The 72,089-nt window shown below is 49.6% G+C and overlaps 2 protein-coding genes across 5 annotated transcripts in view; one reads left to right on the top strand and one right to left on the bottom strand.

Moving 5' to 3' along the window:
• Positions 1-28,491, bottom strand: part of LOC122569398 (protein bric-a-brac 1-like) — a gene marked incomplete at its 5' end in the record, with an annotated part of 164,834 nt that extends 136,343 nt beyond the window's left edge. Inside the window, 1 exon segment of the mRNA XM_043730384.1 lies at positions 27,379-28,491. Within this exon segment, the coding sequence (XP_043586319.1) occupies positions 27,379-28,356 (978 nt within the window).
• Positions 28,492-42,978: 14,487 nt separating this feature from the next.
• Positions 42,979-65,603, top strand: LOC122569404. 4 transcript variants are annotated; one of them, XM_043730397.1, is made up of 3 exons: positions 42,985-43,024; positions 53,122-53,478; positions 64,104-65,603. In XM_043730397.1, the coding sequence occupies exons 1-3, from the start codon at positions 43,004-43,006 to the stop codon at positions 64,287-64,289; spliced, it is 564 nt and encodes a 187-aa protein (XP_043586332.1). In that variant the 5' UTR covers positions 42,985-43,003; the 3' UTR covers positions 64,290-65,603. The 4 variants fall into 4 exon arrangements, 2 of the variants coding, with proteins under 2 accessions (XP_043586332.1, XP_043586333.1); XM_043730398.1 differs by lacking the exon at positions 64,104-65,603 and adding an exon at positions 57,627-58,018; XR_006317441.1 differs by lacking the exons at positions 53,122-53,478; positions 64,104-65,603 and adding an exon at positions 57,627-58,018 and having other exon boundaries at positions 42,979-43,024.
• Positions 65,604-72,089: the final 6,486 nt, after the last annotated feature.

The raw sequence follows: 72,089 nt of genomic DNA, 5'->3' as shown, positions 1-72,089 counted from the left end.
CGTTCGGTTCGAATTCGGTTCGTCGCGATCTCGCTTCTGGTGAGTACGTTTCCTCCTTCGGCTCGGCCAAAGTACATCGTCATCGTCCAAGGTCATTGGGATCTCAGCAGCGAATCTGATCCTTTTTTCTAGAAATACACTTGGTGTACGCGCGCTAATCTTTACGAACGATCTCGCTTTGATCTCGCTTTGATCTCGCGAGCTGCGCACGAGCTGCTCGTCCCGTAATGAGCATCGAGTGCGTGGCAGGCGAAACGGCGCGGGCTACCGACGCGCTTCGACTACTCCACCATCCGTGTGCGCTTTATCAAAAAAATCGTGACACAATGACCGTATTGTCGAGAGGGAAAGGGCTAATTATACTGGTGAAGCGAGCTCGAGGTGAAGACCCGTGGCGGCCCATACGACGCATACAACACGCCTCAGCTTGGAATGGGAAAAATCTACGTTAAAGAGGTCGGCGATGACGTCTCGGGGAAAGACGGATACCGAGCGAAGCTGAATTTCTCTCCATTAAATGACCGTTATGCCAGCAAGCTAATTACAATGAATTACACGTGGCATAGCGCGCGCGTACGTGCGCTTTCCGCCGTGCACGCCCAAACAACGTATCGCGAGTTACCCGACTTCGAACAACCGTATCTCGCTAGCGTTCTCGATTCCAGCGATAAAGAATCGACCGCGCTTTTATCGTATCGTCGCCAGGGAACCCGGAACATTTTTCGTTCGTTGAACCGGATTAGTCGAACTGATCGCTCCGGTCTTTTGCCGGCTCGTCGACAACGCTTGATTTTCTCGCTGATTTTAATCGACGACGCCTATCTCCGACGAAAATTTTATTCGCGCGGTTTCTCTGTACGTGAAACGTTACGGGTAATCGTCGAGTTATTGGGTTGGCAACTAAGTGATCGCGGGCTTTGTCATTAGATGGTAATGGAAAAATCCGCAATCACTTAGTTGCCAACTCAATAGAAAAATATCAACGCGATGCTCGAGAAAGTTGTCTGTCGCGATCGTAACACCTTTGTACCGTAGCTGCGATATCGAGCAATGATTCACGCTCGGCCATATCTTAAATGGAAGCATCGAGTAGCATCGAGTCGCTGTACACCTCCCATTACATTGCACGCATTAGCGGGCCTTTGGATTCTCAGGTTTCCGAATGACTGGAACGCGTAATTACCGAGGCTCGGCCGATTTTATTCCGAGCAATCTCGCTATATCGAAATGTGGTGTTGCGCGGTAACGCACGGCAGCGACAATTCGCAACGCGTTGCGTCGTAGGAAAACGAAAGGACAGTCGGATCGACGCGAATGTATCGCTGACTTGCTCTCGTATACGATCTATTGGTTGGCAACTAACTGATTGACGATTTTGTCATTAGGTGGCAATGACTCGGGCTGAGATGGTACACGCCATATCTGCAGTTAGAATACTCGGAATATTTGTTTATCGTTGTTATCGATGAGGTTAATAGAACGATCGCAAATTGGCCGCAGAATAATTATCATAATCTTAATAAATATCGTTCGTGAAATCTGTCGGACATTCAACTGATAGCGTATAATATTAGGTTGTCCGAAAAGTTTCTTTCGTTTTATGAGCAAATAATAGACGCACTATTATTTTCCCGAATTACGTTCGATCCATTTTGTTGTTCTGTTGAGATAAACAACGCGACATTTCAGAGACTTGCTTTAACGTTTGTACGAAGCTGCACTGTTGTAAAAAACACGAAAGGCACTTTCCGGACAACCTAATATATTGGGTTGGGTTGGTTTGTCATTATGTGGTAATGGAAAAATCCGCAATCACTTAGTTGCCAATCTACTTACATTAGGTTGTCCAAAAAATTTCATTTGCTTCATAAGGTGATAATAGAACTACAATTTTTGTTTTATATTATTTTATCGAATTAAGTATGATCCATTTCGTCCTATTTCTATTATTATGTTCCTGTATAATTCAATAAACTAACATAAAACAAAAAACATTATGCGTCTGTTATTTCCTTATAACACGAAAGAAACGTCTCGGCAACCTGATAGATCAACAGATGCGAGACCGACATCTGTCTATTTCGACTATTTGCCGGAAAATAGTATTCTCACTATCTTAGTCTCGTTTCCGCTCGAACGACTATGAATCGCGGCGTTTGGATCATCCACGTGGTTCCACATTTTCGTCGCGAATTTGCAAATAGACAGGCGAGAGCAAAGGAAACAGCTAACATCCGTCCGATAAGAATAGGACAGACGGATAGATCTCGCTGGTCGCATGCAGAGACGTCGTATTATTTTTGACAAAAACGCGATGCATCTTGTCCGGCATTGTTAATTTATTCGGCGTATGTATCCGCGGCACGGCTCGCTGCGCGATTTAATAATGATGGAACGAGCGCAGGCGAGTGTACTGGTCGCTGATGGTCGATGGGTGGCAGCGGCGACCACCATCATCCTCGCCCGATCATTCGGCTCTCGAGCGATTTTCATTGGGAAAAAGTGCGAGCAGCGAGGAAGGCGGCAGAGGCGAGAGGCTGGTGGGAGTGTGACACGCGGAGAATGGCAGAGCGACATGCGCGTTTTAGCGCGCGAAACAATATTTACAAAATGATGCGACCGCAGTCATCGCGGCGCTCGCATCGCGGGTAAATACACGAAGGGAAAACGGTAAACAGAGGGAAAATTAAAATAACAAAGTCGGCCGGGGAAATCGCGCGAGGCAAGTTCGGTCGGCAGACGACATCTAAATACATATCACACGCTGGCGCGGCTTTCGCTAGTCGGACAGGCTGCTGTCGATGCCTGCAGCCGATTGCGAGTCGTCGTCTTGCGGTACGCGCGACCGGCACACGACCGGTAAACGGCTCTAGTGGAATCAGTGATTTCCGCTGGGCGAGTGGAAGGCGGCGCGACGATGAGCGGCGCGACACGCATCGGCCTGCTTCGTCCCGGTATTTCAAATAAATTAACAAGCAAAAGAAGGAGAGAGCGGCGCGTGACCACTGACTCCGACAAACAGACAATACAATTCCTCGGCAACGTAAATCGCTCTGACTCGCACCAATTGCGCAATCGCTCCGATTATTTAAACAACAATAATAATCGTAATAACGAGTAAGCTGACTGGTTCCATTGCCGTTATTTTTCCTGGCCACGCGAGGTAAAATAAAAAAAGGGGGAGCAAAAAGAAAGAACAAAAAACGCTACAACAGCGACGAATATTATCGGCTTCTATTCGTACAAAATATACAAAATGCTGGCACGGGACAAGCAACGTCGTCAGCGAACTGTGCCATTGTGTAAACACATTTCCATCGTTATCGCGCACTTACACTCTACGTTATCGTACGGTTAGCATTTTTTTTTTCCTCTTCGTTTTAATCGTCTATCGTACAGCCTCTTCTATTGTTTTTACGCGCAGGCCAGATACGACTGAGAAATCGGCGATACACTCTTGAAATTGGTTCGCTCCAAGATACAGATACAGAGAAAAAGAGAGAAAGAGAGAGAGAGAGAGAGAGAGAGATAGAGAAAGAGAGTAGCCAGCAGCGAGTTCGCGAGGTGCGATGGAAACGAGGACGGTTGGGAAAAAATATCGTTGCGCTAGGTCGCGATAAAGCCGAATTTATCTGTTCAGGATGAATAACGTTGACGGATGTTCCGGGGCTTGTCGGGGCTCGCATGCACCCCTAAGTGAGCGCGCCACGCCGCGCCACGCCGCGCCGGCATATTATTCGTTTTACCGTGGCGTGCATATTCCGCGTAACGCGGTCTATAACCGCAGTCATGGAAAAACACGCACACGCGAAGGATAATTACGCGTTAATAGCTCTTAATTTATGAAATAATTTATTATATAACGCGGGACGCGGCCGCGGCCGCGGCCGTCGCGGCCACCGGCCAAGTGCAGAGGAGAGGGAAGCAGAGAAGCGAAGCGCAGAGTGCGCGCAAAGCGGAGACCAGAGAACGGAACGAAATGGGACGGGACACGCCGTTGCTTCGCGGAATTTACGGAGCGTTCGTGAGAGCAAAGGTGGTGACGGGGGCGGAGGGGGCGGCGATGAGAAATCGTCGGAAACGAAAGGCGCGAAACGATCGACGGAAAGAAAAAAGCGCACTGTATCTTCTGGTATTTCTATTTTTCGAATTGCAAATGTTTTCTAAACTATCGGCGAGCAATAGCCCTGTCGTATCGAGAATAATCTTTCGTCGCATCGGCGCGTCGCTTCTTTCTTAAGAATATTTTTATTTCGACGAATTCGAACGCGTTCTCTTATCTCGTCCGCGTTCCAGACAATAAATAATTCCTTGTTTTACCTGCATTTCTCTACGGCCACCACAGCGAATCCTACATCTGGCGCAATAAAATTGATACTGTTACGAATAACACGCGCATTATGTCGAAAGTTTTACGGGCGGACCGCGCGTACACTACAGTTACGAAGGTTACCGTATTATTGCAGCCTTCGCAATCCGCATTGTTGCCTCTCCGCTTTTAATACTCTTTATTGTCTCTTTTATAACCAGAATGACGCGCTTCTTTCAGCACCGGATAAATTACACGCGGCATTGTACCTCTAATTTTAGAGGGAACGAGAAGGGATACCTCTCGGACGCGCTCGTGTCGTTTCACGAGTTTCGCTCGCGATACGCTTCCACCTCTGTTCCTTCTCCATTCAATTCTACCTTGATGCCCGGCTATAGGCAGTGTGCGGCTACTGAATAAATAAACGTCGATGGTCGATAACATTTTTTTTATACATCGCGCGCACTTGGTCGGATCCACTCAACGCTCGCTAATTCTCCTTTTCTTTCCTTCTTCTATCGTCGATTCAACAACCCGCTTGATCGAATGAGCCGCGCCGCGTCGATGACCAACGCGGCGATGCCTATGACTAGGGCTACTACGACCACGGCCAACACTGCTCAGTCGTGTGGAGTATCGAGAAAACGAGAAAACTGGGAAATTACGCAACGGTTACGAAGACGAGCCGCACAGTGACTCGAGAATGCGATATTGTGCAAAACATAACGTATTCAGCGTAAGCGCTAAGTAACGTTAAGTGGGTCGAATTTACTCTTCGCCTTATTATTTCTACTTTATATGCCAGCTTGCCTCTGTGTGTGCGTAGCTGACGAGCCGCGCGTGTTCCAGCCGTGCGTGCGCGGTAGGATGTGACTTATTGCCGCGAATCTAGGTTATATTATTCGCGATGGTAGGAAGTATCTCGACGTATAAGCGTCACACCATCGTCCAACCTTCATCACCTTCCTTCCTTCCTTCCTTCCTTCGCCAAACCGACTTGTATCCTTGTACTTGCGTACTCCTATCGAACCTACTTCTCGCTGTAAGCTCAGCTCCGATGGTTCTTCTACGCATCGTCCAACAACTCCACCTTCGAAAAATCCTTTGAAACTCCTTCGAGGCTACGAACTCGCCACGTTCCTCGAGGTCCCAAAGGACGAACCGGCGCAGCAAATTTGTCGAATCGCCGATATACCGTCCGATCGATTGGACTATATATCGATGACTACAACGATTGGCAAGAAGAAAAGAGCAACCGCAGATGGTGACGAAGGATCGATCTAGCAGACGCTGGACGAACTAGGGAACGAGAGAAACAGCTAGCTGTACGTACTTATCTACGTATAAAGCAGCACGGTGAAATCTGCATATAATATTGATGCAATTTGCCATTAGAATAGCGACGGCATAGTCTAGGATGTGAGCTCTATTCTGCATGCGGCGGCTGAATGGAGCGGTTCAATTAGAGAATCATAAGTTGCCGTGATGGGGCCATCCTGCAGATATTAACTTCGTACGGCCCTGAACCGATACGCGGCGTTTTTATTATCCTCGAGTATCGCACTCGATCAAGTACAATCGACGATTACGTAAAGCAGAAAAATCGATAGGTGTACTCGTGCGCGTAAAACTCAATTTTTATTAATTACGCGAAATTGAACGCATTTAAATTACATAATGCGAGCTTTCGCGTTTTCCATCCACCTTAATCGCTGTTTCGCCACCCTACTGCTCCGCTACTCTCTTTCTAGCCTCGCGTTCGCGTTTCGCCCCGTCTCGTTCTGCTTCTTCTCTCGGTCCAGACGATTCACGTGGTGCGTACTCGTCAGACTTTCGCATTAGATTGTCCGAAAAGTTTCTTTTGCTCTGTCGAGACAAACAACGCGACATTTCACAAGAAACACGCTTGCGAAAGAAAGACACTTCTCGGACAACCTGATACAATACGTTGGGTTTGGCGACTAAGTGATTCCGGATTCTGCCAATACAACCTAATGACAAAACCCGCAATCACTTAGTTGCCAAGCCAATTATATTAGGTTGTTCGAAAGGTGTCTTTCGTTTCGTAAGGTGACAACAGATGAACAAGAATTCCTCTTTTATATTGTCTTATCGAATGAGTTGTGATCCATTTCGTTCTGTTTCTACTGTTATGTTCCTGAATAATTCAATAAACTGATATAAAAGGAAAAACATTGTGCGTTTATTGCGTCCGTATACAATGAAACTTTTCGGACAACCTAATATTTTGTATTTCTTGAGGCTGATCGTCGGCGCCGTTTTATTTCGCAATCGACGGTTCTCCATTTCGTTTCTTCCGTTCGAACGACGGACGAAGAAGCCGGCTGCGAAACACGTGGCGCGCTAGACGCATGTAGGCTATGATCTGTACAGACCGTAGGATCCTAATAGGATTTATAATCGTGCGCGGAGCTGCGAGTTCGTGCAACAGCAATGTTAGACGACCCACGTTGTGTCACGACGACTCGCATTATGCGGCATTATATGCGTATTACGATAATAATAACGACAGCGACGACATCGCCTGCGACGACGGCACAGACGACGCCGACCCTCGCCTCGCTACGGTAATGAATTTCATTATCGCTTCTCCTCCTCCCGCCACCCGCCCCCCCCTATCTCTCCTCTAGCTCGCGCGCGCGTACACACACACGTTGAGAAAAGAACGCGCGCTCTTTGCTCTCGCTCTTGCGGCATTCGTGCAACTGCCTGGCGCTCTTTTCCTTTCTAATAACGGTGATAGCCGAGGATGGCAACGGGGTCAGCGAGAATCAGGGTGGACAGCGAGGACCACAGATGCTACGTCGACTACTGCGTACGATTCTAATTACTATCGTTATCGCATTTGCAACTTTAACCCATTTAATAAGTCGTAATCACGCTGCCGTTACGTTGGTCGGATACGCGGCATGCCACAGTCGCGCAACACTGACACCAGCAGCGATTCGCCTGTATCGCGCGTCTTGCGACCGCGACCGCGTCCAGGAGACGAGGAAAAGGCGGATGAATGGCCGTGGAAACGGCGGAGGAAAATGCTTGGCCCGGTCGGCCACGTGCCGGCACACGGCTGAAACGCGACAGAAAGAAAGGGACTCGGGTTAGATTCGTGTGCGGATCGATTCGTTTCTCGCGTCCTTCTGCACTCGGCGAGTCGAGGAGCAACGAGTGGACGATTTCTCGCATTACTCGTAACTCGTTCCATTTAGTCCATTAAACGCGCAGCGCAGCGTCATAATTTATTCCCCACCTTGTAATTCGAGTGCGGATTCGTTCGAGAGCGTACTACAATACGCTGGCTCTCGGACGAAGACATAAAATCCGCGCTCTTGTACAAATGGAACGGAGAGGCGGTTAACAGCAGAAAACTGTGCGTACGGCTGTTTCGCCCGACGACCATCACGAAGACGATGATGAAAAGGAAGCAGACGACGCCAGGCAACTTGCATCCTGTCAGCTTTTCCGACCATAGTCTAACGAGGTCCGATATAAATAACGAGACTGTCGTTAGCATCGTTTGAAAAGTTGCGCGTACCAAGAGGCGAGAGGCGGATGGAGAGCGTCGGCGGAGCTGTCCCGAGGTCGGTAGACTCGCGATCCGTTCGTTCCACCGACCAGTCACCGGAATCCTTCGATCAAGTAATTCACGCGCAGTTGTTATACGTTCGAGTGGTCTTGGTCGCCTAACTAAACGCGCTTTTTACCTTTTACAAAGCACGTGCTTGGAAATGGAAGACGCGCGCGCCAACGCGTCCGATGAATATTTGTCGATACGAGGCAGATCGATGAAACGCGCGGAACGATCGCAACGTACGTCGAGAACGTGGCGGCGAAGACGCAAGGCCGCGACCAGGGTTAACGACAAAATGGAATATTTAAAAGCTGCGTGAAATCGATACAGCGTAAAGCAAAAGTCCAACGTCCCGCCCTGTTCCGCCCCGTGGCATCTCGGTCCGCCCAGCCCCCGTCATCTGTCACCAGTTTTTCATCGTTATTAGATCGCGGTAATTTACGTCATAGACGTATAAAGGGACAGGCCGGTTGATCGGACGAACAAAATCCCAGAAGAAATACGCGATTAACGACGTATGCGGCGGTATTTCATTACCGTTAACGAGTATGTTTTGAAAACGAAAAGGACGGATAATTGATATTTTGATACGCCAGGTTTCATCGAACCCGGCCAATACGAAATTCCTGTCCGACGTTCAAATTCAATTTCTTCTAATCATATATATTTTTCAGAAGCAAATAAATGTCTGGACGCTCGATCAAAAGTTCACGTACCGAGTGTCCGATGCCGATGCAACGAGTAACTTCGAGCGAGAATATCGCGCACGTTGTTAGCGGAGGCGGCGAGTCGCCAAACTTAAATTCTCATCGCACCGATCACGTTCCATTCGATCGAACGGATCGCTCGTAAACGAGACTGCAAAGAAGACACCGGCGGATCGTAAAATCGTCGAGAGTTACGCATCACCGAGTATGTTAAAATAGAACGGTACGTGAGCGTAATGAATAATGAAAGTCGTGGCGCATACGCGTATTTACGCTGTCGTTCGTCTCGCGTTTATACATATTTATCCGCGGACAGCCGACCCGACACGTATCCCGTGTTAAAGGTTACTTTCCCTGTCCATCCTTCTTGCTTTTCCCTCCTCCGTCCTCGCCCCATTCGAAAATAACCATACTAGACTTTTATCGTATGCAGATGATCCGAAAATCTCTGATGGTATCCGCAACGGTGTATCCAATTAATTTGGCATCGTTTTGTACAGATTTAAAGAAACATTATTCAGATACGTAGAATTTTATGTGCTGGATTAGGTTAGATGCGTTGTAGTGATACTTGTACGTGAATATCAGTGTGTGGATGTGAATGTGTGTGCGCGGCGTCTCGAAAACAAATGAACGTAAACTGTTCAGTCGGTTAATAGTCGGCTATGGAAGAAAGTGCTGAGACGCGTTCAAGTGTGTATCGATGAATATCTTTGAAATCGTTTGTCAAATGAACATGGAATTATTCTAATATAAATTCTAAGCGAAAATTTTGTCGTTCCTATAGCATTATTATTTCGGCTATTAAGATCCAAAATGCTCGACAAAGATAATTCACTTTTCGATCGTGCTACGTATAAATGGAACATCGTTGTCCACGTTAAACAGCGAAAAGAATGTCCAAGTGTCAACATGCAGTTCAAACTTGTCATTTACGACACAGCGTAATCTCTTGACGCTTCAGTTCTTTTTGTTCCTAAATTCTCCGCTGATACCACGCTCTTACGATTGCAGCGTTCCATCATCCAGCGATTAGGCTGTTTCATAATACGAATGTACTGATCTGCTCTGCGTATCGTAATTCGTACGTCAACCAAATTCACGGACGAACACAGTGCTGGTTCTATGACGTGTAGCGCTGAATAATCTCAATCTTCTGGCATTGAGTGACGGAAGAATCGTGGACATCATGTTCGTAGGAAAAACAGCCGATCGTTCGATTGTTCGTTCCCCCTTTACGTTTTTCCTACATCGCTGAGAAGCTGCTCTTTTCCACACGCCCACCACCTGTCGCTGTCGTTTAACACTTCGACTGCCACGTTGGTCATTGGTGAGCGTTTGAAAAAATTGAATGGAAATTGACAATTACTGCATTTTCAATATAACCGATAAACAGAAGACGCTTTGAAGGATTAAAGATTTTCATGGAAGAACAGATCTTGCGTTAAAACACCGTGAGCGAAACATGCGATTTCGGCGTGGCAGTCACAGTGTTTTAACCGCGTTAAATCGAATTGCCCATTCACCGTGACGTCTATTCATCTGGCCAATTCTTCTGAGAGACGCTCCATGGAACGTATACTTTAACTTTTATGTATATCGCTGTGTATCTTTTTATTTCTTTCCTCTCGTTTCCCTATCAAAAGATTTACGCAAATAATAATAATAATAACGACAATAGTGGAAGGAGAGCGAGTGGTCGCGTCGTTGGAAACGTCTTGATTGTGGACAGCACCGTGTTCGGTGCTTACATACGCGCACACGTATAACGGCAACCCTCGTTCGATCGATGTCGGCGAACTCCCTGGATTCGCGTTCTCGAGAGTCCGTAACGCGAAGCGAAAAGTCGAACGATATCGACCTCCGGTCGAGTTTCGCCTGCCCCTCTACGCGAAACCCTTTGTTTCCGCGGCGCGGCGAAACTGCAATTAAGTGGCATCGTTACGATGAAAATAACGCGAGAAGATGGCACGAAAGTGTTGTCAGGCGAGGCATTTAACACGTTGATCGCGCAGCGTAATTCGGCTAAGTTTCCTGCGGGGGCCAAATCCGATCCGTATTCCGAGGGATCTCAGATCTTTCGTTTAGACGAGAAGCATACTTCTTGTGAGACGCGCGTCAGTGATTTTTTCATCCTCAAAATGTTCAGTAGACATCGTGAAAATATATTTGAAGGTGAGGGGAGAGTAGTATAGGATAATGGAAAAAACGGTATCGACAGAAGTGACCAGATGGTCTCATATGCCACTACGATACGGAGAAACATAAAGTGGTATGGGAAATTAGCACTACATTTCCTCTTAGGAACAACACTATAGTAAATGCTCATATTGTGTACCAAACAGCCACAAGCAAAAAAATACAGGTAAGAAAATTTCGGGAAATTCTCGTTTCCGAATGGTCCGATGTGTCGTCAGAAAATACTGCGCCCGACAACCATCGGAAGGAAACGAACAAGGTGTCGCACCATTTGGAGGTTCGTAAGAATCAGCAGGACAAGCCTATAAGAAGTATGCGCACCCTATGTTACCGAGAAGAAGAGACGAACTGTCGCACGCAAAGAAGCGAGAAAAAACGTAAAGAAGACCGAAACATATTGTTGGAAGTGTCCAAAATCATCCGAAATGTGTTTGGAACGTTTCAACGAATACCATGCGGCATAGCATGATGTAATATTTCATCCAGAATATAAATTAATAAAACGTATGGTAAAATGTGTTTTTAATGTTTTTACGTTGTATATCCTATATTTAATGAACACGAACGAGAATAGCGTCACCCATATTTGGGTTACGTGCCCTCACGGAAGCATACCCGTCACACAGATATGGGTGACGCGTCGATCAACGTGTTAAGGCAAGATGAAACGAGACTAAGGAGACGGTAGATGGCCCGCGTTTTTGCCGGAACCGAGCGTTTTTCGGCCGGCTGCGCCGATTCGTTGACGCGGTGGTAGCGGCCTCGCACTGCTTGCTGTTCTTCCTGAAAGCGCAGTCCCGGCCGTTTCTAGCGAGCTAAGCAAACGAGGAGCTGCCTGCATTCTTTACGGCAGACAGGCGCTTCTCGAGAGCGCCACTTTGCCTTTCTTCTTTCTTTCTCCGCCTCGTTCGCTCGCTCGCTCGCTCGCCTCTTTCCCTCCCTCGAGATGACACGTCGTTGCGTTTGTACAAGTTGGCGCGCGTAATGGTGAGAGTGGCCGCGCGTCGCCGATAACACCCGACCCTTTGTAACGTAGCCGTGGCTGCAACCCCGTCTCGACGCGGCCCACCACGTTGCCTTCGCGCCTTTCCCATATATCATATCTGCCACGACTAAACGGAACAAGCCCTTGTTTGCCGATCGTGCGTAAGCCACGTGGCGCGAGGGAATCAGTCTCCCAGTCTCGAACCATCGAAAGGAAACCTCCCGAGGGAGAAGTCGAATGTATTCGGTTGGGTTCGCGCCGCTGCAGGATATCCGAACCGTGCGTTATTATGAAAAACGGAAGATATAGAAGAATGAGGAAGAGACGGAAAAAGAAGAGCAAGAAGGAACGTAGGAAAAGAGAGAAAAACTGTTGGTGGTGGAGTATCGAGAGACGATGAGAGCTCGCGGCAAGGCGAGAATCGTTTGAAATCGCAGGTGGTAAGCGTAAAAAGTGGAAAAAGGAAAACAAAGAGGGAGGGAGAAAAAGAAAGAAAGAGGTAGGAATCGCGGGGGCGTGAGTTACTTGCTCTTCTCCGATTTAAACGGTCGGCCGGACGGTAAGCGATCCGAGAACAAGACGGGAGAGCCCTCGTCGAATCGCTGGTAGGAACAATTTCCGGCATTGTCGCGAGCGAAACAAAGTTTCAATTACGCTCTAGCATCGCCCAGTTGCCTCTTTTTAGTTCAACTCTCCGCTCTTTGCCGAGTTTCCACCGTCGCATCTGCAAGCGCGCGCGCTCTCTTTCGTCTTCCTTTCTCCTGCGCTCCTTTCCCTTCCGCTTTGCCCTCTACCTTTTCTTCAGCCGCCGCTTCAGTCCGTTTGCCCCGCGCCGGCAAACTCGGAAGGGAATAAGAAACGACGCCGAGAAAGAGAGCGAGGGATGGTCGCGCGACAGAAAAGGAAGGAGGAAGAAAACCGAGGCGACAAGGACGGAGGACGCGTGTAAACGCTGAACGAAATGTTTTGCAAGCAGTTTGTTACGAGAGCGTGCGCAGCCAGAGTCCCACGCGGACTTCGGCGTCAATTATATCCGCGGAATAACTTAACGGTCCCTTAGAAACACGTTGAATGGTCTATTCAGCGGTTCGTTGAACGCTCTCCAGTGTTATATAATAAACAGCGTGTTTCGTACGGACATGACGTAAGTTGAAGCTGCGAGGTTCGGCAGTTCCTTTCTTTCGATCGGTTTACGCACCAACGTTACGCACTTTCCACGCTCTAATCAAATACGATAAAACGAAAGTGCCAACCAGCTATCCTATCTGCTATCGGTTTCACGATCGACCAAACTATCCTTTAGACGAAACGATCAGCGAGAAGCTGTTTTAAAAAAAGTTTTTTCACTCGTAGTCTATACTTAGCCAAACATGTGCTGAAATGCGCCATGAAATCATCCGATTATTATTGTTCCGCGGAACAGCGCGGCAGAGAAACGCTTTCATTTTTCAATTTAACTACAGCGAGTGTTCGTTAGGTTAACTTGCTGCTGGTTCGTAAGATCGGAAATAATAAAAGATCCAAGTTTCCTTAAGTCGCGCGCCGTAATCCCCTCGGCAATGTCACTGTCTCTTTCGGCGGTAGAAGCAAACGTTCGACTGTTCGATATGGCGGAGACGAGGGGAAGAGGAGAAGACGGAAGCGATGATCGACGAAACGATGGAAGAACGGCGATTACGAGCTCGTTAACGGAGCGCGATAACCCTGTCGCGTGAATCTAGCGCCGCGCGTCCTAACGGACGTAACGTTCGAAATCGACCGCAGTTTCAAGGGCAGGACCTTGCGTCAAGTTGCGCCGATGTCAACGACCGCACCACCACTCGACTTTCGTTTCGCGTACATTTCCATAGGAATTTCAATGCGCTTTATGGTGGAAAATTCGGAGCGGCAAGCGAGAAAACACGATGACGAAGATTCGGACGCTTCGCGAATAAAAACTGTCGGAACGAAGGCAGCGATTTTCATAGCGGTCAACGATTCTCGGAACGATCGTTCGGCCGAAGGAAAAAAATAACGGAGCATAAAAGCGCGCGTAAAACGCTTTCGCCGGTGCGCGATAATTCGGTCTGCGAAACAATATCGTTTTTATCGTTCGTGCCTGGTAATAATATTTATTTCCAAGGCGCGTTCAGTTTTTCCGGAATGCGTCGGCAAGTCCGAGAAACGGCAACCGGTGGTCCGGCGACGAGCAAACAGTCGAGTGGCATTTGTTCGCGATTCTTCCGACAAGCATCGCTTTCCGAGCTTTCGAACGCCAAACAGAAACCAAAAAGTCGTACACAGAGGAAACCCATATTTCGCTATGGGATCGCGAGAAACACGGACTCTTTTCAGGACTCTGACGGAAGGGCAAAAGCGACGACGAGCTGGACGATCGGAAGGCGCGCGATCGAGTGAAAAAAGAGAGAGAAATAAAGAGAAAGAGAGAGAGAGAGAGAGAGAAAAGGAAGGAGGTGGTGAAAAGGAGAAGGAAGAGATGCGAGACAAACTAGAGAAGGCGATGGAAGGAACGCGCGTATTCCAAGCGTATATGCTTTGCTGGGTTTCCACGAGCGAAGAATATGACGGCGGTGACGTCAGTCTGAATATTTGAAGGGGGCGAGACTTCAAAAGAACACGTGTTACCGTGCTAGGACGCCGTTTAAATAATGCAAAGTCAACTTACTCTCCTCTCGTCCCACTCTACGCGTCTTTCTTTCTCTCTGTGTCTTTCATTGCCTTCTCTTTTTGCTCGTTGCCGTTCTTTCCCTTTGCCCATCCCTCGCACACCTTCTTCCAACTTTCTCGCTCTTTGCTTCGCCATCTTTCGTCTTCGTTTCGTCTTCACCGTCTCCGTCAGCGTCGCCGTCGGTCCTCCCCTGTTCTACACTCCAGCCGGTCCGTGCCACTCACCGCTCCCATTCTCTCTCGTTCTTTCACTGTACGTCTCGACGCGACGATTCGCCGGACCGTCTCTGTCTAACACGGTGTCGGTGTGCTTCTATCACGGACGCGTCATATCTCTTTTCCACGTTCTCCGTTTCCTTCTTCTTCTTCTTCTTCTTCTTCTTCTTCTTCTTCTTCCTCTTCTTCTTCTACGCTTTCTCTTTCTGGCGTAAGAGCGCGTCTCTTCGACGCTCGAGTCCGAACTTTGTAACGATCGATGTGCCACCCTGGCGTATGTACCGAGCGCGATGAAACGTTAATGCAGCGAGGATCGGCCGTTCGTGCTAGGAATTTCGGATTTCCCTGCAACTCGTGCGTCGTCGAGCAATCGACGATCCATGGCCACTACTGTTACAAATTAACGGAATCAAACTTTCCTAACTCGATTCTTCTTTTTCTTGGTTAAAGCTGCACCTGTATCGCCGCTGCTTCCCACGCTGCTTCCAAAACGACCAGCAAAGATTTCCAATTCGATTACACTCGGCCTTTTCCCTTTCTTCCGCTGGTTTCGTGAAGTAAGCAAATGCCGACACCGTTTAAAAGGAAACGTTGGACCAGGCTGAAAAATCGGCCGATCGATCGAACCCGAGGAAACAGATCGACGAACGTTAAACATTTGGCGAATCCCATGTAACGGGATCAAATAGCAAAACGTGATACTCTGGGAGCTACAGCGGTCACCGGTCGTCTACGTATAATCGGATCGGCGGAACGACGTTGCGAGAGAATATCGTAGAGAGGAGCGCGAGAATAAGAAAGAGGACAAGAAGGTAAAGAAGAAGAAAAAGAAGAAGAAGAAGAAGAAGAAGAAAGATTAGAAGAAGGCGAAACGGCGTAAGGCGAGCCGTGGAAAGCATTCGGAGGGGGGAGGAGGGACGGGTAGCGCAGGGCAGGGCAGGGCAGAAGAGGGCAGGGACGGGGGGCGGAAGGAGCGAGAGGGGGAGGGATTGGCGGAGGAATGGGATGGAATAAAATGGGGTGGAGTGGCGGAGGAGAAGGAGGAGCAGGAGGAACAGGAGGAGGAGGAGACGATGAATGAGTCGTGTGTGCAGTCGATGCGATGCACGTGCAGGTGCATCGAGAGTGGGGCGGCAGGAATTCGCGCTGTCGCACCCGCGCATTTACCCCACCTCCGCGTCGCAGGGCGCAGGATTATGGAACCACCCCTGTGTACGAGGCCCTCTGTTTTTAGTCCCGGTTTTTTTCACCGATTGGCCACCCGTCGTGCAGCCGGCGGTGCGCCGTTCGTGGACCGAATTCGCGTGGGCGTTCGTTCGCCGCTCGAAACCATTCCGTTCGGTTCCCTAGCGCGCGGACGATTTGCCAACCAACGAGGGACTGGACCGCGTACCTCCAGGCTGCTGTCACCGTCCGCGCGAAACAAAAGATGCGCAGCCGATGATTATCGATCAGCCGGTGAGAAATCATGCCACCGATATTAAACTTCTAAATTACCATTGCCACTGCTCATGCCGCGCGTTCCAACGCCAAATCTCGTTAATCGTCCGGTCGTGAGTCGCGCATCCGCGATATTAAAAATTTCCTGTGCCGCCAGCACAGTTTCGTCCGGCAGTGGGAACGCGGCGAAGAGATTGATCCGCAAGATGAAACTTCTCTCGGCAGAGACTCGCGAGTACTTTACCTGCCGTTGGTAAGAAGCTCGCGTGCCACGCGACCGTGTCAACCGTGTACGTACGTGGGTTTTACACGTGTACTTGCACGTTTTACGCGCTACGTGGTAAACGCCGCACAGCACCGCTTTATGCTCCACGACCGAATACATTAACCTCCTGCTGCATCGTCATCGCCGCAGCCTCATCCGCCACCCCCGTGTCTCTTTCGCTTCTTCTCGCTCTCTCTCTTCGTCTACTTTTCTCAGCTCCTGTCTACGATCAGCGTCGACGACGTTATCTGCTCTCACCTTCGCCAGCTATCAACTATCAACCACCTACGTGTTCCTTTCCTTTTCGTTCGAGGTCTCGCGTGAACGTAACGGACGGATGATCGCTGCGGCTCGTCGCTTCGAGTATTCCGTCGAGGAGAAACGACCTTTGCCGCCAAATCGAAACGCGTTTTGAAAATCGTGATGGATAAAGCGACGACGACTTTACTCGCGGCGATCGAACACGCGTTTCCAGAAACGTTTGTTCGCACGGAACAAGTTTTCACGCAATTATCAGCATCTTCTGACGCCTTTCTGCTACTCCGACCCTTTCATCGTCTCTCGCTCTCGCACTCGCGGCTTCCTTGCAGTCGCCTCGTCTAGCCCCGCTGCTATCCTCGCGCTCTCGTTTCTCACCCAACGTCTCATCCTCCAACATCGTCTCTTTCTCGCGCCCCAGCTACTGCACTTCTACCACTACGCTGCTACATAGCTAACAGCGTGGCAGTCGGGTCGTCCCTCCCTCACCGCCGACTCTTCGCGCGCCTACTTCCTTCACCCCTTCTTACCCTGCTTTCTTCCATCTCTTTCTTACCCCGATGATCCTGGCTCTCTAGCCGGCACACTCTCACGAACCTACTTTGCCTCGTACTTTATCTTTATCCGTTTTTCACCCCCTCGTTCAGCCTCGGCTCGGCCCGCTCTCATCCTCCCTCGCCAGCGCGCACGTCATTCCGCATTATTTTCATTTTATCGTCAGCAATCTTGGTTAATGCAATACCCTCCATAGTCCGGGAACCGTTTTTTTTTTATTTTCTAGCTGAATATTCTAACGCGTTACCGGCTCTCGTGGAAAGTCAGTTGGCGGGGGAAGGATAGGACGAGGTCGACGCGCGTCGGTCCGATCGCGTCTCCAGAGAATTTCGAGTTCGACCTTGACGTATCGCGTTTCCATCGACGTCGAAGGTACACGGAACGAGGAGGAGCGCGCAAGAAACGACGACGAAAGTGGTTGACGGGACACGTTCGCTGAAGCGGCCCTATCGACTTTCGTCTTCGATCGAGCGTAGGTTTGCTCGCGGCCAACCGATTCCGCAGCACGTTGTATCGCGCAACATAGCGCCTCGTATCACGTCACGCCGCATACCATAGCACAGCACTGCACGGCCATTCTATCGACTTTGTTTCCGCGAGTCAGCACACCGCGTGTACCCGGCCAAGACGTTGCTACGTATCGATCGCCGGATTAATTTGTAGTCCAGACAATGGGCCGCCATCTCTACAATTCTAGCCGATATACGCGACAGACACGGAGCATTACGTGGTTTCGTTTACGCTGCACCGGTTCCGCGCTTTCGTCCTGCAAGACGGCGCGAAATTTCGATCGTCGAAAAGCAGAGCGACAGGTGCGAAGACTCGAAAGGGTCGGCCGACTGCTCGTCGGATGTCGACGATCGACGCGCGGTTTTCTCCTTCGAGACGCAATCTCAACGGTACAATGCAACATGGAATTTTCAACGGCCGGATAGGAATACGAAACGAGGTGCGAGACAATGGGTTTCTCGGGACCGATTCGCTTTTATCTCGACCCGCTATTTTCTTGCAACTCGACTAATCTAGCTTCCGCGAAGAAACTTCCTTCGCTGTTAAACGCTTCCTTCTAACCATCCCGATGTCCTTCGTTATATTCGCTCGACTTTCGAAAATCGATCGCCCGTACCGACGAGTATCCGCTTAACAATAGAACTACCACACCAGTCAAATTGCCCGGTTTTACTATTTTATTTTAAAATTCCTACTTTATGTTATATCTTTTTCCGCAACGATGTAATGACCTTGGCAACGGTAACCAAAAGAGTAATATAATGAATTTTATTCATAAATTTAGTTAATGAATACCAAATGACTGGTATTTGTCGAAGTGAAAGAGGGTCCTGCAATCTGTTTATCGAACCCCAATTAACCAGTTTTGTACAACTTGCCACACGTTTTTACAATTTTTGTTGCGCATCATTCGATATGACGATATCAGTCATCAGGATGCCAACACTAGAACCACCACACCGGTCAAATTGACCGGTTTTATTTTAAAATTCATTCTAATTCAATTTCATTTTAAAATTCCCACTTTATGTTGTGTTTCTTTTCCGCAAACATGTAATGACTTTCGCAACGATAACTAAGAGAATAATATGATAAATTTTATTTTGTTTTTTATGTGTTGAAACTGAAAATAATTTTGTATCAAGGCTACTTACACCAATACCAGTCGAAGTGTAAAAGGGTCCTGCAATCTGTTTATCGAACCCCAATTAACCAGTTTCCTCGTTTCGTACAACTTGCCACACGTTTTTACAATTTTTTCTGCGTATCATTCGATACGACGATATCAGTTGTCAGGAAAATTCCCGATCGATCGCTAGATCGCTAGATGCTAACGCTGGAAATACCACAGCAATCAAAACGACTGGTTCTACAATTTTATAAACGTGTCAACCCTCGTTTAGGTATGATGGTCCCAGCTGGATCAAAAATACCAAAAATGTGCTACGTAACAATGGAATTGCTTCCGTAAGAAAGAAATAAATCAATAAATATAAAAATATTCTATTATTACGTATCTTTCAAAGACCAGTCATTTTGACTGCTTTTGGAAGAAATAACTTCGTGTTGACTATCGGTAATTCTAGCGTTAATCTCTTTCGGATCGTCCTTTGAAGGAAATTCACGGTTATTTGAGAAAATCGGTGAACGACCGGTACAGCCAATCTGCCTAAATATCTTTCGCATGGAACCGGAGTTGCGTTGGAGCAACGAGGGAGCGGCGATCGTACAAATCGGATCGAATGAATCATATTCGCTGCAAGTATCGCGACGTGAGTCATCGACGTAAATGAGATTATATTCTACCTCCTATTAGTGTAACGCTCGGCATTAACCGACTCGCCACGCCGTTCCGACAAACAAATTTGAGCGCGTGACTCAGCCAGCTCCTATGTAATATGTACAAATATACGCGCGTAAGAGATTCACGCGCGTTTCTCCAAACTCCTTTGATCGATTCGCAAGAGCAAAAGCACGATCGAACGTCGCTGCTGTTGCTTCGTATAAACGTACATTGGCAAGCGGGATAAGTCGATGTTTAGCCGAATTTTCCAGCTTGTCGTTGGTTCTGTTAGATTCGAAAGGACGAACGAAGAAAATAAAGACAACAGCAGGTGAAAATAGAAGAAACAAAAAGACGGAACGACAAAGGGAAAGGAAAGAAAAGAAGAGAAAGGGCGTACGTAGGCTGCGGCAATCCGAGTACACCGGTGGTGGAATCGACGCGTAAGCGTAGCGAGTTTCGAGGGAGCGGATTTAAACGCTGCTCGGCGATTCAACGTTCGAGGCATTGAAGCGTAAAACAAGCGGTAGGATGCGCGACGCCGGCAGAAGAGGGAGGAAAACTCGACGAAACGTCGCTCGGCTTTCGTGTCAGAATTAAACGGGCGTCATCGCCGCGTGTCTTATTTCTATAGGTCGCGCGTGCCTATTATACGCGATCGAGGGTTTTTTTCGGTTGCACGTCGACGCCGCTGAAAACTCGGATGTGCAGCAACGAACAGCGATCGTTTTATTGGCTAGAGAGGAGGATAGGACGAACGGGACGCGAAGAGAGCAGGACGAACAGAAACAGGCGAGGAGAGAGAGAGAGAGAGAGAGACAGAGGGAGGGGGGGAGAGGGAATGTAATCGAATATCCTAGAATTTAATTCTATCGGTTCGTCCCGCGCGTTCGACTTTCATATCGCGCTTTTTTGCGACAGTCATTAAATCTAATTTATCGCGACGCCCGCGTCGCGTTTCAGGGATGTGTACCGGCCGAAACGAGGGAGGCTGGATTTCCACGATTCGATTCAAATCGAAAGACCCACTCTCTCTCTCTCTCTCTCTCTCTTCTTTCTCTCGCCCTCGTCCACCACCGTTTCCGTTCTTTCGCGAGACGCCACCAGTTTCCCCTCTGCGTATCCGCGCGCCCGTCTTGCCCGCCGTTTCCCTCCTTTTGACTCGCCGCCGAGTAAAACTTAAAAGCGAGGTGCAGTAGTGTTAGTTGTAGTAATTGTGGCGACGGTGCTACTACTGTTGATGTAGATAGCGCTGGGAGGTACTGCTGATTTTTTTCTTAATTAGATGCCGTGGAAAGAAAAATCGCGGACTACGATCGCCGGGGATTTGAACCCGGGTCCCGAACGTTTCGTAATCTAAGGCGTTAACCACTGCGCTACCGTCGTTCGACCCTAGTCGGTATCAAGTGCCGCTACAAAAGCATCGAAAAACGTTTGCCACGGGCCGGCGAGTAAAAAATGCAAGGAAAAAAGAGTCTCGCAAAGACGAGACACGATCGATCGATGATCGAGCGGAAGCGGAGGAGCCAGAATGTCCGGGCCCGAGTGGCGTTGCGCGGCAGATAACGACGAGAGGTTATAAATCTGCTTCCGGTCGGAATCGGGAGCGAAGCAATCTGCGGAATGGTCCGGTCATCCGTCCATCAAGTCACGCGTACCGCGACGTACAGTCTACGTATTAATATATCTGCGGGCCGGAGCGGAGATTCGCGCGCGCATGCCGCTCAACACACACGCACACGCGTCGGCTAGGGACGCGCGCCTCCGTCGCAGTCGACGCTGCTTCGGTCGGACCGCGTTGCGGCTGTATCGTGTGTCGTGTATCGTGTATCGTGCACCGTGCATCGTGCGTCGTGTGTCGTGTATCGTGTATCGCGTACGATGTATAGTGGACGATACGAATATCGTACGGGACATAGGGCGGTGCACGGTGCACGGTGCGCGGTATACATCGCAGCGTACGTCGCTGATGCCCGACGCGCGATGCACGGTGAACCACGATGCACGATGCACGATGCGCGGGACGCCGCCATCCCTTTCCCTCTCTCTCTCTTTCTCGCACTGGTTCTCCTCTGTTTCCAGTGTTTCCTCGTCGCTCGCCGCTCCGTATATTTATGCGCGTTTCGATGGGAAAAGGCAGCGCGCAACTCGGACGCGACGCAAGATAATTTCTGATTTACCGCGGCTTCGTCGGAGCTGTCGCCTGCCGTACATAGCGCCACCAGATCCATCCTGCGTCGCATTTTCAAAATGGAAACGTTCGTTTCTACCCTCCCTTTCGGCCCCACCGCCCATTCGGGCCCGGTCTACTTGCTCACCCTTTCCTGCGACGCTTATCGCCGCTGGCTAACAACCGCAAAGCTGCTCCCCTTTCCGTTTTCCGACGAATTGCTCTCGCCTCGGAATCGGCAATCGTTCGAATCGTCAGACGTCGCGATTTGGTGGTCGCGCGTCGCTGCAAAGTCGCGCCACGTTTAGAGTAGGACGACGGGAAAACGTCTGTACGCGGCGCGGTAAAAAATTAATCGCGCGGTTCTTCCGACCATTTTTGTGTCCCGATAAACCGTTCGTTCTTGCGCCGTGTTCAACGTTCCACCTTGTTACGCGAAACTCCTTACGAGAATTTCCAGTTTGCGGTTGGCAGCCACGGACAGGCGTCGCGGCTGAATCTTTCACCTCGGTTTTCCGCACATCGCTGGCGATTACGCGTTTCGACGTTGCTTTACGTCCGTACTTTGCCTCTCGCTTAATCTCGCTTTAATTGTCCTATCAAAGGGCCCATTTTTCAGCAAGTAAATCAAGTTAATTCGGTGAATCGAACAGGTCCCCTGCGATTGCAGTCTCGCGCCTAATGACAAAATCCGCAATCACTTAGTTGCCAAGACAATATTTGTCAAAAACGTCGCCAATTATTTTCCTCCTGTCGAAGACGCGCTGCCGACGAACGTTTCGAAAATTCGGCAGAAACTCGACGGTTTCGGACGACGTCGTCGATTTGGCGAAACGTAGGGGAACGAAACGAGAGGGAAAACCGATTGACCGAGCAACGAAGCTAAGCGAGAAGGCAGCAACGACGGGAAGAAATAGCAACGGGAAAGGACGAAGAGGCAAAGTTAAGTGTATGCGGTTCGGCTAGCCTGAGATTACGTTCCAAGTATTGCCATTATACCGAGAGTTTCCTAGGAAGGCAATTTTTGAAATATTTCAAACACATAGCATTATGCCGTCCCTTATTATAAAACAGTGTGTGCGGATGGATGCTACGTAACACAGAACCGACAACGAGTCGAGTCGGCTACCACGCTTCGACTCTGTCTGTTTCGACTCGTCCGAGTTTCCAGTCTGTTCCAGTCCCTTTCTTCCTTTCGTCGAGATCGCACGACGAAATTATAACCGTTGGTCACGCACAGGTACCTACCAATTTCTTCAGGTTCATCGTTGCCGCTTTGCCCTGCCAACCGCCATCGCCAGAACCTAGCGAGGACAGGACCATCGTGGAATTTCCGTATCGCGGAGAAGTTGGCGTGAGACGAGCGCGGGTATCGGGAAAAGGCGAACCAAAGTACGCGAACGGCCGTTTCGTACGACGCGTGTTCGATTTTACGGACGGTTATGCGACAGGACGCGCGTCGAGTTTGGAATTGGACGGACAGCGAAAGGGGCGACTTAAGATGAAAGCGGCGATAGACGAAAACTCTCGATCACTTTTTGACGGGCGGCGTAATCGAGTAGGCGAGAGCGCAGACGGTGAACGCGCGTCGGGGATGGTGCGGCTTTTTTTCTCCACGTTTCGAAGAAGGGGTCGCATTTTAATACATCAAACTTTTCAATTTTGCCGCGGCTCGTATCGCGCGCCACTCTCTGCCCGTCGAAATGACGCTCCTGATATATCGCTTAGCTAGGCCGTTACGCGTTCATCAACGCGGAATCGATACGCGTGCGTATACGTGTACGCGCGTAGACGGTGTCCGCTGCGAAGGTAGACGCGGACGTTGTCGCAGCGCGCGCCGCACGCCCGCGAAAACACAATCAAGACCGTACGGCAAAAACACTAATTTAAACGGAACGAAGGAAATATGTAGTCGCATCCGTTGCGTATCAGGATGAATGGCGCTTGCCCGGTTACTACACGATTCACGATTCACGATTTACCGTTCTGCCACTTTTTTTCCCCACCCATCTTCTCCCTCGTCCTCTCTTTCCGCCGTTCTCTTCGCCTATCCGTCCGTGCGTCTCTCCGTCTCTCGACGCGACAGCGATCGGTCCAACTCGCTCTTACGAACTGCGTACAACGGACGACGCGAAGAGAAAGAGGAGGGGCGAAGCGGTTATTGCCAAAAAGGATAACGCGAGCAAAGATTAAATTTTTTCCAGCCCGACTTTTCAGCCTTCACCGACCGCGTGATCGTAGTTTGCTGCTTTTCACGTTCGACGTCGTGTACGCGTTTCTGCCGTCCGTTGCCACGCGTTCCGTGCTTCTTGCCGCGGTAAGCGATAACTCGGGTCGGACGATCGCCTAGCGAAATTCCAACCAAAGATCGGATTGCCTCGTATCGCGGTGCGGTACGCGCACACTGCCGCCGGCGAATTTCCAACCGATCGGCCAGAGTTAAAAGACAATTTATATTTAAATTTCGTTTCATTAAAGCTCTTAATCCGAAGGAAATCCAGCTGCAACGCCGAGAACGATCCTTTGCGGCGACTAAATCTTTAATAATCCATCCTTGAGTGGCGCGCTTCTCGCCAGGGAGTATTTTTCACCATGTTATATACATCGTTGGTTGGCAAGGCAAGCGCGGACACGCGCGCGCTCGCCCATACACAACCAGAGAGATCGTTCGTACGTACGAGACACCGGAGGAAAAGGTAAGCAGGTGTTGGTTTTATCGCGTGTAATTTTCCATGGTCGGTCGTGAACGACCCTTGGACGGATTTTCACGCAGGCCGCGCGCTCTTGTTGCAAACGCACGCATCTCCTATTAGGTGAACCCGCATCAATTAGGCATTTTAATCGGAGAGGCTTCGCGCCGGTATCGCGGAACAGTCGCGATACACTAGCGTATTACGATACGAGCAGGCATGCCCGGAGAATTGGAACGTGGTTGCGTTAACATAATGGAATTCCGCGGAATGTTATAGCCATTATACATAGCCGATTGCGTCACCACACCGATATACGTATAGCCACGATAGAAAAATAATACTCGGCCTCAATTTTCCGCTGTGCTCGACAAACCACGAATCTCCGTCGAAATTTACCGACCATTTTTTTTCCTTCTCTCTATCATCGATCCGTTCGTATTTTCTCGCCAATCGATCGACAAATCGTTGCTCCTTACGGCTTTCGTACACTATCGATTGTAACTACTTGCTTTTACGATATTCCGATTTATTTGTTCGTCGTCGAAGGAGGTAAAAATCTGTTTAACGCGTTGACTGCCACGCGTGTTTTCAATGAAATCTCCTTCGGGCCACGCGTGCCGCTGTACCAAGCGTTCTCTGATTGGTACTCCCATCGATATTTTAGTAACGCGAGTCGTCCAAAATTTTCGACAAACTGGAAAGGAAGCATGAAAAAGTATTCACGCCTCGAGAACGCGTTGTTATTGATGAAACGTTGATTCCATGGCGCGGAAGACTCATCTTCGAACGATATATAGCAAATACAGCACACAAATACGCGATCAAACTATTCAAATTACGCTCAAGCACGGGATATACATGGGGAATGAAAATTTATTCTGGTAGATCAGCTGACGGTGTTAGAGAAACAGCATTGGCACACGATGTATGTCTACAGCATACGTTGATCATTTTTACACGAGTTATGAATTAGCGATATTATGACTAAACCGCGAGACACATGTAGCGGGAACACTTAGGAATAACGAAAATTCCTCCCAAAAGATATTCTTCGTCGCAAACTAAGTAAACGGGAGATGATATCCAAAGAAGATNGATAACGGGATTGTCGTACTCAAATGGAGAGATACACGGGATGTGAGAATTTTATCGACAAAACACGCTCCCATCGTGGTACCGAGCAGAAAAAAAATCGTAGCGTTCGTGCTGTCTCTCCAAGCCAACAGACATCTGCAATATTAAAACCACTAGCTGTTGTTGAATATAACGAAGGAAAGTGTGGTACAGATTATTCGGACCAAATGGTTTCTTATGCCACCACGATTAGAAAAGGAATCAAACGGTACAGAAAACTTGGCATTCAACTCCTTCTGGCAATTTCTGTCGTAAACTCTCTGACGGTTTACAAAATTGCAACAAGGAAGGATATAAAGATTGGAATATTTAGAGTATCATTAGCTGCAAAATTATTAGGATTGTCTGAAGATACAAACAATCCTCGTCTTCCACGGAATTAGCACAATATCGCCGTTAGGAAAAATGATTGCGGAAGAAGCATTAGACGCGCGTGCAAACTACGTTATGCAAATAAAAGACGTCGAATGGACCGAACAAAGACGCGAGAGAATTTAAAGAAAACAACAACTTCTTGTTCAAATTGTCCCGACCAACCTCAGCTATGTACAGAATTCTTTAAAGTTTTACATTCTAAACAATTTTTTCAATAGATCATTTTCGTGTTACCTTCATAACAATTCAATAGTTTCACTATTTCCTCTGGAATATCTTTTCTAATATCTACGACGATCTTTCGCGAGTAGTCAAATAAGCGCCACCCGAATACGGGTGACGCGATCCTACCGGAAACTTCGCTGTCACCCGAATACGAGTGTCGTGGCAGTCGATGTGTTAACACGTTACATCGGTAGGAGGTTGGGGTCGGATGGATGGCAAAGATCGATGAAGACGAGCGATTTCATGATCGTGGAAGTTTGCGAAAGGTGGTGGAACGTTGGAACCTGAACGTTGGAAGCGCGCGGCAGGGTAGACGACACGGACGAATGGCGAAACGAAGCGCGGCCACTAGCTGTTCGTTTAATAACTTGCGCCGGTGGCGAACGATAAATAATGCAGGAGACACCGTCGTCCCGATGTAATTAACGAGAACAGTCGATACCCGGTGTGTGTCACGTATGCGCGAACGAGCGCGTAGTCAATATTTGTCATTCGTTTTAACAAAAAGAACGTTACAAAACGGTCGAATGCTCCGCGTCCAAATATTGACTATGCTCATTGACGTTCATTGATACTCTCAATTAGTGCACACTGTCGAAGCCGATCGCTGGGTAATTGGACCTCTCCGGCAAAGGCTCGGTCTTCCCGTTAGACGACGTTTCCGGTAAAAACATTCGGCCGTTCGTAATTGGCAGCTTCGTCGACCCTAACCTGCGCGATTCTTCGCTGTGTAGCTGTTGGTCTGTCGAAACTCTGCGGACCAACATCCTCCAATTATAAACACGACGCCTTTTCCTCGGGACTTTGTTCAGTCGGCAAACTCGCCGATTGTCGTTTTTCCAAAGTCGTTTCTCGCGAATTCGCTGGAACGCAGGCTGCCACGCGTGCCGACAGTCAGGAAACTTCGCCGCTAAAGCGGCGACCGCCGCGAATCTCGTTAACGTGGCAAAACCTAATTAACAACTTTCAAAAACGCTTTCACGTCCCATCGATTTTTTCCCTGGTCCCTCTGTCACCCCTCGTTTCGAAGATTCGCGCGGAACGTCGCGCGTTCCCCGCAACGTTCCGATCGAGCGTCGATAAAACGGTTCGATCGCGTTCGACGAAATGCCCGCTGTGGACGTTCGTGTGCGTCGAGTTTTCGCGCGCCCGCGTTCCATGCGTTTCGGCTGTACGCGAACAACACGGTGTTTGCGATAGGCGAACGTCGTCGTGTCGACGACCGTGGACGCGTTGCGTCGCGAAAGACGAGGAAATAGTTGGAAAGGAAAAATAGCGGAAAAATCGTGTTCACTCACCCTTTCCTCCTCGCGAATCATCTCGGCGATGCCAGGCTTTATCTCGAGATCGTCCCCGGGAGTCGGTTGACCGGCTGCGCCTTGCTGATGGTGTTGCTGTTGCTGCTGCTGCTGCTGCTGTTGTTGCTGTTGCTGTTGCTGCTGCTGAACGGAGAGCTGTTGGCCGTGTACGGTCAGGTGGTTGACGGAGGCGTGGGGACCGGAAGTCACGTGGCCAGGCACGTGGTGAGCGGATATCGAGTGCGAGCTCTGCTGGCCGGGCTGAGGGGGCGGCGGTGGCGGTGGCGGCAGGGGCAGCGATACCGGAAGTTCCTGGAGGTTGATCTGCGGCGTGACAGAGACGTTGGGAGTTCCGGGAGATCCGAGGGATCGCGGAGTCGAGCTGCTGGGCAGCATGCCGTGAATGTCAGGTGGTACGATCACGCCTCCGCCGCCTTGGCTCGGATCTTGATCATCGGGGATGCTTCCGGAGGCGACCCGGTCTGGGCTGCAGGCCGGCGGCGGCGATCTCTCGTCCGACGTTCGACGTCGTTTCTTTCTGTGCATCGCTGCCGCGTTCGCCGCTTCCTCCAAGCTCGATCTCGACGTTAGCTCTTGCTCGTTGTTTACGTCGGCCAGGCCGCGGATCTTGAGACTCTCCGCGACCTTCAACAGCGGCCCGATTTGCTCTTGCGACACGTTTATCTCTCCTTTGTACATGAACTCTACGGCGGCCTTCAGTTCCGGCCATTTGATGTCCTTCATGATGACGATAGGATGTTGGCAAGGATTGTCGAAGAAAAGCGCCTGGAAGTACGGGCTGCAGGCGGATAGCACCATCTTGTGAGCTTTCACGCTGTGTCCGTCGCAGGCCAACGTCACGTCGACGAAGCTCTCGCTCTGTAGCAGCTGATCGAACACGTTGGTCAGATTCGTCTGGTAGTTGTTCCACCTGAGGCAAAATTGCTGGGGCGACCCAGCGCCGCTTTGCTGTGTCATGTTTTCCACGAAGGATCTGATCGTAGCGTCTCGATCGTTTCCTCTTCCGTTTCCGTTCCTCTCCTCCTCCCCTTTCTCCACCTTTTTCTCCTCCGCCTGCACCGCGTCCTCCACCACCGCCACCTCCTCCACCTCCTCCACCTCCTCCTCTTCGTTCTCGCTCTCGTGCTCGTTCTTCTCCACCTCTTCTTTCTTCGCCACTGTCGCTTCCTTCTCCGTCTCCTCCTCTTCTTCTTCTTCTTCTTCCTCTTCCTCCTCCTCCTCCGCCTCCTCTTCCCAACTTTTGGCGCGCTCCTCTACGCCCTTCGCGCCTCTTTCCTCCGTTTTCCGATCAACGAAACTCTGTTCGTCGATGCTTTTACCGATCGGTGGTCGCGAACGAATCAACAGCTAGACCGCATCTGGAACACACACGTACACAAGCACGCGCGCGAAATTACGCGCGAACCACGCGTCTGTTTTTCTCGTGGGAACGCACGCGTCTGTACGTCAAACGTGCGCGGCCGCCGCGATCTTTCTGACGAGGATCTCGCGATCGAACATCGCCGTTTTCCTTTCGAATCGTTTCACAGTCTTCTCCGTTTCTCTCACTCTCTCACTCTTTCTCTCTCTTTCTTCTCTTCTTTCCACCGCCTCCTTCGATCGCGATCACGGACAATCGGAGAGGATCGCGCGTCGCTACGTTCGAACGCGATCCATCGAACGCATCGTTGCGGAACTCTACAGACCAAAGATTTACGCGTCGCGTCGCGTCGACTCGAATCGAAGAAACGGCTGGCGTGCGCCAGCGCGCGCGTGCACGCGCGCGACTTTCGAAAACAGGGTGACCGTAACGAGTTCCCGCGCGCGCGCGCCACCCAACAAGCTCCGCTTAACGTTTCTCGCGTTTACTTCGTTCCGAGTGTCCACTTCCCTCCCCTTTATCGACGGTGTACGGTAGCACGCGGCTGTCCTTCGTATTTCGGCTGACAGGTCGTCGGCGTCTCGGCCGGAGGATCGCGATGACAAGAAGAGTACGCAGCAACGTTGCAATTCCAAGCACCGGTCTCGCGTACTTTATATTTTCTACCAAGTCTCACCGAGTACACACCAGAAAGCACTGAAAACAACAATCGACGAAGTAGCACTCGGCAGTCTCGAGCTCGATCACGATGACTCTCTTTCTCTCTTTCTCTCTCTGTTGAAACGGGGAGGGAAAAACGTGTACGCGCGATAATGCGTGGCCGCGCGCGTTGCGAGGACCGATGGAGCGACACGACGAAGCGCCCACGATCTGCACCCCGTGACGAGCGCGTCGCAACTGAGAGACTCGCGGCGGCGACGGTTCGCTCGAACGGCAGTAGAGAGGTCCGTGAGGCGGCCGAGCGCCGATACCGTGTGTTTGCAGCGGTGCCAGCGCCGACTCGAGGCTCGAGGGGCGAGAGACGATGGACGAGAGATGCGAGACGCGCGGCAGCCACGGGGAGAGTGGCGCGTGGGTGCGACAGAGAGAGAGGGAGAGAGAGAGAGACGAGGGCGAAAAGAGAACGGCCAAGGCGGCTGGTCGGTGCGACAGGGACGACCACCGGCGAAACAAAGAACCATCGAGTGGAGCGGCTGACGAGCGACGAAGAAGGAAGGCGGCGTCGGCGCGAGCGAAACGAGTGACGCGGTGCGACGGAGACCGCGTCGAGACCGCGAAGAGAACGGGTGCGGGTGGAGGAAGCAACGTAGCTCGCGCGTCCTCGCGTTCCCCTCGCTCCGCCGTCGCATCGGCCAATCGGGAGGCTCACCTTCCGATCGGACGCGCCGACAGGCGCCGCCCCCGGAGACCGCCTCATACCGCCTCTCCTTCTTTCTTCCTCGCGCGAGCGGCCTCTCGCTTCTCTCGCCGAGAAGAAGAGAAATTCTGCCGCGGCAGATCGGAGAGGAGGCCCACCGCCGCCGCCGCCGATCGGCCTCCCGAAACTCCGATCCACCGATGACGACGAGAGGAGGTCACGCCGCACCGATGCCGCTGGTGGTGGTGGTCGCTATCGCTATCGCTGCCTCTGCCGCTACCGCCGCCGCCGCCGCCGCCGCCGCCGCCACCGCCGCCGTCGACGCCGTGGCTCGCGTTCCCGTTCCGGTTCGCGTTCGCGCCCGTTCTCGCGGTCCTACCGTGTCCTTCTCTCTTCCCGCATTCTCCTTCTTTCCCCCCGATAGCCAATCCTCTTCTCTCTTCTTCCTTTCGCCGTGTCGCGCGCTCCATGTCGATCGCGACGTGGACGTTCGCGTCGATGGCGTGTGCCGCTACCGATCCTCGCTTTTCCCACACGTCACACTCTCTGTGCTCTACGTCTTTGGTCGCGGCAACGCGCACGACAAAGGGTCGCGGCGATCCAGAGCTGCGGCGATCGCGCGTTTCGCGCCGACATCCTCTGAGACTTAAACGAGTGGATCGCGCGGTCAAGACGTTGCAAAATTATACCGCGTCGCTTTCCCGCCGAACATTTCGCGGTCTCGGTAAACGCTTCGTTGTGAGTTTCCGTGTCGAGCGAACGAAACAGATTGGAATGTTTCGCGTGCATTTCGGTGACGAAAAACCGACAACGACGCGTGTAAGAATACGGAGGAAAGAGAATACACCGGCGTCTCGATCGGTGTACGCTTGCTAACGGGCTAATTGGATCGCGACAGAGCAGATGATTATTTAACGACAAGGACGCGACGAAACCTGGCATTTCCTCGAGACAAGCAAAAATATTAACGGTCGTATTTAGCGAGTCCTGCTTCCCGATAACGGAGTTACGGTTCGTCGGTAGAAAGGAGAGATGGCCGCTCTAATGAAATTAGAAGGGTACAAAGAGACGGTTCGCGTCTGTCCCTCCGACTCCACCAGACACTCCTAAATGGCTATTAACGCGAATTTTGGGACTATCTCGTCTCTGCCCTTACTTTCCTCCTGAAAATCGCTCGATCGCTACGCAATTTCTTCTTCCGTATTCGTTCAACCCGCCTTTAACGACCAATTTTCCTTCTCCTATTCGTACGAACCTTCGACTCGGCGCTAATAACTTCGATACCGGGTCCTAGCTTCTAGAAACACAATTTTCCGCCGCTACTTTCGGCCAGCATCGTCGAGTCGGTCGCTCGAGTACGACCGCGATATTAAAAGCGTAAACGCGCCTGGCGAACAACGATACTCGCGGCATTCCCAGAGAAGAATATCGTTCGGTTTTTACGGTTATGCCGCGGGATTGCGTCGCGATAAAAGCGCGTAAATACGCGTTAGTTCGTCGTAGCTTCCTTTTGCGCCAACGACGAACACGCGACTAATCGTCGACGACCGGTCGATCAATTCTCGACGAAAACTCGGCGAGAAAGACGAGATGGACGACGGTGAAATTCGCCGGATGAAAACGAGATATTCGGTAGGAAACGGCGAAGCCATTCGAACGAACGGAGATTTTTGAAAAAACAAAAGGGAACGAGCTGGTTTAGGGTAGTATCCGTTAAGCCGTGGATCATCGTAGGCTGGTAACGCAGGGGTAGCAGCGGCTATAACGCTCGTATTTCTCATATCGTTGATACTTTCAGCCGTGCACACCGAGAGAGAAAGAGAGAGAGAAAGAGAGAGAGGATTGTAAGGGTGTGCGAAGCTGGCTACGGCAAGGGGGCACAGCCATAAATTTTACTACGTAATATTGTTTAACTGCAAACGGTATACTAACGGCCTACGTTCCGGCGGAATGGAAAAATTTCGACTGGAAGAGCGCGAGACACCGGCGAAGAAAACTCGAATCGTTCGACACGGTTTCCCGGCGATGGGAAACATCGGCCGGAGATTGACCACCGTACGTCGTTCGCCAACTTGCGAATCTTCGGGAAAACCGGACGGCGGCCTTGGGCGCGACGGGATCGCGCGATTCGCAACAGCCGACAGTACTTTCGCGACGGCAACACGCACTCTCGCAGGCCAGTTATGAAAAAATATGAGATGAAAAAAAGGGGCGGAAACGGGCGAGCCAGGCCGCGGCGTACTACGAAATAAACCCGTAAAGTATCGGTGTTGGGATTTCCGCGGTTTCATTCCCCGTTACCTTGCCAGGACCTCACGCCGCGCCGCGTAAAATCATTCGCGCGATCCTATTCCACCGCCTTTCCACCTTTTTCACCTTTTCGCTCGGCTGCCGCGATCTTCTCCACCGTCGGCGAACAAGAACGCGATCGCGTTCGATCTGCAGCGGCGTTTGACGAAAAAACACGCTGGTGGTAAAAAATGTGGCGAGTTTTTTCGCGGAAAAGATCGGGACGAGTGGCGCTGCATACAGGGTGACTCGAAGTTAGCCATTTGCAGGGTAGGTAATAGTTGCTTGGTAGGTCTCTGGTCGTTTCTCGCGGAATTACAGGGACGGCAGCAGCAGCCTTGTACGTATTGTACAAGAACTGTGAGCAAAGAGAAATATTGATGATGCTACTACCGTGTGGCTAAGCGTGCGAGCGAACGAGTGGTCGTGCGTGTGCGCGCGTGTACGCACGTGCAACGTGAAAGCACCGTGCGTACACATTCAGCCGTGGACAAACGAGGAAGAAAGAGGCAGACGGAACGCGAGAAGGTACGCAACGACGCGACGGATAGACAGAGAAGCGAGTACGAGGGTAATAACGAAGAGAAAGATGGAGGAGGGGTGGTTGACGAAGGGGACGGGTGCACAGGAAGAACCGGCAAGGGGGAAATGACAGAAGAAGAAGACCAGTTAACGGAAGAAGAGAAACAGAGAGAGAAAGAGTTATGTGCTTAATATTTTAGCATTGCGAAATTCTGCCCCTGAATCATTAATCGCCTACCGTTGCGGTGCCTAGCCGAGTCTCGCCTCCTTTTCCTCCTACCCTTTTCATTTTCCTCTCGTTCTCGCTCTTGCCTTTTACTTTCACCACCCTCTTTATTCCCCCGTACCACTTACACCCCATCTCTTCTCTCTTCACGCCTCTTTCTCTCCCCCTCTTCCTCTCCGCGAGACTAGAAAACCATCCTAACGTCTGGATATTTCGGCTCTTCGCAAGCCTAGTTGTACACTCGACGACTAAGCTGTAATTAATCAGCCGATTAGCTACCCTTTCCCGTTTCTACGATTAAGATCGCGATGTCGTTGATTTAGCTACGTTCGACCGTCGCTGGCTTCTTCTTCGGCAAAAACCTTTCCTCTTCCATACGAAAATCTCAGCGAGTTAAGGTTGCGTGATCGGCGTTTCAAAATTTCCTAAAAGTTCCGTTTTCTCTGGAAAAATGCCTGCGTCGCGTATCTTCTCAACCGTTTCGAGCTTCCTTTCGCGCCTGGTCTCTCGCCATGCGACGTAATAAAACGATATCGATACTTTGCGTAGTTTCAACGTCGTTCCCAAAGATCGGAGACACGGTGAACCAATTTTTCGATTCGACGCGACACGGTTCTCCTCGCAAGTTGCTACGTTTCTGCTTCTACTCGCTTCGAAACGCACGCTCTGCGTACGTTTCTTGCGATCATCGTATTAACGCTTTGACTGCCACGTTGGTCATTGATGACCGGAGCGCTTCAACTTCTTACAATCGTAAAAATTGAATGGAAATTCACAGTTGGGGCATTTTCAATATAACCGATAAATAGAAGATACTTCGAAATAAAAAGCGCCCTGTTGAACGATTAAACATTTTTATTAGAACATCGATAAAGAAAATGAGAACAAATGTTGCATCTAACGGTGCACCGTGTTAAAACACTTTAAACATCAACGTGGCTCATCGATACAATCTGGACGATAGGCGGTCACCTTTTTGGTCCGATTCTTAGCAACTTTTCTTCCTAACTGTTTAACATTTTTCTTATAGCACTCTCTGCAAAATTTTCGTGCCAGGTACGCTCGCCCTTCTTTCTTCTGCGTTTCGTGCCGCGATCTTTGTCGAATAAATATATTTGACGTCTCTGGTGAACAGCACCGTGTAAGGTGCGTTGCGAGTGCCATTCTAAAATCTGATACCTCGATTTTTGTTTTTGTTGCTTGTTTATAGAGTATCATCGCGTTTGAAATTGATGTATTTAACAATAACTCTGAAGCTGATTTTATATACCACTCGATGATTCTTCTATNGTGGAACATGCTATCATTCGATCTGATAAATCTACAGCACATTTTCCTCTGTTGTAATCTACCACTACCATTGCTTCATCGGAAACATAATTTTCTTTCCGGACCTCTACCATTTCAGCCGAATATTTCGTCGAAATGATAAAAATAATCATAATACTGTTTACTAATATCTTCTACGCGTTTCAACAATATATTCTGCGCGTTTTGTTTACAACGAAACAACGAATGCGAATGCTTTGTTGAAATAAACGAAGCCTCGTTACAATATGTCGCTATCAACAGTTACCAAGGCGCCACGATGGTCACCCGTGACCACCAACAAGATAAACAGTCCATGAGGGAGGAGTATTGTTTTACATCATCGATTCATTATTATTCTGCCATTATATGCTTTGAATAATAAAAATACTCCCGTGGCGTCCTCCGCGAAACACGTGATTTCGGCGTGGCAGTCGAAATGTTAAAAGCGAAGCACGTTTCGTTGATAGAAAGCAGCAAGTTGGACGCGGGAGAAAAATACTTTGAACGACGACGTGAGAGAAAAAAGGAGCACGTGGACGACGCGAACGACGTACATAAGAAGCAAGAGAAGGATACCTGGGCGATAATTGGGCGAGAGACAACGCGTTCTACCAGCAGTTATTAGTCGTAGTCGCGGCAGGGCATACAGGTTGTGGGCGAGGTTAACGTTGCAGAAAGGGGTGGTATAAAAGGGGAGTGAGTGGGTGGTCGGGTGGCTGGCTTGTACCAAACAATGATATCGGGTATTTGATTTGTAACCGACGACAATACCGACTTGCGACCCCGCATTTCATCCCCCGTCTCACTTCTCTCCTCGTTCCCTTCCCTTGCGCCATTCTCTATACCTGTACCGATCCACTATACCTACGCGTCTACGTTCGTTAGGTACGCGTACATAGCCAAACGGCTACACACAGCTATCGATACAAGTACACTTTCGCGCTGTCCGACCAGCCGACCTTTCCTCTCGCGCTTTGCCTGCTCGTTCCAGATACAAACCGCGTTAATACCAAATCGTTGCGCGTGAATTCGCTGAAATGCCAATTTCTCTGGCTTTCCTTCCGGTTTACTTTGCACCGTGCATTCGACGAACGCGTACGATCATCTGACTGACGGACGTTGGCGCGCGACTCGTCCTGCTCGAGAAACCGAAAGAACGAAGGAATGGTGGAAAAGAGAAAACGAGATAAGAACGGGCTACCGTTTCACCAACGCACGTACACGCTTACGCATTTGGCGCAACACGGCACCGGCAGCCAGGTGCGACGGACCTATTGACGTGTTAATTGCGCCTGAATAATTGAAAACGGTCGCCACTCGACAGCGATGTTCCGTCCTTTTAAAATGTCTGTCGATCTCGTTAACCCGCTCGGCCGGCGAGCGCAACTCGAACGAATCTTAGGCGGATCGAAGCGAACTCGCCGCGATGTTTCCAGTTTCTTACCTGGTTTCCGCTTTTCTCGCGAAGCTGTAACGCGTAAGAACACGCAATGAACAGAGAGAAACGCGACGACGTGCGATCGCCGAGTGAAGATCGCCGAGTGAAAGATGACGATCGATGTTCCGGTGGAAAAGCATCGCGACGAGCGGCGGAGTTTCGTCGTGGACGCACAGCTCGCTACACAAATATCGTATATAGTTGTATGCAATCGGAAACAGGGATAATGCTCGAGCCAAAGACTGAATTATTAACGATTTAGCTGTGTATCGCCGGAAGAGAAGGGTTCTCCGTGATCGTAAGAATATCTAACCTCGACGTGGCTGCTTCTATTATTCAACGGCTGTCATCCCCGTGTCGGGGTGAAACGCGCTACAAGAAAGCTTGAAAGCCCGATCGTATCACTTATTTCCGATCGCTCGGCCGTCTCTTATATTGGCGCTGCTTCTCCGCCGCTTCATTTTTTCTCTTTCTTATATTGGCTTGGCAACTAAGTGATTGCGGATTTTGTCAATACCACCTAATGACAAAATCCGCAATCACTTAGTTGCCAAGCCAATATTCCTTCACCGCGCGACACAGAAACAGATTTCCACTTTCGCGCGTCTGCGATACAACGGAGGCAACGGACGATGATTCGCGCGTCGCTAAGAAACAAGCAAACCGTGTGAGGTTAATACGACGAAAAATACCTAGAGAGATTGGTTGCCAGCGACGGTGGAGACGTAACTGCTTGAACAGGGCCTTTGTCTCGGTCGGGACCTTAAATCGTACCCTTTTCCAGCTACACGCTGTTTACTTTTCGTCTGGTCGCCGGTTCCTCGGCCAGCCCTACGCTTACAGGTACAATTACCAGGGATAAGTCGTAGAGACGTTAGACTGCAAGCGATCGATAGAACGGCGGATCGAGGGTCGAAAGCAGCTGACGCGTCGCGTCGTTGAAAAAAAGTCGCGCAACTACGCTCGATATCGAAGGAATTTTGAGATTTCCAGCGACTTTTGATCGACTCGCAAGAAACACACACGTCGAAACGGCATTCGCCATTGATATTTAGTCGTGGCACGCTGCACGTAAGAGGATTAAGGGTGGTCACGGCGCTGTATCGGACGGGTGCAGCCACGTCCTCGGTGGGACGTGGTGATCCCATCACACGCGATCCAACAAACTTCGAGATGGCGAACATCAGCCGAATATTGTGGCAAATAGCAGAAAGATTCTGTATCGTTCTGTACTCTGAATTTCATTACAGTCAGATCACCGAATCTCATTGGAAAGGCTGGAAAACGACTAGGTATTTATCGTATAATCGTAGCCAACAGCACGCGACACTCGTCAAACGGATTCAAACGACAACCGAAAAATCAAAAGTGCAGAGGAAAATGATCGTCGGCTAGGAGATTAAAATAACAAGCACGCGATTCGAACGGAACGTTTATCTATTTCTGAAACAGGGCCGTGTTTCAGAACCGCCGTTTGCATAGTCGATTTCCACCGTCGTGAAAATAGATCCACGGCAAACCGATCCGCTAGACACAATTCTATACTATATTGATAAATCACCGGCCGTTATGTCGTTATCGTAATAGCGAACATTGTATTCGGAAAGCTAGTAACCGTTCGATTTCTATTAGAAAGAAGCTCGATGTATTGCGTTACGTAACCGATATCCAGCGGCCAGAGCGACGAAAGTCGAATCCGATGGAAAATAAAAAGTTAGAAAATGAAGAAATTCGCGATATAGTAGCCGGTAGGAGCGTGGTGGGATTAGACGATCGGTAAGATCGTTTGGTGTTTTGCCGCGGTATTGCACACACGTTCTTCAGCGTCGTTGAATCTGTCTGCTGGTATCGGCGTCGCTAACGGAGACACGGGGTGTTAAGGGTTGAGGGCCTACTGGCCTGAACCCCTCCTCCAATCGATAATATACGATCCTGCATGATTCTGCTTCGCGTATCACAATGGCCCTCTGGGCAACCTATTCTACGACCTAGCAACCTCTAGTCGCGTATGTAGCGCCGATCTACCGGTCTCCGAGCTTGCGGTAGATAATGAGTGATTAGGTGATTAGTTGTCCAATATTCGATCCATCCTACTCTGCAAACCTATCTTCCTCTCGCTCGTCCTTGTTTCTCTATGATCTCCGAATGGTTGTGGCGGTGCCGTTTCGGCTCGGCTTTTCGCTCGTCCATCGAACGTTCGTTTCGTGGAATAAATGGGACAAAATATAACGTTCTAAAATTCTAAAATTAAAGCGAAATGATAGTTGGGTTTGTTAGGCTGTTGCGAAGATTCGGAGCAACCGGAGCACGCCGTCACGAGATTCGCTTGGATCAAGGGCGAACTCGCCGCTACCTTCGCCCTTGTCTGGTATCGAGTGCGCGGCAAAATCGAATAATATTCGTTTCGGCTTGATATCGATCTGTAGAACCGAGGGGTTGCGCGTCCTCTCTTGTCCGAAAAACTGTCGTCGGACCGGTGTCCCTTCCGCGTATCACCGTGCACGCCAAGCCTGGCCCCCTTTATAAATATAACAATAATTAAATATGAGGGTCGCGGCACGACAGAGACAACAGCGATAGAACAAAGAGGAGATGATCGTGAGAGAAGATGACACGTAACAGCGCTGTGCCGATCCACACGAGAATGGCATCCTACTAAACATCGGACGAAAGAGAATTGGTCGGGAAAACGCGTTCAAAAGTATTTGTTTACCGGGCGATCGTCGTTTTATAGAGTCGAGTTACGCTTGACGCAAGCAATTTTATTGAAAATTCGAGCGTTCATAACTGTTCCGTATCGTTATCCATCGTTTTATCAGGTTTGTAGCGGCATATGCGTCTCAGGACGTTTCGATACGAGGATGCCTCACATAGTTGTTTTGCCACAGAGGATTAACACTGTACGACGTAATGTAATAAACAAACTTTGGACAAAGCAATTTCGCTGCTACGTGCAACCTACGACCGGCGACAAGTTCAAACCTTTCGGTACTCCCCTTGACCAGTATAAATAGACGATCAAGTTGTGTAGAAGTCAGTCAGTCAGTCGCGCGAATCAATATCAATATCGAGTCATCGAGTCAGTCAGTCGAGCGAATAAGTATAACGAATCGGCATTACGATCAGTATCAGTAGCGCAGTATTACATTTTAAAATATCTATAAATATAGTTGATTAAATTAACTCGTCTCGTTATTAGTTTAACCAACAACAAGTCTCAGTGTCCACCACAGGTTGAAAAGTTGCTTTCGTTTTATAAGAAAGTAGAGTAGACGCACAATATTTTTTCTTTTATTTTATTGAATTACGTTCGATCGATTTAATTCTGTTACTACAAAGTCGATCATACGTAAATCGGGAAAATAATATAAAATAAAAGATCTTGCGCGTCTATTATTTCACCTATGAAACTAAAGAAACTTTCGACACAACCTAATACACACGCTACGTAATTCTGTTATTCCGCAAAGCCAGAACCACGTAGAATTTCCACGTCGAGTTATTCAACGGAGAAGGCTAAACACAGAGTTTCGCTTTCGAAGATGCCGAGGAGGAAAAAAATAGGCCGAGTCGGATTAGATGAAATGAAATTAAATTGCACGGAGTTAATAAACTAGATTAAATTAGATTAGAGCGAGTCGAATTGAAGGAAGGAGGGAGGGACACGAACGAGGCAGAGAAGAGGAGCGATCGTCGAAGGTGAAGAAGAATGGAGAGCGTAACGTCGATAATGAGAGAAAAGCGAGGAGAAATGTGGGCGAGTGAGTTAATTCGCGAAAGCGGCGAGACGAATTAAACGCGTGCGAGTTAACGCACGACGGAATCGTCGTTGGGGTCGACTCGGTCGAATGGATAGTTGAACCGGTCGTAACCATTTAAATGCTCGCGGCTGGATAAATTGTTGTATTAGTCACGGCAAGTTTATATCAATATTCCTGGACGTTTGTAGCGGCCGATGGCGAATTTACTTCGTTGCCGAGTCATCCACGGGCTACCGTCCGCTTATTATCGTCTGACCGTAGCCGCTTAAACTCTGCTGCGTTGCGCGGACGTTTGCTCGAGGCGAAAGCCTGGAAGAATAACGCGATGGAAACGTGATCGCGATCGTAAAACGGTGGAAAGCGGCGGATGATCGAGCAGAAGGACGCGAATAATCGGTGCGTTTAATCGCGTCACTGCGACAAATCGAGATCGCGTCAGAATCGGAATTGCGACACGTCACGAGAGAACGCACAGCTACGACGCGTGTGCGAACTCGCGTGCGTGCGTGTGGGTGTGCGCGCGTTACAGCCGTCTGACGTAATATTTTTATGATCGTTGGCTGCAATTTATCGGTGACAACATTTGCTATTTCGGTCGTCGGTTTTGTATATGCAACGGTCGTTACATCGCGAGCTACGGATATCGAGTAACGTCTTCGTTCGCCGATTTTACGATCGATTTCTCACCGATGCCGAGTATATGCAGATTCTTTCGCCGAAATTGCAACGCACGATCGACTCTGCGACTTACCTGTAGGCGCGTTACGCGATTTCGAGCGTCGTCGATACCGTTGATAGCAGACGTCGCGTTTTCTCCATGACAGGTACATCGCTCTGCTGCAGGTCCATTCGCAGCACGACGCCTTCTCTCGATCACCTGTTCGAACGTGAAACGACCAATCGTTAGTTTTCGTCTACGATAGTTCGCCTTGTTTGGAAAATCGAGTGACACGATAAGGTTAACGATAGGGTTAAACGTAGGAGGGATGAAAGTGGAAAAGCAAGGGTAGCGAACGAGGAGCGCGAAACACGAATTCAATAACGGCTTTTACGACGGTCGAAGAGAAAGAAGCTGGCTCATATAGCCGGTGGATGCAATTTCCATCCTTGAATTTTCTCGCATATATTAACCTGGAAAAGGGTGGACCGATCGACGGAGAATAGAAACGGCGAACTAGAACGCGCGTTATCGCCGCGTTAACGACGCTCTTAAAGAAGTAGAAGCTGCAACCAATCCTTTTCCATTGTCCGCTATTTCGCAGATGTCCGATCGCACGGACGCTAAGTAGTCGAAGAAACGCCGATTGCTGTTTGATCGATCGATTTCCAGTGAAATACAAATATTTGCTGGATAATCTAGCGATCGCGACCTCGAGAAAAAGATCGAGAGAAACGGGGCAGAAGGAGAGGACGTTGAGGTTCGAGTTGGCACGATTTTAGGCTGCAAAGAGAAATCGAAGGGAAGAAAGGAGAAGGAAAGACGGGAGGCAGGAGTTAGCGGAAAGAAAGAAGGAGGTACGGGTAGCAATGGTTACAGCAGAATAAACTCCTCAATAATGAGTTCCGCGAGTGAATTCCCTCGGCACGGAGAGGCTCGAGATAATAAAACAGAGCGACTGGGACGCAACCGAGCGACGGTGGTAGTAACGGTAGTTGCGATAGTATTGGTGGACGAGGGATGGCGAGGGTGCGGGGGTTGCACACCGGCAAGAGTAATAGTAAGAGGCAATAAAATATAATGAAATAACATCCAATCCAGGAGAGATATTGTGAAAATATTATTACTAACTTATTACTTGCTGGGCACGGTGCACCACGCTCTCTACGTTTTTCTCCTTTTTCTCCCCTTTTTTCTCTCCTTTTTTCTCCGCTCGGGTCCTCCCGCTTCGTCGGCCCCTTGCGTACGCATATCCTCTCTTTCCCTCTCTATTTTTCCCCTTTCGCTCTCTTCACCTTGCCGACCGGTTCGTTCTACCCTTCGACCGGCTTTCCTCCTACCGCAGTCTAGATGAAAATTTCCATTGAACGTGGCGGATATCTATACGTACCGCGAAATTTCATACGGCATTATCCTGCCCAATGTTTCTCGGTATTTGCCAGGCGTAAGGGAAACGCGAGGAAAAGCGGCGCGTAATTGCGACCACGCGACCCGACCATCGATCCAAAATAGTCACGCGTGTTCGATGGTTGTGTGGTGGAACGGATGAACAGCCGAAAGAGCGAACGGTGGCGATCGACTCGACCGGAGTATTTGAAATGCAAAGTACACGCTAAGCGGATTATCTGACAGGAAAGATCGGCCAACCGGCGGAGGAAAAAACGTGATTACGAAGCGAGATATCTAGGGAGATCGCAGTCGGTGACGACAGACGGTTATATAAAAGATAGAGAAACGTGTACGCGTACGTATACGGCGTATCGTAGCGTGTCGTGGCCGTGGCGCACCATGGCACACCGTAGCGTACCGCGGTAGGCGGCGGTACCGGTATTCCACCAACAGCAGGAGCAACGAATTGGCGTAAAGGAAGAGCGTATTAGCGGCTAGCGAAAGAGGAAGAGGCGATCGTGAGCGGAAGGGAGATGCGAGCCCGTAACAATCCTATCTGACGGTGTAAATCTCCGGCCGTTGTAACGAAGCGGCAAATCGAAACTAAACGGTAGGCCATGAATGGGAAATCAGAAAATAACGTTACGGCGCGCGAGGCCGCGCACTTCCGCCAGGGACAGCTCGTGCACGAGGGGAATGTGCTCGCGAACCGCTCCACCAAGTACTTACATACGCGTTCCACGATGTCGCTCGTGCCTACTGTGTACTACCTTTTCTTTCTCTCTCTTCTCTCCTTCATCTTCCGCTTCAACACTTTTCCCCAAAATCTATCGTCGAACCTTTATTTCGATAATTTGTATCTTCCGTGGCGGAAAATAGCCGCGTGATATAGAAAAGTAGATGTTTGATCGAACGTAGCGTCGGGTAGAAGAGAGGTGGGATCGAACGAAGAAGAAGAGATGGCTTTGGGAAATTTCGATGCGAGCTGCAACGATGGCCATTATTCGCGTTAGCGGTTTACGTTGGCGGTAATTTGCAAGAGTAGAACGATTTGCCGGGACAGCTCCGCTTATATAAATAATATATCGTTATGCGAAAGAGCGCATAAGCGAGTAGCGAGAAGAAGAGAGGAGAGGAGGAGAGATGGGGCTCGTCCGTGTCCGATGCACGTGTCTTTGCAGCGAGTTACGTAAGTGCATCCCGTACACTCTACACGATAACCGATATATACGTAGGTGAATACGAGTAGAACGTACACAGCTTGGAAGGAAATCGGCACACGATAGCGGTCTCATGATGCAGCCTGTACGAGTAGTAAGTATTATAATGTCTTTATCGTTATGACTAGTATTCCATGCGACGTACGAATTAAATAAGATGGTCTCGTGACGCTTGCCTTCCGTTGTTAAGTAAATCGACGAACGAATCGTTGCGAAAGAGTAATATCTTTATCCGTGGAATGGCGTTTAAATGAAATAAAATTCGCGCGAGGACATTGCATATCCGTTATTAGGAAAATCGGTGCGCGACATTCTCACAATATACATACAATATAATACAGACATAAGAATAGGTTCTATCGACGTAACTACCATTCTATCGAGCGCATAAATTAACTCTCCTTTTTACGAGGCTACGTTTCCGTCATTAACTCGCCGCTACGCCGCGTTCTGCCATCTTACGCATCGCTTCCAGTATCAATCAAAATTTACATTCCTAAATGTTCGTTGGAAAATGTTCGTTCAAGACGCCGTATGAAATTGTAAAGGTGTTTGCATGCGTGTGAGTGTCCGTACCCGCGTGTACGTTGGCGCGTGGGTGGGATGTTTCCAACGCACGACGCATCGCTCGTAATTCTTTCACTTCCGCGTATCGCGCTCCTTTCTGCTTATTCGTTTACGCTCTAAGTAAACGATACGCGTCGCCGATTCTCGATCGTCGCTGGACAAACGCGTTTCCAAGTTCCGCCTTATTTTCTATTTCAATTGGCGATCTCGTTGCGCGATTTCGTTTCGCCAACGATCCGTATCGTCCAACGTCGATGCCGCAACGGAAACTCTGCATATTTGCAATGGTACGCGGCGAATGTTAGCACGCATAATGCCTTTTAATTCTCACGTGTCTGAAAACGTGATCGCTTGGATTCTCTTTCTGCCGATACGTCGCGGCAGTTACGTTGCCCGTTCTGTCTCCTTTCTCCCTTATTCCGTCTTCCTGTCCGTTATGGTTTGTCTCCTCAACTTCGACGTGATTCTCTTTCGATTCGACAGCCAACGTTTAAATTGTAAATGTATCGTTATCCCGTTGGTGGCTGGGCGGAGATTGGCGCGCGAAAGGAATCGACTGTTAAGCGTAGGCTCAACTATCGCGTGCAAATACGTGCAACTATTTTTCCGCAGGTGGACGAACGTATGAATAAAATACAGTTCCTAGCCGAAGATTTGCCGAGTCGCCGAGTCGTTCTTCGTCGCATTTGCATCCGCATTACGAGACCGTGTATACCGCCGACTTGCGTAATATTATAATCAGCCTCGTGAAAATAAATAACTACGGCGTCTACATGGTCACCTCTCTTCGCCCCTCTCACTCTTTTTACCTATTCGCTAGATAACTATCTTTCCGTTTCCTGTTGACGGGTCGCGGTAACTATGCGTAAATCCACGTACATCGTGCCACTGCTACGAGGAACAAAGAATCCAGCAAACGATCCCTAGCCTTTTTCGATCCCTAAGACGATCGATCGTTCGTGTATTTGCGATTTTCGAAAATCGACCTGTTCAAAAATAATTTGGAAAATAATTTTGGAAAAAAATTATGTTTGGATTATCTCGGGACGATTTCCGATTTCATTCCACCGACAGGTAACAAGCTGTAGGTTACAGCGCCGAATTTTTCCTTGCTTCCCGGTTTCCTGTAAACGACGTTTCGACGTTTCTCTATCAAGTTGCAACGTTCTCGCGAAGACTGTGAACGTGCGTTGAAAAAATTGGCGTCGGATCGTCTAGCGCTACTCGGTTACGCGATTCCGAAGAAGAAGTTTCACGCGTGGCAGCAAAAGTGTCGAAGAATCGGACGATGCTACGGAGAGCGTATATCCTGCGTTTCAGCATTCTAGGCGAGAATTAACGCAAATTATTCGTGCGCGGACGAGCTCGGAAGTCGTAAAAACTGAGAACAGCGACACGGTTCGCGTCCTCGTTCCCGAAAACAAAGTAATCGAGTTCGCGGTCCGACTGGCTGCCAAGCTACTTCCAAGACGTTACACATCGGAAAACCGTTGCGTCGCATCGCGTTGCATTACGTTGCGTAAGGCGTGCGTTCGGAGTACTCGCCGTTCGACTACCGATTTCGGTCCTTTCCATCCGATTCTCCACGGTTCTCTCTTTCTCCTACCCGGTGGTACCTGTCTATTCCGTGTTCTTGCACGCACCGTCTATTGTGTAGGGAAAGAGAAAGAGAGTGAAAGAGAGAGAGAGGGAGAGAGAGAGAGAGGATCGGCAGGTAGGTACGTACGAACGCGCAAATGACAAAACACGTATTACGTGTAACTGGAGTCCGTGCTAGAGATCAATACACATAATAGAGGGTATCTATAGCGCGCGCAACCCGTGCTCATTTACTTAATTGTGTTCTATTCGGTATAACCGAGGTATGGTGTGCGACTCGTGTAGGTACGCGGCTGCCTACACCCCTCTTACCGTGCCTCGCCGCTTTGGCCACCCTTCGGAGCATTGCTCTCCCCCGCCCCGCCTTGTCCCACCTCGCCCCCCGGACGCCCACCCTCCTCTACCCTCGCCGCCCTCTCGTCACCACCCCCCGCTTCGTACTCCTGGTGCTGCTGCTGCTGCTGCTCCTCCTCCTCCTCCTCCTCCTCCTCCTCCACCTCCTCCACCTCTTCCTCTTCCTCCTGTTCCCTGCTACCCTAGTCCCACCCGTTGCCCCCTCGCTACCACCCCTGATGTCCATAGGGCCGAGTGTGCGTAATATTCAGACGTATAACGTATAACGTACCGGGGCCACGTAGGTACATTGGCATCAATTTATGGGGTGGGAGGGTGCAGCAGATATATACGATCCGATAGGGTTGAATATCTCGTGCTTTTGTGCCCATCTACACCTCCTCGTTTCCATCTCTGCTCGTCTTTCTCTCAACGAGCCTCCGCCACTCTCGTTTCGTTTCGCTTCGCCTCGCCTCGCCTCGCCTCGCCTCGTCTCATCTCGTCACCCCCTTCCCGGCCCTTTCTCCCATTATCTTCTTGCGTATGCTTTCTCTTCCGCGTTTCTCTCCTCCTCTCTTCCCTTCCGTTCTCGTCTTCTTCTCTCTCGCGTTATACCGCTCTCTTCTCTTCTTCAGCGTGTGCCTCGTATCGTTTCGCATCTGGTCGTTCGCCGCGAACCATCTCAAAGAGTGCTTCGACCTCGACCGCGACGCCACGCCAATCCCTCGATCGTTCGCGATCGAGTCGAGGATCTCTTCGAGCCGAGCGGAAACCTTGCGTTCCGTTGTTACGCGACAAAGGAAATCCTACAACAGGATGGATGGATGGATGGGATCGCGGTGAAATTTCTTTGGGGGAAGGCTGACTTGTACCGTGCCGCTACCCTACTGTACCAGGATAGAGGGGAGAGTAGAATTAAAAGAAGAACGCGCGGCCGAAGGCTTCGGATGGCGCGAATAATTCGCAAACGAGTGTAATTCGGCGCAACGAGTCGAAATTCGAGCGTACGACGACCAATGCTAATAAGCGCGCGTGATATCGCAAGAATTTTCGAGCGAGAAAATCCGAAAGCGATCCGCGGGTCAGCCGGCCGACAACTGCGACGAACGACCAACAACAAAATGTCGACCGCAATTATGCTGTAATTAACTTGGAAACGTACACATACAGGCGCGCGTACGGGCGCACGCACAATCCCCTCAGCTACGTCGTGGACAGAGCCGCGGAAACGTGTAACCCGTTGGAGAGCGAGCACGAGCGCGCGGCTGCTCGCTCACACCGACAACAAAAACACACCAACGCCCGGGCAAACGCACACATACCGCCGGCACCGGACGGTGCGGCGTGCTTCACAGGTGGTTGGGGATTTTTGTATTTAGCGGTTGGCACCGTCCGGCGTTCACGCGTTTACACGCGCCGCCTGGCTGCATTATGCATGTTTGCGGTAGCAGAAGAGAATTTAAACCAACTATCTCCGATCTATCCTCTGCCGTCTGCTTTTCTCTCCCTCTAATTCCCATTTTCTCGTCACTCTCCTTCCATCCAATCGCCATCTTTCCTACTCTTATCTTCGTTCGCCGATATTCCGATCACCAAACGTCTTTGCCACTCTTGGCCATCGAAGAGGAATTCGTTGCATGCTAAACCTCTGTGGAACCGTCAACGTGAAAAGAACACGTTCGCGGCCTGAACAAGAAGGAGTTTCATGTTGAACAACATTTATGTGACAAGAAGATGTGGTACGTAAAGGGAAAAGGAAGGCGATTTTCACGACAAGAGCATCGATCGGGTACGGAATAAACATTTAAGCTGCGAAAGATAACGAGAATAACATCGTCTCTGCGTGAAATTACAATTTAAATTAGTATTATTATGACTTGGGCATTGTCACGTAATTACATTATTATTATACGTTTTAATACTTTATTAAATATTTATTGCTTTGTTATTGCATCAAATACGGTATTAACGACCCCCCGGAGACTCACATTTCACCGGATTTCATCGAACGCGGACGTCCTGACAGGCGATCGCGATCAATGCAGGGGAACTTTCGAAGAGAATAGCACCAAGACGTTTCTCTGCTTTCTCTGCTCTTTTTCCTTCCTCGGTTTTGCGGATTAGACGGAAGAAGGTGAAAGAGTAGCGGGGGCGGAGCAAGGTCGAATGAGAAAGCGATAAACGAAGGGGTAGCGTAGCGTGGTCGACGATCGAGCGAGTGAACGATCGGCATTCTAACACGATGTGGCATACACACGTTGCAGAGCTGTGTGTTACGCGGATGCACGTCAAATCAAAATGCACAATCCCGGCGAATCATTTCGAATATTTCATAATGGGCGCGAAATATCATTACCTGCCGCCTGTGCGACACCCTCCGCCACTCGAACCCACCCCACACCCCACGTGTCTCCATCCCTGGTGAATTCGCCGCCGGTGACTCCCCGCATCGCGAATATTACCCGCACAGACAGAAGCAGCGACGAACGAAAAGAGAGAGAGAGAGAGAGAGAGAGAGAGAGAGAGCCGCGAACAGCAACGAGAACCGACCCGGAGAGATGGATGGAAACACGAGGAAACCTAGAGAAGGAAAGAGACGAATAACCGACCGGTAGATTCGTGTCGCGCGTGTACGTATAGCGAAAAACACATTGGCGAGCTTGCACACGGACGTGTGCGAACACGGTGTACGACGGGCTATGCAACCGGGACTAAATTACGTTCCCCGTAACGCGTTTAGCCGCGAATCGCATTGCGAGCGATCCGTATAACCCGAATATCGGCCGCACGCCAGAGATAGGACAGGACCGTCCGACCAACCGACCGACCGACCGAGGGATTCGTCCAGGAACGATCATTACACCCATCGATGAGAGACTTCGCACTCCATTTTCATCATCGATCTTGCCCTCCGAGTTCCATCCTATCGAACGTTCGACAAATATTCTTTCGTGCGCAACCGGCAAACTGCGTTTTAACCTCAACGACTGCTGAAAAATATCGCTTTCCGGCGTTTCCTGCCGCTTCTCGATTAGTACTTTTCATGTTTGCTTAGTTTTCTCGATTCTGAAATTCTGGCATGTTCGATACGCCGGTATACGAGCGGGGTCACCTTCGAAGGTAGGTCCATGGAACGAGCAACGAGACTCATCCTAGAGACCTCACCAGTCTACTACGACTAGGCCACGTTCTCTGTGCGAAATATTGGCCACTAGCTGGCCACGGTTAGCAACCGTATCGAAGAGGGAAACGCTGGAGTAGCAACGTCATCGACGGTAGGAGAAGGCCAGCAGTCCAAGCAGCAGCCAGACAACGGACAGGAGCTACGGGCAACTAGGTAGGCCGTTGGACAGGCAGGCAGGCAGGCAGGCAAGCGGCAGCAGCAGCAAGGGTGGTAGTAGTAACAGCAACAGCAGCAGCCTGTAGTTAGTAGCTAGTAGTAGCTAGACAGCAGTCAAGCACTAGTAACAGTGGCTAGCTCCTCGTCGTTCTCCATTTGCCTTCCCCTATGTCCCCCGACCTATCTAGCCAGCTGTCTAGCTATCTTTCTCGGTTCCTCTCTGGCCCTCGTTTCCTCCCTTCCTTCGTCCCTCTTCATCGACCTTCTCCACCATCGTCGTTGAAATCACCACCACCATCGTCGGTACCATCAGCAGCAGCACCGTATACACGGTACACTCTGGTACTACTCTGGAATCGCATCGCGGCCACTCCAGTTGCATTGCGGCCAACACCGATCCGCACACAACACAGGGTCCGGCTCGTCGACACATGTACCGGAGAAATACGTACGGCGCACGCATATCCATCCAGCCGGAGCAACTCGCCGAACGATGCGTACATACACGCGCATACGCGAGAGCACAGCGGCCTAGCGTTGCCCTCTGCCTCCGGCCAGAGATATCGTTAGCATGCCTTGCTAATCACGGACTCGATAATAATACCGTGATTGATAGGACGAACCCCGTCCCTTCTCTTCGTTCGCCTCCACCTCCACCTCCACCTCCATCTCTACCTTCTCGTACAACCTCCTACAACCTCCCACCCCCACCCCCGCCACCTCTACCCCTCGGACCCTCTAGCGAATCCCTACCTCTTCCTCTTCCTCTTCCTCTTCCTCTACCTCTACCTATACCTCTGCTTCTGCCTCTGCCTCTGCCTGTGCCTGTGCCTGTGCCTCTGCCTGTGCCTCTGCCTCTACCGCCACCGCCACCGCCACCGCCACCGCCTCCGCATCCATCTCTGCCAGTGCCTCCTCGAAACCTGGAACGTTCCACCCCTCGAGAGTGCGGCCATTGCGCCCCTCTGACTTTCTCTTGTCCATTCTTCCCCCGCCCCCTCCTGCCCGCCGCCATGCCCTTTCTAACCTCCTTTCGTCTCTTTCGCGATACGTTCCTTTCTCGCGGTTTTTCACGTTCGCCTTCTTCTCGCGCAGGACCAACGAATCACTCTCGCCTCTTCTTGAAATTCGGTTCGCGCTTTGCCAGCAGAAAGCGTCAATGGGACAAACATTTTTCGCGTCTCGTCTCTCGAACGCGCCGGATTCTTTTTCCTGGTCGTCAACGAAGCGACTGCGATAAACTTGCCTTCCTTCCGCGTCGTCGCTGTCGTAACTTACGATCGACGTTTCGTTTGTTTCGAACGTAGCCGATTACGATGGCGAAACCGCGGCGAAGCAGAGCTAAAGCGAACCGGAGCGTGTCGCTTTATTTATGTATCTTCTATCGCCTCTCGCAACCAACCAACGAGTGAGCAACAATTACCGCGGAGCGCGATCGTGTAAAGAAAAGAAGACACGGTACATATATATATATATATATATATATATATATATTGCATATATATATATATGTGTGTGTGTGTGTGTGTGCGTGTGTTGTAACCGAGAAGATGATAAATGCGGAAAAAAGCGTCGCCACTTATCCTCTTGGCTGTTACCATTGAAAGGAATCGCATCCAGAACACGACATAATGAAGACGCAACATTCGACTGGCTGCCATTTCGCGTTGCATCTAGCAACTGTTCAAGCTCGCTGGCGCATGTGGAAATCCGTGTGTGTGTGTGTGTGTGTGTGTGTACTCGCGCGAAGGAAAGTTGAGCCGAGAGTCAAGATAGGAAAGCCCGACTGGGCGCATGCACGCGTTTTATATGGGTCGTGCTATCTCTCTTTCTCCCGTTTCCTCTGGAAGCCGGGTGCACGGAATTTGCGTGTGTCCGAGAGTGCGCGCAAATACGAAACACCTATGCTGGCTATGATACCATTAGCATCAGTGATTAATGTATGCCGCAGCCTGTTCCACGGCAATGCGCGAGGTTCCTGTATACTCCGTGATTGACTCGTAGCCGCGGGAACGACCAACACTGAAAGAAAACACCGAGGCCGAGATCGACCGGCACAACTTACTTCTTCCTGCCTCTGCTCGATCCACGACAAATTAATCCATCGGCCACGCGTATAAATCGCTGCTTGCAAAGCGTAGCCAGCTTCTCGGCAAACGATTTTATTCTACGATTTTTCGTCAAATTTGGAACATTTCGAGGACCGATCGACTCCTGGCATTCAGTTGGATAATTCAATTGGTAAAATTGGAGAAAATCGAGTGGAGATTAGTTGGGGTGAGATATTAAATTTAATACGTTTAGGAAAGCGTGGTGACGAGACAAGAGGGCCGTTTGTCCGATCGATTTAATCGCGAAACGAGAATGGTAATCGGTAGCTAATGGCACACCCGGTACGTTCAAATTCGGAGATCGTGGATTACACATCGTGCCTGTGCAAGCGTACGCGCGTTCTGTATTTTAGGCTGTCAGAGACGAAACCTTCGAGGTTCCGGCAATGCGTTCGTAGATCGATACCGCAGCTTCGATTCGCGATGGACGGGAAGATCTTTCGTATCGCGTTGCAGCGCGTTACGTGTCCTCAAATGGCTTGCAGCCGAGAAACGGGAATTAATTATCGAGAAACATGCGTTTACATATCGAGCGGCGTACATGTAACCTACGCAGAAATTAATAGCTGCTGCGTGGCGGAGAGAATTAAGGTGGCGCGTCAAGATCGACCGAACGGGCCGAAACCTCTTCGATATTTTTCCTCTGGTTCGGGGAAAATTCGTCGAACACTTTTCGCTAGAACGATCGCGGCGTACTTGGACAAACGACGAAGAAAGGAGAAAAATAGGACAGAGCGATAGCTGCTGGCGAATCTTCTTCGGACGTGTTTTATCGTTGCGCTATCCAGCTCGTATAACGCAGAAAAAATGTCAATCGATCGAGGGCGACGTTTTTCTTCGTTAGATTATAGCGCACACGATACTCATAGAATATTTATACGGACTTTACATACATTTGTATACTGGAACACAGATTACAGATTTTTTTTCTTTTTGTCTAGATACTCATAGTTATAAGGTATACCGATGAATTGATATTCATAGATTAAAATCAGCCGAGTGTTACCGGATAACGGCCGCACGTTTACAAGGTTGACGTTGGTTTAACGCGTGGTGCTAAATTAATTATAATGATTACTATCCACGAGGCTCGTATAGTCTTGCTTACAATGTAGATACTATCGAGAGAATGGATGCTGGCTACATGGGAAGAAAAATGTGAAATTTAAGACTGCGAATAATTCTTTGCACTCCTGTTTGCTTCACCGACAATTTATACCATCGGTATCAACGTTACAGGCAAATTCCTCGTTAACGAGAAGGAACTACGAATTAAAACTGAAAGACGTGCTTTAGCCGCCGGTCTACTCTGTCCAACGCTAGACCTACGTACACATAGATTTTCTATCGGTGATACGGCTAGCATCGAAAAATCAATGAACCGACTCTAGTAGCGATGGTTTACGGTTTACGGGATAATTTGTCACGAAGAAGTTTGATAGTTTGCGGCGAGAAAAAAAGAGGGAGAAAAGTGGGAGGGAGAAGACGAAATCGATTCGAAACGAATCAATATTGATTCTGACGATTAATTTCGCGAAACTTTTTAAGAATCGCTGAATAATAAATAGCGAAATTCGACTAACGCAGAGGAAGCGAATCGAGAAGTTTGAAATCTCGAAGGATTTTGTCGTGCGGTTCGGATACGAATACATCGTGTGGGTGGAGGGGAATATGTAAACTGAGAGTCGCATTAATATTCAGGCTCGCGGAGGTCTTAAGGAAGAAGAAACTCGTGGAAGGCAGGCGGGCAGGCAAGTAGGCAAGCAGGCAGGCAAGCAGGCAGGCAAGCAGGCAGGCAGGCAGGCAGGCAGGCAGGCAGGCAGGCAGGCAGGCAGGTAGGTAGGTAGGTAGGTAAGCAGGCAGGCAAGGAAAGAGGGAGCAGGTAGGTAGGCAAGCGGGTGGGCACGGTGCCGCGATCCATAAAAATGTCGGGGCTTCCGAGTGACGGCCGGAAACCAGGAGATGGACAGGGCCAATTGTTTATATTACTCGGTGCAACAATGGAAGTCCAGCGGCGTGTACCGTGTAGTATCGTAATACATGCTACGGTGCTTGCATTCTTTTTCCAGGAATTCGACCGTGCCTCGGTTGTTGCGATAATGCCAACTAATGTTTCTTTTCTTCTTCCATTCGCGCTCGCCTGATTTTTATTGACCCCTCCTCGTTCCGTCGTTACTCGAGACATGGAATTCGTTTGGAAACGGAAACCTTGGCGTGTCTTGCATATTTCCACTTTTTCAGGCGAGATCGTTCGAGGAAGTACGACATCGTTGGCCGAGCTGTTGCAACAGAGTTTTCAAACCGCGCGGTTGGCCGTCGCGACGCGATTCGAATCGTCCTCGGTCGTTTCGCCTAGCCAAACGGATTCAGACTGCCGAGAGGTATTCCATGGAAATCGGATTCACGGAACGTCGTCATCGTACGCTGCTGCTTAGATTAACGGGTGACGAAAGACACGCGAAAAGGTCAACGGACAAGCAGCGGGAGACACGCACGGCCGAAATTTCGCTCGTAAAAGTTTTACGACATCGAGAAATCCAACGTTGGGCGAGAAAAGGAGAAAAAAAAAAAGAGGAAACGGCGAAGGAACGACGAAAGGTGAAGCGAAAAGAGACGAGAAACGGGGGAGGCAGAGGGAGGTAGGAAGGGAGGGGGAAGGGGAATGGGGATGGGTACGAGGAGCGAAGGGGGTGGGTGAGTCAGGGGTGAGCAGAGGTGGAAGAGACCGCTACCTTTACAGTAAAGTAAAATCTACAGTGCGCTATGCTACAAAGCAGGTCTGGCCATTAGGTATTTATTAAGTTTAGAAATTTATAGATGCCTCCTGGGCGCGGGCCCCGTCGACCCCCTGCGAGTAGATACGCTCCTGCCCCGTGCCCCTTCCCGCCGCCTCAGCCTCTAGGTTTCACCGTCTCCACGGCGCGGCGGCGGCGGCAGTCTCCACCCCCGGCCAGCCGCCAGCCAGTATTAAAATGAATTATTTAATTTTAAACTTGGTAATTTTTAACCGTATTATATCAGAAATTATTTACACGCCTGCTTCAGCGCTGCTACCCGTTCCCGTCACTCCGCTTTGCCTCTTGCCTGCGCTCTCCCCTATCCGTTTTACCATTAAACTCACCGCCACTTACCTCGTATACCAGCCGCGAACGTTTCTTCTTAGCTTATCGCCCCTAATATCCACCTTATATTTTCTTGGTGGCCGAAAAAATGTAGAATGACCAACCGTACGAGCGTATTGCCGCTCGCTACACGATCTGCCAGGCGAACGCCGATAGACGAGGACACAGAACAGAGGTTCTTTGCTTCGGGGAAATTCGATTTATTTTCGCGCTGAAGCGAAACGAAAAAAGGCAGTCCGGGTATCCCGATTAATTTTCACGTAGGTATTTAGTTAACGAGTTGATCGTCGAAATTACAAGGTATAATTTAATACCGACACCGGTCAAATTTACTTCGTAAATAACGGTAAATAAACGGGCCGTTTAGTGCGCGCGCTGCTGCACGTGCCTCTAAAATTTCGCCCTTGCAGACGACCGCGGCCAAATTTGTCAACGTAAATCGGCACGATACGCGCGCATCGTTGAAATCTAATTGAAATCCTAATTGCCGCCACGAGTCTTTTTTTCCCTGCACACCGGAAATTTGTTACGATGTTCCGTCGATTTATGCTAATTACCGATGCCTCGGTAATATTAATTAATACCGTCGATAATATTGCAACTTCGTCTAGACAAACGACCAAGTAATACGTAGATGCTGCGCTGGTTGATGAGCGTTGGTCGCGCGGTTCGCCTGACGCGCGCGCAAACCATTCGCCCGATAGCGTGCACAAGCCGCTGTAACTGTACGTGTTTACGCGCGTCAAGAGAACGCGCCGCTACGAATTCGATGCGTATCCGCGCGTCCACGGTAAAAAGTAGAGAAGCGTGCGCGCGATTAGTGCAACGACGATGAATCGGCAAGCGGGAATAGGACAGGAGCAGCGGCAGAAACGCGCTCGCGAGCTCTCATAGATAGGAAGTTGGAAGCGTAGTGGTCGCGAGGTATAGTCGTATAACGCGTCTATACCGTCTGGGCACATACGCACGCGATATCGCGTCCAGTCCGCGCGGTATTAATTGTTACGACGAGAAAGGCAAATAATTATTATAATTGTCCGGTATAATAATAGGATTCAGCGCTGGAATACCGCTTATACATCGTTCGTCGTAATAAAGCGGCCATCGATTTCGAGCCGGCGTCCATCGATATCGGTGTAGGCGCGCGGCTATATAACAGGCAAGCGCATGATACGCGTACGCAGCTGGACACGTAGTTCGTACAGGTATTTACGTAGCGGTGTTGTGTGCGTGTACACGGGCAAGTGGTGTGTGTGCGCGTATAACGCATATCGAATGTTTATATTATATGCACACACCTAACGAAAGCCTAAATATACTAGCCACCGTGTGGGATCACGCCTATAGGCGGCTATTTGAGCGATAAACAACCGGGCCCGACGTGTTACGCGGCGAATGGTAAAATGTATGTATACCGGGTGTACGCCTCCATTCTGCCACGTTGTTGGTGTATCAATTGTGATTAGGGACAAAGATCCGACGAATTATTCCCGCTCGGTCTCTAATCTGATAACCGAAGCCAGTACGCGCACACGTCATTGCATCGATTGTTTCTGCATGTGGGAAATCATAAAGGGCAATGAGTGTCCGAGTGTCTTCATTGTGCTCGATAGAACGAAACGCTAATCACTTTTATTGGTACGATCGCGACGTCGCCCGCCACGCAACTAAACCTACTCTCGCCGTACGACCTTCTACCACTTCCATCGTCTTCTATTCTCAACGAATTTATCACGAACAGGTTACAATGTTGACGAATCCGATGGGTCCGCGGATGGAACGGCGGGACACTGGTTGAAATTCTTGGACCGGTGGCGAAGCGTTTTATGACTTGATCGAACCGTTCCTCCGCTCGCTACCGCAATAATATTCGAGAGTTTGCACTCCCCTTTCGAAAGGCCGCACCCCAAGGACCGAGGGATGAAAAACCGAGGGGTAGTCGGTCGAATCAATTCCAAACAGGGGAGGGTTTCGGCGTTTTCAACGGTGGGTCACGGCACTGGGTTACCGGGTGCGTATACCTCGAATTCGCTCCTTCTTTCCTCCTCTCTCTCTCTCTCTCTCTCTGTTATTCTTCTCGGCGCGACACTTCTCGGGCTACAAATTTAACCGGCAGAATAGAACGTTGGAACACCGTGGTTGCCTGTTCGCTTTGCGAGAATGTTCGCGGCGGCAACTTCTCAGAAATCGCGATTACCTGAATTTCGTTTGTTGTTTGTCGCGCCGCAGCTTCGAAACGATACGACGATAGAACACGGTCGGAACCCGGAAACGAAATCCTGGAAGGCAGTTTGGCGGATATCGGGACGGTGGCGCGATAGCGGTACATCGGGATTGTCCATCTTCGAAATATCATTTGGGATGTAAATTTCGTGTGGCCGGCTCGAATACAAAATGCGTACGAGATTCGAGATCGGTGGATTTGCGATAGGAAGAGGAACTTTTGGATTTCCATTTACAGGGCGTAGCCTGATTGGACGAATCGACATCACCGGTCGCTTCGCTATTCTCCCCGCAGGACACGTCACGCACATTGGCACAGACTTATGGGTATAATTCATCGACATTACTCGCAACGGGGGTCGGCGGACCACCCCAGCGCAACCACCGTAACCCAGCACGCGCGTTTTAATCCATGCGGTGCCCTACCATACTTTTACACGCTTCCGTATTTACGAGCTCGCAACCATTTGTTCAGCTCTGCTCCTTCGACTCTCTATCTCCACAGAGAACCTGATTCGTATCGATCAGCGAATCAAAGTCCATCACTCTGTTTATGCTGATCAACCACGAGAAACACGATGTTTCTAGCTGCGGGACTAACTGCGGTCAAAGATGCCAGCAAAGCTTTCGAGTCGAAGCTAAGACGAAGAAAGGACACGGCGGAGGGAGTCGTTGACCGACGAGTGGATGTCACGGTGAAACTGACTACCACCGGGCGAAAATAGAGGCAACGACGCGGAGGAAACTAGCGGAGGGTCGCCAATCACGAGGTGTCAGTCGGGGCGAACCGTCATTACGCGATTACATTTTTTCCTCTTGCTCCATCTGTCTTCGATTGGTCGTCGTAAATCTCGATTAGGTTTCGATATTCCGAGTAGAACGTTGCGCTGCACACGGGGACAAAAAACTCTCGAGTTCTCGCAGTTGTTTATCGTGGCAGTTGGCAAAAAAGATGGTCGCGACGACGATCATCGGTGGACGTAACGGGGCAACGGCTATTAGCGCGAAAACGACGTATCAGCAGCTACGACCGGACAACCTAGCAATAACAAATAGCGGGCGATTTCAATTTATTCGAAATCGGAAGTTACTCGGCAGTTTATCGATATTAGATGTTCATACATATAATGAGCATGTTTTTAAATAGTTGATTCACCTTTCCCATCGGGTTGCGACCTCCTGACGTATTTCAACATTTATATCGATGCGTTCGCCGTCGAATTAAATATCAACCAGCACCGTAGCCGTAGCACAATTTCATCGTTGAAAAAACCTTTAGAAAACCCAAGTTCTCCATCTCAACTTGGCTGTTCGTCTGATCCCGAAAGATTCGCGTGGCGAAATCCATGTTACGGGTCAGACGATTCTCGCTGTCAGTTTCTAACAGAGTTCTCGTTGCAGAAGCTTTCTCCGTATGGTTGGAGAACGCTAGGCGAATTCATCGGTCGTAAAATCTCGTATGGATAATGAGTTTCCGTCGTTTTGCGGTGCAACGCGAGCAACAGGAATCGAGTCGGACGAAGAGTAAGAAAGGTTAACAGAGGGAAGGTACCACCGATAGTCGAGGAAAGAACCCGAGGGGAAAGGCAAAGGGAGATGAGAAGAAGAGGCAGAAAAAAGGTGGAAGGAAAGGACGGGACCAGAGGTGGACCACACACACACACATGCAGCGAACGTGACCGAAGCGATCCAAGTCCATATTGTAATGCGGAGGTATCCATCCTGCCGCATTATCGTACAGTCCGCGGCAGCAGCACGATACTTCCGTGATCATGCTTTCCAGCACGAAATCAACTTACCCACGGAAGCAGCTTCGATCCGCGCGACGACAGCCGACGATATACTACGTCAACTTTGTATCTTCGTTTCCACACCGACAGCCACTTTCCAATCTTCGTGTCCGCGATCTTAACCTGTGCGGGACAAACGTATGACCTTTCTTCGTTTCCACTCTTTAGCTTCGCCGAGCGATGACGGACGAGCTGGTGACAACGAAAAGAGAGGAAAGCAGCGTAGAATGGTAGGAACGTTTGAGCGATGTACAAAACAGTGGAAAGATTGCGCGAATGACGATCGAAGCGTGGAGACGCGTCGGGTAGATTGGACAAAACGGCGCGCCGATTCGACCGAACAAGACTGTACGAAGACGAGATAAACGAATCACGTACTATGATAATAGCCAGTTGCTAAATGATTTTTTCCACGACCAACCTTTCTCCTCCCTACTTTCTTCGCCATTCGCTGTTCTACCCGTGTGGCTCGGTCCGTTTCTAGCTACCTCGCCGTTAATGTTTCATTATAACCACGTAATGAAAATAATAAGAACCGTCCCGGTCTTCTGCCTACGCTATCTATCCGATATTTCTCTTCCTCTCTTTGCTTTGCCTCTCTAACTGAAACGATTCGTCCGAAATGCACGTAGGTATCGCGGTGTTCGCGTAACGCGTATCGTAACGTGATTATTATTTCTTCGTGGAAGAGGAAAAAGAGGAAGAAAATGGAATCGAGCCGGGGTAACGTTATCTCGCAAAGGCGAACAACGCGACGAAGAAAGACTTTCGGTAAGCCAATCACGCGGTTGATAGTCGAAGAGAATCGAAGGCTTTAGCTAGGATTTTTTCGGCTCGACCAAAGAACCAGACAAAGGGGAAGGTAATCGCAAAGGTTGTCATTTGTTAGGAGAGTGAAACGAAGCAGCAACGACGAGGACCGAGATTCCTGAGTAAGAGCAGCCGGGGGAGAGATGCGAGGCATTTTCATTAGCATAAGATTCTTTTTAGTAATCTCGCGTAATGCCTCCCCCTTCCGCGAGCTGCCCCACTACCCAGAAAGCAGCAGCAGCAGCGCCAGAGCCTATCATTATAGAGAAGGAATCATTGGATGATCTTAATCATGCGAACCGCTCTCCGTGCCTTCGTGCCGGCCAATCGCGTCAGCCGATTTCAAATAATGGTTTCCACCGGCACCGCACTAAACTCGGAAATGCATACTGGCACGGAGCCGCTCGAAGAAACTATAACTGCTTTCGACCAGCGATTCGCTACTCGTTCGTATTCGTGGAATTGACGTTAAATAGAAAATTAAAAGAACCGAGCAGATTGGCCGAGCGTAAAAACGCTGCCAATCTTTCTGCGAGAATTTGAATTACTCGGAGAAAATTGCGAGTCTGGAGCAGATCGTTTGCTCGCAAGAACCATCCATCACGATTTCGTTCGCTTCCGCGAAATCGGTTCGCGTATCGTTCGCATCGTTTCGTTCGCGCGACACGATCGATTCTTCTTCTCGATAAACATAACCTTTTTTGCATCTACGATTTTCTCTTGGTCTGGAATTTTCCTTTAAGGTGGATGGTTCTATCGACGCTCGGTGATCCCCTGATCGCGAGGTAGGTAGGTCGAGTGCAGAGGCTCGATCGTCGTTCGACCTATCTCAACTCGTGACGCGAACAACGAAGGGACCAAGTGCCGTAAGGGTTTCCACCCTTAAATTCCCGACAGGAGCTCTGTGGTCGTTAAGGGGTGGCATAGGTACAGAGGGGGTGCAAGTGTCGGCGGTTTTGCCGTGGAAGTGGAAGTGGAAGTGGAAGTGGAAGTGGAAGTGGCGTGGGACTCCATCCACCACCGGCCCGTTCCGTTTCATCCCCTGGAAAACCCGTGAAAACCGCCACTTGTTGCATTACCTACCCTCCATACCTCCGCTCAACGAATATATATTTATACCTATACATATTTACATACACAGGCGCGCGCGCGGTCGCGCACCCACACCAGCCTATTTAATCGTACAAGCGACTGTACAACTCCGCGTCACGGAATTTATATATCCAGAGGCGCGTTTATATCCGAATGTTTTCAAGGTCGCGTGTGAAACGTGCGAATCGTGCGAAACGCGGCCAACCGGACGAAGCGTGCGCGTCGTAAAACAACGGCACGGCACGCTCGATCTCAAATTTCCAAGAGCAAGAGAAACAGCGAGAACGTAGAAAAAGTAGAATTCTTGATCGCAGGTTCGACGATGGCTCAACAAAAAGTTAATGACTGTGTTACATCCACGTAGCGAGCTACCTATCGCAATGGGATAGATGCGCCAGATTCCAACCTCTATCCATCCGCGTGTCTGCGCCAGAACGATATCGCATCGTGGCTGCGAGCAAAGAAGAACGCGGCGCGACCATCTCAAACGGATGAGAAGCGCAAGCACGGGGCGCGAGAACGCGCGGCCTAAACCGGCGGGCCGACGCGACGCGATGCGACGGCTGAGAAGGAAGACGGGGCCGCTGCTGAGATTTGCATTCGAAACGTGCAATTTCCGACGTTTTCGCCCCTTTTTTCAAGGTTCCGAATTTCTCGACCCAACGATACGTAGCTTCTCGATACTATCCTCCGTCCCCTTACGCTACTCCGCTCTACTCCGCTCTACTGGCGTGTGCAAAGGCACACACCCTGCATTTACTACCGGCTAGACGCAAAAAATGTCGACGTCGACTGTTGGAATAAAACGCGCTCTTTCGCTGTAGCGCGTTGCGATTTTCGATGTAGGCGCTGATCACGGGGCTAGGTAATATCAGTGCCTCGAGGCAACCACCATCCAGACCTTGTGTATAAGCGTTATGCCGATCATGCTACCGGGTACCGAATCACCGAATATCGAAATTACCCCCCTAACCTTCTCCTCTTTGCTCCACGCGCTACTTTCTCTTTCTTCCCTTCCATTCTGCTCTTTCTCTTCGTCTTTCTTTTACTTCCCCTCCTAGCCCGCCCCCTTACCATTCACCCTTCGTATTGCCATCTCCCTCGTACGCTTCGATTCTCTGTCTATTTCTTTCGCTTCTCCTTTCTCCTCTAAAGACCTAAGACTCGATCGATATAATCATCGGTCTCTCACCTGCGGCAACGAATCGATACGCGAGTTCGACGTGGTCGCGGAAAAGACGAGGCACGAACGGTGCCCTTTGTCGAGGGGTCGACGGAGGGGGAAAGTGATGCTTCGTCCTCGGGATCGCGTACTGTTGCCAGCGATTTGATTCGAAAAGAACGCCCCTCCGACCAACAACCATCACGGTTCTTTTCCACGAAAATTGCCTTCGATTTCGGTTTTGCTAATTCGACGAAGTCGTATCGCGTTCCAACTCGATGGCGTCTAAAAAATGTTGTTTACGAATCGTAAACGATGTGTTGGAAACGAGCGGACGAGAACACGGGAACGCTTAACCCTTTCCACCATGTCGAGTGTGACTCGACATGAGTTTTTATCTCAGCAGCTCCTTTGTCGAGTGCCAGCTTTTTTTGCGAAATCCTGGAAATTGTTTCAAGATATATCGTACACTTAAAAATGACAAAATACGACAACAATGTGAATAAAACTTCGTATTCAAATGAATTTCTTTCTCCCTTTATTTATTTAAATTGTCTTATACTTTGGTTAAAGTAAATTTCAAATAAAACAGTTAAAAGCGTTAGGAGCAGCTGCCAACGAAATTGAAATAAAATTCACAGTGCAAAGGGTTAAACGGAATAGAAATAGGATCAACGATCGCGCATAGAGTTGGAACGAACGGTTGGATGGAATCGGGTCGATTACGGCAACGATGCTTTGATATTGGAGAAAGGAGGGTTTTCGCGAGAGTCGAAACGTTTTCTCGATCGAACGGTGGTTACGGCGAACGAGCAACAGCGTGGACAACCTTAATTGCGATCGGAGGAATTTCGCAAGCTGGTCGACGACGAGGAACATTTGCATGTTGCCGCGATTGCGGCTCGATTCGCGAATGCAGATTTCAATAGACACCGGTAGGAATTCTAGGTCAGTCGAGGCGTATTGTTACTTGTAACAAGACAATTGCGACAACAACGGTAGAGTATTATACGCTGTCGCAGGGCCTTGTATCGGGCCCCGCTTCTCTCTTCCTAACGTAACATCGTTTCATTAAATCCCCGGCCAACTACCTCTTCACCATTTTGTCCACACAAAAAGTCAACCATTAAAATTGCAAATTAACTTTTCGCCCTTTCTCACCCGTTGCTGCGCCGGTAACAAACGAACGGTACGCAAGTGTGTTTTGCGAATCGCGAGACCGCGCCTTTCACCAAACCGTGTTCCGTGGAAATTTCCCGGCTTGTACCTTTAGAAATAACGCGGGGGCCGTGAATTTTACACGACTGTAGGGTTTTTTCAACGAAGGAAAACGCCGATTCAACGCGTGTTTAAACGCTCCCGGAATTAATCGGTCCACCGGACGTTCTTTTCACGGTAAATGGTTCGAATGGAAGGAGCGCGGCCGACTATTCCGTAGGTCGGTTGGTTAGTTGGTCGATGGTGGAGAAAAAAAAAAAAAAAGAAAGAAAGAAAGAATCGTACGATCGTATTTCTATTCCGAAGAGGAATTTGGAAGTTAGGAGAAAACCGCGTGTTGTTCCGTCACGGTCGATTCTCGATCCGTGAATCGTTCGTCTTCTAGCTGTAAATTCTCGGTGTACGCGCGAGACGATGCGGCACGATGCGAGATGCACGATAATGATACGGTATTTCTAGCATTCCGATAATTTCTTACGATAAATCACGTCTAAACGGTGCCGCGAGATGGCATAAACACACGTTTCGATCGGGCCTCGGGTATACGTTGCCAGTCCGAACGCTCCAAGATTAATGATATTTTATAAATTCGAGCACGGCTTTGGTCGCGCCTCCCGACCAAACCTTTCCCCCTTCTATATGTCTTGCCCGGACACGTTAGACGTCCTCGGAGCTGGAACTCGCTCGTTCCTCGGCCGCGCCGTCCTTCCAGCGATTTCTGCTGGCCGCAGCGTTCGCCGTTACCCTTTTCGCTACGAGTTAACGCAATTTCGATCTACCGAGACCCTTTGAGAACTTGTGCGTCGAGAACAGGGCAAGAACGGAGCCGTGTGCGAGTGTAGGCGCGCGTCGCAAAGACATCGAGTGCCGACGTCAAAAGTCCCGCATTAAATTACATCGTATTTCCATGGCGAATAGACGAGGGACGCGGTGCATATGCATACCGTTCCTTTGTCCGACGCGCTGCGCCAAAACCGCGTAACGGGTGTCCCTTTGCGAACGCGTACTCGCAAATCTACGCTTTGCCTTCTCGTTCGGTCAAACTTGCCCTTCGACTCGCCGTCTTACCGCCGATCTCACGCCGACCGGAATTTCCATTTCAGTGTCTGTGCGATTTCATCGTACTGTTCAGGTGAATCGACGATTGGTTCGCGTACGACGTTAGAGATCGTCATGAAGAAGGTTTGAGACGAGCACGGAACAACGGAAAGAAAGAGGTTCGAATTCACGCGCACCCTATAGACGCGGAGCGTGTCGTGGGAAGACCGGTGCTCACGCACACCAAGCATTTCTCTGGCCACGTGGTAGTTAAATCGAATTCTCTCGCTGTCCCGTCCGGCGGAGACACAAAGCAAAGGTTGCTCGAGTGGATGGTTCGCCCTGGGCGACCATCTAGCAAATTGTGGTATCTAAGTGCCCGCTGGAAACGGGCCGCTTTATCGCTCGGTTCTCGTCCAGAATTTCGAATTTTGGAAAGTCATTTTACGTTCGCTTCGGGCTCTCCACCACCTTCTCTCTCTTTCTCACAGTCAGTTCTTCAACGACCCGTCGTCTTCCTAACGTTCGTCACGATCGCGGAACAACTTTCGATGATTCCGCGCAAAATCAGAGGATTCGTTCGATTCCTTCGAAATTAAATAGCACCGCGGTGGCTTGTGACGAAGGCTCGCGTTCTGCCATTCGCGCGATTACACGTGGCAGAGGTAGCCGAATTATGGTCGGATGCAATTCGTAAATGCGTGGCGATAAATATACGTCGATAAATATATTACGTACGTATATTCATGCACGAGGTATCGGTTGTAGAGAAGAATCGAGCACGCACCGAGGAGACACACCGTGGCGGGACGAACACGGGGACACGAAGATGCGAAGTGGTCGGTCGCCAGTCGAACACGACCAGTTGGACGGAAGAAAGCGCGGGACCCGCGTGCTCTGGTCGCGGCAATGCTTGCATTACGTGGCGATGGCGTTCCACCGGTGCTCGAGTAATTCCAGCCTCGAAACGTTCCATTAAAGATTCAGCATGTAATTGCGTATGATCGTAGTAGAGATCGTTCCCTTGGTCCGCAACCGTCTGTTCTGTCCGTTTCCTTCGTGCGTCCCGCTTCGTGCCGCGCTCTCTACGCTCCGACAGACGTGCCACGCCAGACTACCCAAGGGATTATCATCGAAGCAAATGATCGCGCGTAACCGTTGTACGTGAGGCAATCAGGCGACTGCGTGCCGGAAAATCCGTCTTAATGATGCCTCGAGCACCCTGGCCGGTGGTCCGACCCGCGTTTCGTTTCATTCCGTTTCGTATTACCAATGTCGTTTCCATCTCTTCCGTTCCGCTACGCGTTCGCAGAACGCGGTGAACGTCTGCAAATCGATGCGAACCTACGCCAATATTCGCGCTTTCGTTTCTATCGGCACGATCCTTGCTGCCTTTTCCTCCTCTATTTTCCTTTCCCAACGAAACGAGTCCTGACGTATACGGTGTAAACGTAATCGTTACTTGGAAATTAGACGTTTCGTGGGACGAAACGACGAGACGAAAGGAAGAATGGAGAAGGTGGAGGAAAAAGTTATCGTAGAAACTCGTGCCGGGGCATCCTTTTTCCAGCTGTATTATTCCACCGCGTTATTCAGAAGATCGGAATGCAGGTACAGTTATGGTTACCAGTAACGCGGTACGTCGCGTCGTCGGCATATGGCCTCGTGGTTGACAATACCGCGAGTTCTCTCCGTGGTCCCCCGAGCGTCTCCTCTTCTTTCGTTCCTTTCTCCGATTCTTTTGCACGCGTGATTCTCTTTTTGTTCAGCCTGCCAGGTATCCCCTTCCCGAAACGCCGACTCGTCGCGAGCGCGTGTCTTTAACCTCGTCGTCTTCATTGTCGGTTCGCGAGTGCGTGTATGCGATACCAGTGCCTGAACCTAGAACTCCACGACAATCGATAACGTCGTCACGATCGCGAAGACACGCACGCTTCTGTCCCCTTATGTTAATCCGTTCTTAATATTCCACGCGCACGCTTTTCTCCTCCTCCGTCCTTGTCCTCTTCGTCTTCGCCTTTTGCTTTTTCCCTTTGCTCGCCGCGCTACTCTTTCTCTCCCTTCCATCGCTCCCTTTCTACCTGTCCACTGGTTGACCGCTTTCTTTTTTCACTACGCCCCGATCGACTCGTTTTTCGCAAATAGACTGCACCGCGACAGGTTACGACGTTTGGTAATGTCGGCCACTGCGAATCTTTGATGGAAAGCAAAGTGTTCGGGCGGCGATGTTACGAGCGACTTCGGTCGACGATCTCTTTATTCGCAAGGTGTCGGTAATCGCGGCGCTGACACGAGTCACGCGTCCTCACACGAGTTTCGCGTCGTAGCGCGTGCACGTTGCCTCGTTCGTTCGTTCGTTCGTCGGCCGAAACGTCTTCTCTCGCATTCTCCGTAGCTCGTTCGTTCGACCAGTTGCATCACGCACACGCTCTCGATGGCTCGCAAATTGCCTTTCGAAGAAGGTTCGAAGGCTTGCGCCGCCTACTTTCCCGTTGGCCCTGGCCCGTGTCGAAAAAACGTTGCGATAGTGAAAAAAACGCGATGCGTCAGTCGATGCCAATAAATAACAGCGAGGAATTACGTGATTGCCTGTTAGCGAGACGTGTGATATATCGAGGATGCACGGCGCCGCTCCGTTTCCTCGGTAAACCGATCTGTAATTGTAATACCGTCTCGAGAACAGGTAAAAGTCGCTTTGATTCGTTCGCGAAAGATATCGCGGCACGAAGCATCGAATGTCTCTCGGATCGATTCCAGGCGATAATCGTCGCTCGTTGCCGCTGCGCGAGAATCGCAGCGGTCCGGTCGGCGAGGGTAGGCGCGACCAGCAACTCGCGAGGAAAAAGACAGAGGCAACAGAAGAAAGACAGAGTGCGCGGTGATAGGAAGAAACGAAGCGACGCATAGGGGAGAAAAGAAAGCGTAAGGGAGGCGGAACGAGCAGCAAAGTAAGACGCGAGCAAGTACAAGTATGGCTCGATCGGTACCTCGGCTATGTTGGCGCGTTTAAGCCGGTAAGGGACCCGATATCATTAATAATAATTATACAATTACATGTAGGTACGGCGTATCGAGCGTATAGTTTAGTGCCGTGTTATTATCTCGTTCTCTTCGAGTCCCGCGAGAAGCCGTGGTCAAGAACACGTAGTCTGCTCTCCCTATAGCTATATATGTTATTACTTATAATATTTCATCGTCGGAATTGGCGGTTACGCTTTGTTTATGCCATGGGAACGTCACGGGGTTATAACTAAGAGTGGAAAACGAGCCGACCGGAGCGAAGCGGAGCCGAGCTGAGCGTAGTGCGCGACGAGAGCCGCTAATCGCGCGGCTGTAAACACCGCGGACCGTGCGGTTCGCACCTCGCCTCGCCTCACCACCGCTCCACTCGTATCTCGCGAACGTACAGTCGCGCTTTGCCACTCTCCTGTTACAGCGAGCCAAAAGGAACCTTTACCTACCTTTACCCTTACCTTTGCGGTGAATTATACGCGGCATTGTAGTCGCCTTTTCAGTCGTTCGCTCGCTCGGAATTTAATTAAAGCTACAGCACGCGCACCGCCAGTCTCACGCCGCCCGACTGTCTTTTCCGCGTCCAACTTTTCCCCGCGTATATCCCAGCCGCGTTTTACAGTTACGCGTTTCCCAGGCGTCGAATGTTCGCGCTTTCCGCTGTGCTCGTTGTCACCTTACCGCGAGCTCTGATAAGGAAACGTGGATCGTACGGGACAAAGTGGACAGAGCGGAGGCTCGGTGTGTACGACGTGTGTAAGCTGGTTCGATCGAGACGCGTCATTTGACGAACGAGAAGAGAGAAGGATCGATCGGTCGGCAGAGCCACAGCCAGAGCAGAGAAGGTTCAGGAAAAATTTATAACCCGACTGATCGATTATAGGCAGAGGGATTCCGAGAACTACTATGCCTGATTAGAAAGCCAGGCATGCACACGAGTACGCATCTGCAGCCCCGCCTATTCCTGTTCACGCTCGTTCGCACCCCTTTTACACGTGCACGCGTCTACGCGTCTATATTTCTCTATACAAACGTCAGCCTCTATCTTTCGCAAAGGCTGTAATGGAAAATCATGGTTTTTGCGCTTTCCTAGTCCAACGTTGTTTCGCTTGGTGAATTTTCGAAATTGCCTTCCCAGCAATCGGAACGAAACGATCGGCAGGGGAAAATCGGCGACAGTCTGGACGACGGTTTGCCGGCAAAGAAGAATATCTCTGGATCGTTTTGACGGTTCGATGGAACCTGACGCGATACCAGGTCGTCGATGGAGAGCGCCACATCGATGGCTTTTCGAGAGGTGGTTTCGGGCGTCGCTCGGCCTGCCAATTTCTATCGGCATGCAAAGGTGAAACGCGACGCGGTGAGGTCGATCGAGGCAAATCTATACGAACGATAGGCCGTGGCTTCGACAACGCCACCAGCAGCGGCATTTAATCGATGCGTAGCGAAGTTTACACGATTCGCACGATGTAAACTAATTACCTCGCACGCCTGTGTCAGCCACGCGCGCACCTACACCGCACACGCGTACGCCTGTACACGCACACGCGACGACGCGTTACGGATCTTTTCCCAAGCCGGACGGACCGAGCTACCTACTTTTACGCGCCTACGCTACTTCCATTCGTCAATCGTGTAATTATTATCGGCCGTTTCTCGTTACTACGCGATTCAACGGGCATCGGCGACGCATGAAATACGAGGTTCGTCTCGTTCGCCATTGTACGCGATACTGATACTCGTAGCTGTTTCGGTCGGCACGAGGATCCTGTTGATGGCGCCAACGGTTTCGGATAAAAGACGGATCAATGTCGATACCGGCAACGGGTTGCGCGGAAAAGATGAAAGGCGGATCGGGTTGCCGGCCTCGCACTTGTAACCAAAACAGTATCTGGACACAACTGTCCTTGGAGCTGTGGCGGCCGTCGTGCTTCCCCCGTGCGCGCGTCTATCATACACACTACGTTCATCGTGGCATCGCTCCAACCAGCCAGTTGATTTCACGCAAGCAATCAGAACCGACGACAGGAATTCTAATCAGCATCAGTTTTGTCTTCCGACGATTCCACGATTTACTTCGTTTTGTTGTATCTGTCGAAGCGGGTCCCACTTGAAGGAAAACTTAGGAAAACTAGTCCTCGAAGTTATTGAGTATCGTTTAGCGCTAAATCTATTTGAAGAGCCTCACAGCCTCGTAGTTTTCTAGGAACGTGCCCTGCGGGGTACAGACAGGCTAGTTTTTCGTAAATTCGAAACTGTTTCGTAAAGTAAGGCTGCCAGCCTGCGGATCTGCACTAGCATACACGTTTTATTAGGTTGTCCGGAAAGTGTCTTTCTTTTGCAGACACGTCTTTTACAACGACGAATTTTCATACAAACATGAGACCTAATCTGTCGAACGTTGTGATCTTTATTTTGATAGGACAAAATGAATCATAATTCCATAAAATAATATATAAATGGGAAATGTTGTGCATTAATTATTTGCTTATAAAACGAAAGAAACTTTCCGGACGACCTAATTACTTACACTTAAACTTACTTAAACATATTTCTGTTTTACATTCGTGTTTTGCCTTCTATTACGAGATAAAACTTTAACACGTTGAGTGCCACCGGGATCACCGGTGACCGGCACTCGACTTGGCACCGTGGGGGTCACCGATGACCCGCGCACCAATATCAGTAGAAATACATAATTTGAACAAACGTCAATAGTTATAAATTTGTTATTATTACCATCGTTACTACAATGGTGTGACGAAATTATTGCAGTATAAAACATATAAAAATAGTTTTATTTATACATGAAATATAGATTTATTACGTGCGCCTCCCACCAGTGGCTGTCGAACATGGGAAAAACCCGCTTTTCCCGTGTTTTACCTTAACGAACAATAACCCCAAGCAACGTTTCGACTTGAAAGATGTTTGATGGTAATTAATGGCCTTGACAGTAAAGCAGTAAATGCTAAATCTTGTGACGATTCTTTAGGAATATTGCGGTGGTCGAATAAGTATGATCGAGGGATGAATTATGGTTTATGGTAGGTCCCGGGACGTAACAACATAGGACAATTATATAGCAACGCGAACAAACAATATGAGATAATTGATAATCGCAAAAAATCAGCGAATCGAGCGAAATTGCAGTAGAGCGCGATGATATATTCGTTAATGATTATTGTACATCGTAACGTATCTCTTGTAGGTAATATTTCAACATTATATGTATCGCATAATAAAAAATTCATCGTGGCTAAACCTTGTAAAACCTTGCAACAGTATCGCTACTATGCTATTTATTACGAAAATTTACTCGATTTCAACACAACCATGTCGTTTCTAGAAACGTAACTTGAAAATCCTTGTTTATCCTGATAACTACGATATAGGCAACATAGGCGAGCTGGTCGAAACTCAAAGAAAAACGTGGTGCCGGTAGGTTCGTGAATGATTTTGGAAACCTTTTCTGCTGATTCGTCGTCAGCCAAGAGGATTCGGTCAAACGTTCGTATCTCCGACTCTCGAAAATCAGCCCTGTTCAGCCGCCGTCGCTATCGACGTCTTAACGCTAGAACCACCGATAGTTAACACGAAGCTATTTCTACCAAAACCAGTGAAAATGATTGGTCTTTAAAAAATACGTAATAATAGAATATTTGTATATTTATTGATTTATTACCTTCTTACGAAAGCAATTCCATGCTACGTAGCACATTTTTGGTATTTTTAATCCAGCTGGGACCATCATACCTAAACGAGGGTTGACACGTTTATAAAATTGTAGAACCAGTCGTTTTGATTGCTGTGGTATTTCCAGCGTTAGCATCTAGCGATCTAGCGATCGATCGGGAATTTTCCTGACAACTGATATCGTCGTATCGAATGATACGCAGAAAAAATTGTAAAAACGTGTGGCAAGTTGTACGAAACGAGGAAACTGGTTAATTGGAGTTCGATAAACAAATTGCAGGACCCTTTTACACTTCGACTGGTATTGGTGTAAGTAGCCTTGATACAAAATTATTTTCAGTTTGAATACATAGAAATCAAAATAAAATTCATTATATTATTCCTTTAGTTATCGTTGCGAAAGTCATTACATCACTGCGAAAAGAAATATAACATGAAGTAGGAATTTTATAATAAAATTGTCAATTTGATTGGTGTTGAACCATGCAGTTAGGTAAATAATCGCGTCCCCGTACATTGTTACAACGCTATTAACGTGGCTATTAACATCAAATGGACCTGCTCGCTCGAGAACGTGGAACTGAGCGTCTGGAAAACGGACGATCGTCTTTTCCACAAAGCTTTTGTCCAACGTCGTATTGCAAGCGTGGTCGCGTGGCGTAACACGGCGACCAAGGAGGACGTGTGTACCTGTACCCTGAAGCTCTGGGTACCGCGAGACGCGTAGGAGACGCGTAATTGATCGGGGCGAGAGTGGAGCCAGCAGGCGGTCTCTTTCCATCGTCTTTGGTTCAAAGCGAGCCACGCGTACGCCTTTATCCGGGCGACGCGGCTGCGGAATTAGGTCAGTTTATCCAGCGGGATAAGCTAATGGGAAATATAAAGTTGTAGACAAATAAGCGGGTAAATTAAATTTAACAACCGCGCTGGCAATAGACGCGATTCGTGGGTGTGTTTGCGCTTCACGCAGCAGCGTAAACCGCGCGATAAAATACGGAAGCTCGGTCGAGAGAGGTCGGACCGGACGAGCTTTTCACCGCGGTACGCGTTACGCTACGTCGTGTTGCGTTAATTTACACTTTTGGTCTTTGTGTCTCGTTCGCGCGTCAAAGAGTCGCTGGCGACAAGGGTACGCGGGCACGAGCTCGAGCACGCGAACAAACGAAACAACGATCGTTCGTCTCGTTAACGCCGCAAGCACGCCAGGGAAAGGAGAGTCGAAATCCGCGCGAGCCGCTTATTTAACCGCGTCGGAATTTCACTGGCGACGCAACGCGAGCAACCAAATATTTTACGATAACCGGTGCTTTGCTTCGTCTTCGTTGCTTCGCTCGCGTTCTCGCCACAAGAGTCGAACGATACTCGACGACGAATCGTCTGTATAGCGGCACGGTGACGAATCGATTCGCGCGGCTGAACAGCATTCATCGGCTGAGTTATTTACGAATTTGCAGCGGAACGATTTCGGGCAATTTTCCGAATCGCGTCGCGCATGCCGCGAAACGTCGATACCTTATAAATCGTTGCGTAATTATTACGTATCGTGGCGCGATTATTGCCGCACGAACCGAGAACGCGGCCGGAGAACGAGAGGAGACGAAAGGCGGCAGACAAAGACCGGAAACGGAAGAGAGTGGGGTAACAAGCCACAGAGTAGACTCGTTTCGTTCGTTCGGTTAGTCCAGGATTATCGCGATAATCATCGTCGGAGAAGCTCCAAGATATAGAAGGAGACTATGCTCGACGAATAAACTAGGATGTCGGGTAACATTGTCGAGAAGCGGGAGCGAGAGATAACGGCGTTCATCTTTCTCGCGTATAAACCGAGGTAAGTACCGAGGGGTGGGCTGCTGGCGCGTTTGCCCCGTCGTAAATCGCGAATGATTCCGCTAAATTTCCATCTCGTCGAATGCGAAAGGGGATAGTAGTAGCAGGGACCAGCGGTGTATAGGGGTTGGGTCGCCGATGGTGGTGGCGACGGTGGTGGTACCGTTGGATGGATAATGGCCAGGGTGAATGATAATGCCGCGTGCACATTGTAGCTTC

Source organism: Bombus pyrosoma, linkage group LG7 (assembly GCF_014825855.1).
Source record: "Bombus pyrosoma isolate SC7728 linkage group LG7, ASM1482585v1, whole genome shotgun sequence".
Taxonomy (NCBI): domain Eukaryota; kingdom Metazoa; phylum Arthropoda; class Insecta; order Hymenoptera; family Apidae; genus Bombus; species Bombus pyrosoma.
This window is presented reverse-complemented; position numbering and strand designations above follow the sequence as displayed.

Bases quoted from the DNA above. Each gene is read 5' to 3' on its own strand.
- LOC122569404 (XM_043730397.1), top strand. From the start codon at position 43,004: ATGATGCAGCCTGTACGAGTA. The intron at 43,025-53,121 runs GTAAGTATTATA...CCACTTTTTCAG, and splicing joins TGATGCAGCCTGTACGAGTA to GCGAGATCGTTCGAGGAAGT. The intron at 53,479-64,103 runs GTGAAGCGAAAA...TATCGGTTGTAG, and splicing joins CGGCGAAGGAACGACGAAAG to AGAAGAATCGAGCACGCACC.